A 72,089-nucleotide genomic window follows, 5' to 3' on the forward strand; every position below is an offset into this window, starting at 1 on the left:
ATGTTTACACAATTATAAACTCACCTAATGATGCACTTTTCCAGAAGGTATCCCCATCATTAAGTGATACATGACTGTGTAAGTTCAATTTGGTTCGTTAGTTTGATGATAAGGACAGGCTTTGTCCTTAAAATTATAAGGTAGACATCCCCCATAGCTTCAAGGTTATGATGAAAAATATACTTACAGTACATGCAATATACAATATACCAGAAATTATATCTTTTCAACTGCCTACATTTATTGTTTAAAAAGTAACAGATTCTAAATTAAAGACATTTGAGTATGAGATATATAACTTAAAAAAGTTTTTTTAAGACTTAAGTTTGAAGACCATTTTTCTTTCTCTAATGTTTTTGTCATTTTAAAAATTGCTTTTACAATTACTGTTTTAGTACTTTATCATTTGGAGAATAGATTTTGGAATTAATAGTCCTTGGTTTGTAAGACTTCAAAGCTATTTCACCTAGTTGTAAACTATGAAAAAAATAACCAGAGGGACTATCTGGTTACCAAATACAGTGGAACTTTGTTTAAAAATTAATTTTGATTTTAAGGAGCCCTTAATGATTTAGTTCAATCTCATTTTAATGACATGCCCGAAGTGCATGTCTTAGCATGATTTTCAGTGGCCAAAATGAACCAAATATTCAAATAAATTGTGGCATATTCATAAAACAGAATCAATAAAAATGAACGAACTAAGGCTACACACAATTTGTGGATGAACCTTATAACTATGTTAAGTAAAGAATACACACACACATGCATACTGCATAAATTCCATTTATATAAAGCTCAAAAACAGGAAAAACTAATCTATGGTTATAAAACTCAGAACAATGGTTACCTCTGGGGATTAATGATTGAGAAAGGGCAGGAAGGAGGTTCTAAAGTACTGTTGTTGTTTTACATCTTGACCTTGGCAGCGGTTACACAGGTGTGTTCACTATGTAAAAAATCTATTAAGCTGTATACACTTTTGTGCACTCTTTTGAATGTATGATATACTTCAATAAAAGTTTGGTAAAAAATAAAAATAAAAAAGATCTTGTGTTTCTTGTTGACAGAATAAAATCATAGTGATTATTTTGTTAAATATTCTATTTTTCCTATCTTCTATTGTTTTTGATGACAGGGATGGTATTCAGGAGAACACTCTGCCACTTAGACTATCATTTAGCCTTGGCCTGTGCAGCTAAGGCAGCTTCTTCACGCCACTTAGCTTTTTTTGCCAGGTTCCAACTTGTTAAGGATTCATGTCGTTGTACAGCCTGCAAAGAAAACAAAGCAAAGCATTGTCACTCTCTGGAAAAATTTGTATTTTAGCTAAACATACACAGAGGAGACTCTGTAAAAAAAAGAGAAGTAACGTCAAACATCTGTCACAAACAGTATCCAAGAAAAATGGCCCTTTGGTATGGAAAAAAAATTACTTGTTAGACTTCCAGGCAGCAGGACAGCTGATGTCAGAAATCTGCCCCTATCCTCTTTCGGCACACATAGACATGTTTGTTGGATAAAGTATAACAAAAAATATGCCCCAAATCAAGAAAGAAATCCTCAAGTATCAGAAATGGAAGAAACTCAAGGCATGAATTGGTGGGGAATAGAAGAGACTGAAGCCAGGATGGAAGGACATGATTTTGGTCAGGGGGCAGTTGGGAAAAATATTGGCCTGCACACCTATGGGCTGGAAGTTTAATACCTGCACAGAATGGTGAGTCCAGGACTTGGATCTTGGGAATAGGGTTGAAAGCAGAAGGAATCAGGAAAAGGAACTCCTATGAAGTGACTGAAACTCCTCTCACCAGCCCAAGCGACTGGTAAGGAAACTAGGCATTTATCTGGGAGAAAAACTGCCTGTGAAAAGAACAGATATTTCAGCACCATAATTAAGAGGTAAAAACTCTAGCTAGAAAATAGATCTGAGGAAATAATCTAAATTCAGCACAGAGATAAAGACACAAAAAGTAGAAAAGGGAGGCTAAGAGACATGGCGAATAGAACTGTAAGTTCTAACATACATTTGTAATAGGAAGAAAGGATAGAATGGGTGAAGAGGCCATATGTGAAGTTATGACAGCTTAGACTTTTTCAGAAGTGAGGAAAGCTATAGATCCTCACAGACTGAAAAGCATACACAGTCCTTAGTAAAATAAATCAAAATTTAATAGATATTGGTGAATGTCTAATATGCATCTCACACTTAATATATTCAAAATAGAGAACTTACTTACTATACTTTGTCCCTCATGCCTACCAGTCTTTCCCCAGCCTTACACATCTCCATATATGGGAGCATCATTCAGTTCAGATTTGGAACTGAATCTGCAACTGCTCCCAGGTATGCCTGGAGTGATTTTCAGCACTGTTAAATGGATGTCTGAGAATGGTTCCTTTTTTTGCAAGAAAATGACATAGTATCTTCAAATACTTATATGAAAAATTTTGTAAGCTTAAAACAAAGTCTCTTAACGGTTTATGTGGGTTTTGAATACATTTTGTACAGAATATAAAACGCCTAATTATTTTGCAAGAATAAATAGCTGTTGAACATCAGGGATGTCAAGAATTACTGGACAAACTTTAACAAAAGCTTTTGCATAATTGGTGGATAAAATTAAAAATTAGAATCATGATTTAGTAATCACAGCTAATGATGTATTTCTTCTATTGGATCTGCGTATCAATATGTGGCATTTTTCAGTTGTCATGAGATTATAACCAAACATAAAATTGCAAAGTTTTTGACAATAATAAAGTATATCAATTATATTGTTATTCTATGAAAATATTCTTATATTAATCTTTTTTTGTGAAGACAAAAAGGTTTTATATTATTTACACATATTTGTGAAATTTTAGGGAAAGTGTTTCTGTGTCATTTGCAAACAAAATAGAATTTATTGTAAGTTTTTAAAAAAAGGGAGGGAGAGATCAGATGTGTCAAATGCTGAGAGGTCAACAAAGGTGAGAATCATGAATATCATTGGTGGCCCTGATAAGAGCAGTTTGGTGGACGTGTTGGGGCAAAAGCCTGATCAAACAGTGAATGGGAGGGGGAACTTGGAGACCATGTGTATAGACAGGTCTACTGGAAAGGTTTGCCAAGAGCAATGGCACAGTTGGTAAGCTAAGAGTTTTGTTTTTGTTTTTTGAAGGGTATATCTCAGTATCATTTCTTGACTAACTTATGTTTCTCCACTCATCTATAAAGCCACTATTTCATATATTGAATCATCATGTAATGTTGTGATTTGAATGCAATTCTATTAAGCTGCATATCTACTCATATGCCAGTAATGCAGTTTTAATTATTGTAGTTTTGTTTTAATATCTTTTAGAGCTAGTCCTCCCTTAGTACTACATATTTTTAGTATTTTCTATCTTTTTCGATATGAATTTTAGACTGTCTACTTCCAAAACAAATCCTGTTGCTATTTTATTACTATCATGTCAACTTTATAGATTTATAGAAGACTGCCCTCTTTAAGATGTTGAGTCTTCTTATCCAAGATCATGAAATTTTTTCAGTCAAGTTTTCTCTTGTGGCCACTAGTAGTGCTTAAAAGTTGCTTTCATATATATTGCACAATTTTAAAATTTATTCTTTTTTTTTTTTTTTTTTTTTTTTTTGAGACAGAGTCTCACTTTTTTGGCCAGGCTAGAGTGAGTGCCGTGGCGTCAGCCTAGCTCACAGCAACCTCAAACTCCTGGGCTTAAGCGATCCTCCTGCCTCAGCCTCCCGAGTAGCTGGGACTACAGGCATGCGCCACCATGCCCAGCTAATTTTTTTCTATATATATTTTTAGTTGGCCAGATAATTTCTTTCTATTTTTAGTAGAGACGGGGTCTCGCTCAGGCTGGTCTCGAACTCCTGACCTCGAGCGATCCACCCTCCTTGGCCTCCCAGAGGGCTAGGATTACAGGCGTGAGCCACCGCACCTGGCCAAAATTTATTCTTAAGTACTTTATCTTTTATTGTTTTTGCCATTTTAAGTAGAGTCTCCCCCCCCCCCCCCACACACACACTGGTTGTTGAATAGGCAGGAGAACGAAAATTTTAAAATCTTGTTACTAGCTTGCTTAAAATTCTCCACTCTCCAATATGTTTACTACAAAATCTAAACTATTTGCAGTGACCAATAAGGTCCTGATACTTCTAGACTTTCGGTGTTGCAAACCATCTTTTCTGTGCTCATTATGCTCCATCTAGACCAGCTCTTTTTTAATACAGGAAACCCTTTCTCATCTCTAGGCTTTGCATATGCTTCCTTTCTCCCCCTGGTCTTGCCATGGCTAGCTTATTCTCATCCTCCTCAGAGAGGGATTCCCTTACCAACCCATCTAAAATGGCCTCTCCCAGGGTCTTACTATTTTATCATACTGTTCATTCCTTCACTGCACTAAGAATTCCTAATCATCTTTTTAGTTTATTCGTTTACTTGATTACTCTACATTTTCCCCACTAGAAAATACCTGTTTTATCTTTTTTTTTTTTTTGCCACGGTATTCTAATAACATGCATAGTGTCTGGCATGTTTCAGGTACTAAAAAATATTTAGTGTATTAATGATTGAAAATCAGTGTGTCTGCTATCACACTTTTCAAGAAGAGGAAATAATAAAATAACTGGTACTATAACAGAACTCAATTCTCAGTTGCTGTTTTAGTCAAAGTTATTTGTGTCAGCTTCACACAGAAAAATTCTGGCTACTGACTCAGAATTGTATTTGAAACATAGGATTTTCATCTACAAGGAAAAAAAACTTTTCTGCAATTCAAATCATGTGTGTTGAAAATAAAATAATAATATTGGAGATCTCTAACGTGCCAATTTGCTGATAAAATAGACATATTGAGAGTAATTGGTCTTCTTGCTTCATTTGGGGATATGTAATTCCCAGTTTGAAAAACATTATTTTAAAGTACTATTGTAAATAAATCATTAGAAGGCTATTCTAAGTAAACAAGTTATCTAATTAATGTTTGTATTTTTTATTGTAGAAGAGGCAATATATTAACCATTAAAACATTCCTAGAAACTAGAGAATCTTCAATTTGGCAGGCTATCATTTATGTGGGGTAGGTTAAAAACAAGAGATGATCAAATTTATTTACATGTTTGAGTATTCAGCCCAGTAAATATTTAAAAATTTTTCCATTTGACAAGAACAATTTCAAACCATAGGTTCTTTTCCAAGCAGATAGGAATGAATGGACATTTATATAATATTAATCAGCTTATAGGTTCTAGTCTCTGTGTGAAGTTAGTGGGCTCAGATACACATGAGCACCTGAGGAGTAAACAGAAACAGAACAGAATCATAGAATTAGGCAAAATGGTAATTGTCTAAATATGTCCAGAGAGTGAGGATGTGTGGAGCAAAGCAAACTATTCTGTTATATGGATGCACCTTGAAATGCAGTGTTCATAACTAAGGAAGTTATAATCTGGCTCTGATAGGTTCAGTTGCAGGTGCCACAGTGAAGAGAAAGACTGGTAAACTGGAGTGTGTCCAGAGGAGAGCTCTAAGACAGAAGTTGTTAGAAACTGAGAAGATCAAAGAAGAGAAGACTCATGGCCTTGAAAATCACTGCCAACTTTGCATTTCTAACTATTTCATAATTCTATGCAATAGCTAATTGAGTTCATGGTTTAAGGAACAATCTGTTCTTGTGATACTTGGTAGACTGGGCTCCAGCTTTATCCAGGATAATACAAGAGGTACTATCTCACCATTGTTTTTTGTGGTTGAGTAGAACTCCATGGTATACATGTATCACATTTGATTAATCCACTCATGTATTGATGGGCACTTGGGTTGTTTCCACATCTTTGCAATTGAGAATTGTGCTGCTATAACATTCTAGTGCAGATGTCTTTTTTATAGACTGTCTTTTGGTTTTGGGGGTAGATGCCCAGTAATGGGATTGCTGGATCAAATGGTAGTCACAAGAATGGAAAAACAAGCACCACATGTACTCCCATCAAATTGGTATTAACGGATCACCACTTAAGTGCACATATAGTAATAACATTCATTGGGTGTCAGGCAGATGGTAGGGGAGGGGATCGGTGTATACACACCTAATGGGTGTGGTGCGTACCGTCTGGGGGATGGACACACTTGAAGCTCTGACTCGGATGGGGCAAAGGCAATATACGTAACCTAAACATCTGTACCCCCATAATATGCTGAAATAAAACATTTAAAAAAAAGGAAAAATCTAGTCTGGATAACTCTCATACAACAAAATTCTCCTTATTGTACATATTTTAAACAGGCTTTAAATTGTCTTGTTTTTGTTTATAAGTGGAAACAAGTTTTTGTCCTTCCTGGCCATAGAATTAATTTATTGACTCAAATTTCCATGAACAAATTTGTTTCTAGTGTGATAGATATATGTCAGTGGCTTTGGGTCTCAAAGAGAAAATTTTGTTCTTACATTAAAGAACAGCAATAATCCCTGAATTGAGAACAAAGCCCATAACATTTCTGAAAATTCACAAGTCCATCTTTATTTTAAGAAGGTACTCACCCTTTTGGCTGATGCTATCACTGCAAAACAGGCGATAATCGTGAGTCCAATCATTATGTAACAAGCTTTTACTCGAGCTTTGTTTCTTGCAGCATCTATCATTTCTGGCCTAAACCAAGATGTGTATTTTGTTAATTATATTAAAGCAGTATGGTTTTCTTACATCAACAGATGATTTGCTATGTAGATATTTCAAAAATTTCCCTGAATGCAAACTGCAGGTGTGAAAGATTTCCAAATGCTACCCCATTATCTTACCAATTTCAAATTATTTATTCAGATATTAAACTAATGTTAGCCACTATAAAACCATAGTGTAGTATATTTAGTTTCTGATTGCTCAAAATATAAATACTAGAGATTATGACCTGACTCTCCATTATTTTTATTCATTAGTTGGAATAAAAGTAGGATTAAAGCATATGTATGTCTATGACTTGTATTCACTCAGCCTCTGTGTTACCTAGGCTTTGTTTTCCATTTTTAATAGATTATTATTTTTTAAGAGTCTCATGCTGTACTGACTGAGTTAGCCGGGCCCCTCAATTTTTTAAAACTCACTTTCATCACTTATTTTTTTCACTGGCTTCCCAATCTGTCTTTGCTCCTTGCCATCCTATTCTGAAAAGAGATTATTATACATTTTGTGAAAATGACTGTTAGAGAAAGGGTGTTTCCTTCATGGCTTTTCAGAAAGTTTTCAAAAGAAGTGATTAAAATTACAATAATTTGTCAAAGAAAAAGACAAAAGACACCTTCATTTTCTTGGTATTACTCTGAAATAGTACTTAAGTACTAAGCAATCGTACTTTAAATATGAGGTAATCTTATTTGCTAATAAAGTTACATGCAAGTTTTCTAAGATTTTAACAATACTACTTGCAAAGTAGTGTTACAAAGGGAATCAGGCCTGAGGGGCTTTTATATCCAAATGAACTTTAACAATTTGCAATAATGTGAAGTGGTAGTTTGTAAATATGCATAACTAAAGCACTTGATTCTTCAGAATATATTCATCGGCATTCTTTCCTATCTAATGTTAAGTTTAAGTAGACCATAGTTACATTTAAAAAAAATTCCAGAAAGACAACTTGCAATTTCTCTTAAAAATGAAAAACTTATTTTTTCCACTAGTTGGAAGACCACAGAAAACCAGTATCTAGACTGTTTTCCTTAGATTTTAGGCAGAATAATGTAAGTTTTAACATGTTAGTTGCAAACAGGTTCAATCAGTGACACTGGATATATGGAGACATTATTAGATTATATTTGTTGCTAACTTTTGTTCCAGATGGAACCTAAAAGCTCTGATCCTTTTTACCCATCCATCTGGCTTTGATCTATTATACCAAATTAGTTTAGCACTGAAAGAACAAGAAAAAGTACAATTATTATTAAATATAATTAGTGTATGATACAAAAATTATAGTTTTACCCATCCATCTGGCTTTGATCTATTATACCAAATTAGTTTAGCACTGAAAGAACAAGAAAAAGTACAATTATTATTAAATATAATTAGTGTATGATACAAAAATTATAGGTCACTTGTTTAGTATATGTCCAGTAAGAGCATAAAAAGTGAAAGCTGTTTGTATCGTAAGTCTAACACTTAGCTCAATAGGAATATCCGTCCTAAATAGCAATACTTAAAAAAAGATTATGGGACATAATAAAAACTATTCAAATACATGTTTCCAACCCCAAACTATAACGCTTTTTATAGGCACCTTGTTTATAGTTAAATGCTCCTGTTTATAATACTCATTTTGACTGTGTCCCTGGGGAAATTAAATTATTTCTGTAAAATGGGTCTCTCCACATACACAGCTATGTTAATCCAATACTGGGCACTGGGCATAGGTTCTCTCGACAAACATTAAATTACAATAATGCTGGTTCTTTACATTCTTGATTACTCTGTTATGGCACTAGAAATCAAAATTCAAACAAACTGAGGGTGTGTGTTTTATTTTTTGTTTTGTTTATGTTCTTTTTACTTCTTCATTTGGCATTTAAAGTATTAAATTCTCAGGTATCTATTAAAATTTGATAACCACAGCTTGTGATGATAACGTCTTTTCTAAGGCTAATTTCTGCTTTGGGGTAAGTCTGTAGTTTGGAGTCTACGGATCTCAAGGAAAACAAAATTTGTTTTGTAATATTACAAAATATCTCTGTAGTTGCATAAATGCTGAAAACAGATTTTAAATGCCATGCTATTTCAGATTTCACGACCATTCTTCATTAAGTAACTTGATCCAAGAAACTAATGAAAATATTTCAGAATTCATTATTGGTTGTACATTTCCCACTACCTTCCGCCCCCTACCTGTCCCCCCTCCTGCCATTTTCTTGAGATGCTTTCGGTAAATGGCAAACTAAAACGGTAAAACTGCAGGCAGTATGTGAAGAACAAAACACAGGCCGGAGTTTCCCTTACCCGTTCTAATAGGCATCCATTACATCGTGCAACTATAATATACAGAATCTCTGAAATCTTTCTTTGCTATTATGGTTTCAGTCTTCCTTTAAAAAAAAATCAGTTTAGAAAGTAGTAGATTTATTTTATTCTTAGTTTCTGTCCCTCTCTTTTTACTCATTCCCTTGTAAAAGTGCTGCGAAAGGCATGAACTGAAGCTGCAGAAAGATGGTTTTTTACAGGTTACATTTACTGTCTATCCATCTATTTATTTTACAGGTTACGTTACCCTACACGTGCAGTTGTTAGCTTGAGTTTTGCCATTTACCATTCAGCGTCCCTCTGTCTTGGGTTTGGCGTCGAGGAGGTCAAACAGGCTGCCACGCCTGCGCGGCCCAACCCGAGCCGACCCGGCGCCCAGAAGGCCGCGGAACCTCATCCTCCAGGCGTCTGTCTCCTCCGAAGAGGAGGCCGCGTGGGTGCGGCTTCCCCCAGACCCTCCAGCCGCCGCACGGGCCACGGCCTAAGGGGCCCTTCCCTGGGTGCGGTGCGCGCCGGGACCGCGCCTTCTGTCCGGCCTGGGGGCCCCGCTGCCTCGCCTGCCTGCTCGGAGCTTGCCGGAGACCGGTGTCTGGCCACGGTGGAAGCGCCCACAGAACTTCTGGATTTTCACTCTTCTGCAATCATCCCCTGTAAAGCTTAGCGGCCCCCCGTCTAGTCAAAGAACTTGACGTTTAGCCGCCCTAGGGCGGTGCAGCTAAATTCCTCTCGCGGCGAGTGTTACTGCGAACTGCGTGGCCCCGAGGCCGCCGTCGCCGCGGGCGGCGCCGCTCAGAGGTGAGAGAACCCCGCAGCCCTCGCGGCCCGGCCCGGCTCTCTCCCGCGCCGCACCCGCCACACTTACGGGACCTGAGGCGGGATCTCCTCCATCGATTTGAAACGCCCGGTCCACAGCAGGATTTTCTTGTCGAATTGCGAAGGCCGGTGCTGGACGAGGACCTTGTGAACCTTCCCTGCCGAGAAAGCGACAGAGAGGGGCCGGAGAACAGACCCGCGGCACGGTGGGTCAGCGCGCTCAGCCGGGACTCCCGGCCTGGCCCCCCCGTCCGCCCTTCCGTAGCCACGTCCCCCCGGGCCGTTCCCTCCCGAACTCCGGCTCACCTGGACCGTGGGGCCCCGAGCCCCTGGGGGCTTCGCCGCTGGAGTAGCAGGTAAGACCCCAGGGCGGAAAAGGGGGGCAGCGGACCAAGCGGTCCCGGCCGAGGCGCAGGAGGCTCCCCACGGCCGCGAGCATGCTGCGCGCTTCGCCCGCGTCGCACCCGCACCGCACCCGCAGCCCGAACCGGAGAGCGTTCTCTGCGCCTCCTGCCCGCCCCCAGCCCGCCACGCCCCGCCCGGCGCGAGCACTCTCAGCTCCCGGTCCCCGCCCCCAGCCGGTGACCCGGGGATGCGGCAGCGAGGATGCGGCCCCAGAGGCGGTTTCCCCCGGGAGCGGCCGGTCTCTGTTTGGAAAGTCCGGAACGCGTAGGCTCACCGCCTCCTGAGACGGCGCGCTCAGCTCTGCTTTTAAATGTGTGTCTTGTATTGAGTAGAAATGTGTTTCCGTCGGGCTTTCAGCCTTAGATGCCACCGTTTCTGGCCAGGGAGAATAAAACTAAACTCTCTTCTCCAGGAAGAGACAGCAGTCCTTCAACTGCAGGAAACTTCAAATATTTACCAAGCAAGTGTAAGGGCACTCGACAAACTTCTGATTTCCCCAGTACGAGATTGTTTTGAAGTTAGCTCTCACCCCACCCCTACCTCCATACTTTTTCGAGGCAGAACAACCTCAGTTCCTCCAATTGTTTTTCTCTACCTGTTCATTTCTTAGTAAGCCCACGAACTCTCCGGACTCACCTCAAAATGTGCCTTTCTTCTGTCACTTTCCACCATCTCCCCTCTGCTGAAAGCAGCGGGGCCGGGGGGAGAATCTACTATTCTCTGGCATTAAATGGGAACAGAGACTTATACTCCATAGTCTGAGAGAAGGGTTGTACAAAAACCCAATTTACTTGTTCGTTTTCGCAGACTACAGGCCGCCCAGCCAAGTGAAAGTGCTCACCCCCTTCTCCTGTTATACTGCCTGTGAGATTCTTCTCCTAACTAGACCCTGCTTTACACGCGTCATTTGATTTCCAGATATTTTTCCTCCTAACTAGAGACTGTCAGGCTCTTGAAGGCAAGAACTTCTGTGTAACTCCCAGCCAGCCAAGTGTCTTTCACTTAACAGTGATTAACAAAAGAGGACACATTAATAGCTCTGTAAAGACTTCCGCACTTAGAGGAGCGCTTGTGAAAAGAACAAGGGCTTTGCCCTCACATGTAGGTGTAAATCCCAGATTTGTGACTTAAAAGTTACATAATCATGAACAAATCATTTGTTATAAGTCTTGGTCACATTTGTAAAACCACAATTCCTATTAATATCTTTTAAGTTCGTTCATTCAAAGACTACCAAAACCTTCTATGTGCCAGCTACCTCTCAGAGCTGGGGAGAGAGCAGTGATGATGTCAGGTGAGGATTAGTGGATAAAGAAAAATAAAACAAGATGAAAAAAAAAAGTAAGCAGGGGCAGGGTGGGAGGCTATTTAGAAAGGACGGTTAGGGATGCCTCTCTAAATGTGCCTGCACAGTAATAACACTTCAAAAGATGTGGTTTCTTTATTTAACTAGTGTCAAAACCCAAGGGCCTTTTAATTCATGGTATCTCCTGTGGGGAATGGTGAGCTCCCTGATTTTCAGGATTTATTATTTCATTCCCACACTAAAGAGCTGGAAAAATTATCACATAGTGGATATTTAGTAAGTATTTGTTAAATAAATGAATAGATGAATGCAAGTCTTCAAAATAGAGTCCATCTAACCTAGTTTAAGAAAAGACTGAAATACTTCAGGACAATCTATGCCCCTTTCAACTTTGTATCTCCTGTGTCTGTCATGTTGCCTTGCACATGGCAGCCTCCAAATACATAGGTATGGAACTGAACTGAACGAATTCCTGCCTGAGAAGATGTGTTGCCACAGATAATATCTGATTGCTGCAGCATTATGCTACTTGAAAATTCTCTCCAATTACTGAAACGTGGTTTTTTTCTTTTGGTATTTTATTTGTCTTCACATCATTGAGAGGGAATATCCATAAAGCTAGAGAAGACCATCTCTGAGAAATAACCAAGGAATATTAATCTAGCTAAATAAGTTCATTTCCCTGGAGAGAACCAAATGTCATGCATCTACACAGGATTTTCTAATTTGAGCTTCTCTAATATTGCAGAACTATAAAGCAAGAGAATAAGCGTTCTTAACTGATGAGAGAAAGGTTTCTCTTTATGAAAGAAGGAACAATTTGCATCCTATTTTTTTTTATCCCTGATGGGATTAAAATATCACTATTTGGCAGTGGTCTACATAAAATAAATTGTTTACAGCTGCACAACAGATCTTTTCTTTAGTTCTAGAATTAGAACAAATTTTAAAAAACTCAAATCAACTTCTAATAAAAGAAAAAAACTAATTGTATTTTATTTCTTTTTTTTTTTAACCAGAATAGCACATTTATTCATTAAACAAATATTTATTGAGTGCTTGCTATGTGCTGGACACTGTTCTAGGCTCTGAGGTTATAGCAGGTAACCAAACAAAAATCTTTACCTCTCACAGAGCTTATTATCAATCCATGGTAGTTTCATTTTATCCATTCCATTCTAAGTTATTTTTCAACCCAAAGAGGTTCATGTAATTTATGTGAATGTCCTTTTGTCAGTGTTGTTTCTTTAAGCCTTGTTTTTGATTGGCATGGTTTACATTTCCATTTCCTACAGCTAATTTGTTGACTTTATATGATGATACACTGTTATGAGTAGGAACAGATTTTAAATAAAGTGATAGTGTAGACTGAGGGTAATTTTTTTTTCTTTTCTTTCTTTCTTTCTTTCTTTCTTTCTTTCTTTCTTTCTTTCTTTCTTTCTTTCTTTCTTTCTTTCTTTTCTTTCTTTCTTTCTTTCTTTTCTTTCTTTCTTTCTTTCTTTTTTCTTTTCTTTTCATTGAAAGCTATGTGCTTCTTGCTGGACTAAAGCAAGGGATGCAAAGACAGAGCTGCAGAGCTGGCCCAGGAGCTCCCAGTCTGGCTGGGATGCTGTTCCCACACAGGAAATGACCTGCTGCCAGAGAAAGAGCCCGGAGGGACCTTAACTAATTTGTTTCCCAATCCTCTACTAGTCTGTAAGGAAAGTTCTAAAGTGACAGTTTATGGGGAACTCAGCTCACTGTGGTCTCTAATGCTTCAGGCAACTTTATCAAGTGTGTGGCCCAGATGAGGGCCTGTTACCTACCAGTCACTAAGCATGCACTTAGGACACCAGCAACAGAAGGGACACCAGAAACATGAGGGAGCATTTTGAAATTATTCTGACACTGAGAACTTAAAAACAAAATCTCATGGGAACATGAGAAAATTTGTTGATTGTTCTTGCTCTTATTTTCTAAATATATATTTACATGGCCTGGGTTCTTACAGTCATGGCTGATGATAACATCAAAACGTAGTCTGGTTGTGATCTTTTAGAAAAACATAAATCAGATAGTCTTTCTATCGTGGGAAAATATTCCAGTGGTTCTAAGCACTCTGTGCTTAAAATAAAATTGAAACTCTTAACTAAGAGCTACAGGACCCCATCCGACCTGCCCCGCTTACCTCTCCAAGCTCAACTCCGACTGCTCATCCTTTTCCACATGTTCCAGTCACATTGGTCTCCTTTGAGCTTCTCAAACAGGGCAAGATTGCTGTCATCTCAGGGTCTTTGCATTTGCTCTGGCCTCACATGTTTACTACCTCCTCATTTTTAGGTGTCAGCATAGTTGTCACTCCCTCATAGAGGCCTTTCTGATATTTTGCATGGTCTGATTTGAATTCTCTGCCCTTGGCATATCCTTAGCCACTTAAAATGTCACTAACCACGGGAAGGCAGGTGACATTTAATTACTCTGTGCTGCTAATAGTGATTCTCAATAGCTGTCAACTAGCATCACAGTTTACTTCTGGCTTGTAGGGGTGGGGTCGACACTGTGTGTGTGTGACAGTGTTCATCTGGGTGTGACTGAGTGGGCTGAGTTGCTTGTCCCAGTGTTCAAATTAGTCTGAGAAATACATTCAGAAGAAAGCAGGTTGGACTAACTGCTCCTACAGATAAGAACTGTTCAAAGCCTCTTTTCAATAATACACAGCTTTTATTTGTTCTAGAAATAGCAAATCTGAAATGTATGCACATTTATGAAGTATAGTTTAAGCAAACTGCCCCCCAGACAGTAAAGGGGCATATGTCCATTTGCAATGGCCATGTCTCTCACATTCTTTGGCTGAAAGGTTATGTTTGTAGTCTCGTTTAACAGCTATCAAGACTCTCTTGTATATGTTAGATTGTATGCAATTGCCTAATCATTTTATGGTGGAGCAGCCTCAGGCCTCAGTGATTAATTTCAACTTCCAAAGCTCTTAGCAATAATCTTGCATGATAAAGTTAGCCTTTTATGGTTCCAAGAATTAATCTGTTACAGGCTTCTCACTCTTGAGTGCAATAATGACCACATGGTTCAAATCTGCATGCTTGGATAAAATTTTGTGATGACTCCCTAGTGCTTTTCCAGCTCCTCGTCCCACACCACCCCCTTACACATGAATGCATGAGTGGTCTTGCAAAATTAATCACACTCATTATACATCTACAATATAATTCCTTACCTATGTAGTTACGGTTAAAGAGGGAAGTTCATGCAAAATCGTGCTGTGAATGATGCCACCTCGAATTCCCTGAGACAACTAGCTCTGGCCCTACATGCACTGGTACCATTCTCCGTTAACTTTTCTCAGCTGCTTGTCTCTCTTAGGTTATATACTCATGTTTTCTCAGAAATTAGGAACTGATATATTTGAACATTTTGCTTATTCAGGAATAAAAATCAACTCGTCAAAATAAATTTTTTTGTCTGTTTCAAACCTTTATAGTTGGGTTTACGCTTACTGATTTCAAATTTCCAGTCTGAAGCACAATAATATTTAGGCATGGTGATAAAAAGAACAGAGACTAAATGGGTGTTTTTTTTCACATTTCTTATTATACCACCATCTACAAATACTAACTTAATCATTATTTATCACCATGATAATGAAGATTTACATCAAAATTTGTTAAAGATAATTGGCAGGGAACTATTACCTCAAATCATTTAATTATTATTATTATTCTTTCTAGGTACCTTATAGTTTTTGTTACTTGGGTAATAAATATTTTTCAGTGATAGTTTCTGATGGGTTATCACCAATGTATGGAAATGAAATTGAATTTTCTATGTTGATCTTGTATCCATCAATCCTGCTGAACTTTCTTATTAGTTCTGTTCATACATTATTTACATAATTGTATCATCAAAAAAAGGTATTTCTATTTTTTTCCATTTTTATATCTCTTTGTAATCATTGGCTATGACCTCGAGAACAATGTTTATAAGAAACTGTATAATGGATTTTGTCCCTGACTTCAATGGGAGTACTTTTAAAGTTTCACCATGAAGTCTAATATAGTAATCCCCCTTATCCACAGGGAATATGTTTCAAAACCCCCAATGGATGCCTGAAAGTGCAGACAGTACCCAACCCTATATAATACCATGTTTTTTCCTATACATACATATCAATGAAAAAAGTTAAATTGATAAATTAGGCACAGTGAGAGATTAGCAACAGCAATAATAAAATAGAACAATTATAACTTTATGCCAGCATCATTACTCTTGCACTTTTAGGTCATTATTAAGTACGTTGAGGGTTACTTGAACACAAGAACTGCAATACTGTGACAGTAGATCCAATAACCCAGACAGCTGCTAGGTGACTAACAGGCATGCACCATCTACAGTGTGGATATGCTGGACAAAGGGATGATTCACGTCCTGGTCAGGATGGAGTGGGATGACCTGAGATTTCATCACACTACTCAGAATGGCATGTAATTTAAAACTTATGAATTGTTTATTACTAGAATTTTCATTTAATATTTTCAGACTGTGGTTAGCTACAGGTAACTAAAACCATAGAAAGTGAAACCATAGATAAAGGAGGACTACTGTATTGGCTTAAATGGTTGGTAGTCTATTAGTTTTCCAGGACTGCCATAAAAAACTACCACAAACTAGGTGACTTAAAACAATAGAAATTTATTCTCTCTCAGTTTCTGGAGGCTAGAAATTTGAAGTCAAGGTGTTGGCAAAGCCATGCTCCATCCCAAGGCTCTAGGAAAGGATTCTTCCGTGCCTCTTCCAGCTTTGGGTGGTTGTCAGCAATTCTTGGCCTTCCTTGGCTTGCAGATACATCCCTCCAATCTCTGCCTCTGTCTCTACATGGCCTTCTCCCCACTGTGTTTCTCTATGTCTAAGTTTCCTTCTTCTTCTAAGTATGCCGGTCATTTTGGATTGGGGGCCCACTATAACCCAGAATGACTGTATCTTAACCATATTACATCTGTAAAGACTCTATTTCCAAATAAGTTACCTTTATAGGTTTCAGGTACATGTGAATTTTGGGAGGACATTATGCAACCCAGTAGAGGAAGATAGACTTGATCAGGTTAGGAATGTTTCTTCTATTCTTAGTTTGCAAAGTTCTTTTTAAAATAATAAATATTAACTTATTAAAAGTGATTCCTCATTTTTTGAGGTAAAGTGGGGGTATTACATTAACAGATCTTGGATGCTTGGATTAAAAGCTCCTTGTCATGTTATATTGTATTTAATATGCTGAAGAATTTTATTTAACCAATAAATTTCAGAAAAGGAACCTCATTCTTTTTTCTTTACAAGGAAATACATTTTTCTAATTAATTGTTTCAACATTTAAAAATTTTTAAATTATGGATACATAATAGTTGTGTATATTAATATTTATAGGGTACATGTGATGCTTTGATACAGGCATACAATGTGAATTAATCAAATCAAGGTAATTGGGGTATCCATCACCCCAGGCATTTATCATTTCTTTGTGTTAGGAACATTCCAGTTTCACTCTTTTAGTTATTTTAAAGTGTATCCTAACTTACTGTTGATTATAGTCATTTTGTTGTTCTATCAATATTGTTCATTCTATCTAACTATCTAACTATATTTTGCACCCGTTAACTTCATTCTTAATCAAAAGCTTGGCTGGGCATAAAGTTCTAGAGTAGAAAAAATATTCTTTTTGAATTTGAAGACATTGTTCCATTGAACTCTAACATCCAATGCTGCTGTTGAGAAGTCTGATATCCTGATTCTGAACCCTTTGGAGTAAAACTTTTTTTTTTTTCCCTCTAAAAACTTTTGGAATTTTTCCTTTGACTTTCTAGTGATCTGAAACATCAAAATGAGATGCTTCCAAGTGCATATATCTCTTCTCATCTGAAGCACTTGGTACTTTGTGGGCTCTATTTTTTTTTTTTTTTGAGAACTTGCCATTTAGTAATGAAAGTAATGAGGAATTTCTTGAAATTTTTATTTGATGAATTCCATGTCACCATTTTCTCTGTACTCTATATATGGAAACTTTTTTTTGGATTTGGAGCCCTTAAATCTTCTAATTTTCTTCCCAGTGTTTTCCATGTCTCTGACTTACTTCTTGGAGATTTTTTTCAACTTTACCTTCAACCCTACCTTTTTTTTATTATTCAGAGACAGGGTCTTGCTCAGTCCCCCAGGCTAGAGTGCAGTGGAGCAATCATAGGTCACTATAACCTTTAATTGCTGGGCTCAAGTGATCCTCCCATCTCAGCCTCTCGAGTAGTTAGGACTACAGGTGTGCAACCGTGCCCAGCTAATTTTTTTTATTTTTTTGTAGAGAAGGGATCTTGCTATGTTGCCCAGGCTGGTTCCGAACTCCTAGCTTCAAGCAACCCTCCACTTTGGCCTCCCAATGTGCTGGGATTACAGGCATGAGCCACCATGCCCAGCCTCAACCCTGCTATTTATTTTAAAATATATGTTGGGTAACTACAATGTGACAAAACGATTCTAGGCACTTATGATAATATCAGTGGATAAAACAAAGATCTCTGCTGTCTTGAAGTTTCTAGTCAATTTGGATGAGTCAGAATATGAAAAATAAATGTTATAAGTAGGAAATTTAGTATGTTAAAAGTTGTATGAACAAAATGTTAAAAATAGAAAAGGTTAAGGGAGATTGAGAATGGATGGACAGAAGGTAGATTGCAATTTTGCACGGAGCGATCAAGATGGAACCCACAAAAGAGCTGACATTTGAATAAAGACTTGAAGTGAGGGAGTCATCCAAGAGGATATCTGGAGAAAGAGTGCTTCACATGGAAGGAAGAGCTTGTGCGAAGGAGGGAGCACACTTAGAGTATTCAGTTAAGGGCAAGGAAGCCAGTGTGGCTGGAGCAAAGTGAGTGAGGGCTGGGGTGGGAGAAAGCAGATCACACACGGCCTTTCAGACCACTGTAAGGTCTTTGAATTTTACTCTAGATGAAATTGACATCCATTGGAGGATTTTGATAAGAGGAGTGGCATGCTCTGACTTAGATTTTAACAGATCACCCGGCTTATTTAGTCATAATACATTGTGGTGAGGCAAGGGTGGAAGCTGGGAGAATAGTCGGGAGGTCATTGCAAATAATCCAGGTAAATGATCACAGTGGCTTAGATCATGATGTTAGCCATGGAAGTCACGAGGAATGGCCAGATTCTGGGTATATTTTGCATTTTTAGCCAACAAAATTTCCTGCTGGAGTGGCTATGGGGAATGAGATAAAGACAGGATCCTAGAATCAAGAAAAGTGAAAGATATAGTTGCTGTTAAGTGAGATGGGGAAGATTGTAGGTCAAAAAGGATTTCATGGGCAAGATCTATAGTTCTGTTCTGGATATTTTGAATTTGAGATATTGTCAGCATTATCCAGAGAAAAAGACAGAGGAAGAAGGAGAGGGAAAGGGAGAGAGATATTTATTTTAAGGAATTAACTCACCACTCATGTTATTGTAGGGGTTGGCAAGTCTTACAGTCTAAAATCTGCAAAGCAGGCTGGCAGGCTACAGACCCAGGGAAGAGTTGATGTTGTAGCTCAAGTCCAAAGGCAGTCTGGAGGCAGAATTTCCTCTTCCTTAGGGGATCTCAGTCTTTTTCTCTTAATGCCTTCAACTGATTGGATGAGGCCCCTCCATATTTCTGGAGAGTCATCTGCTTTACTCAAAGTCTACTGATTTAAATGTTAATCTCATCTAAAAATGCCTTCACAGTGACATCTAGACTGGTGTTTGACCAAATATCTGAGTACCGTGGTTTAGCTGTGTGTCTTAGTATGTGCAGGATGCTATAAAAAATACCACTGGGTAGCTTAAACAGCAGAAATTTATTTCTTATGGTTCTGGAGCCTTGGAAGTCCAAGATCAAGGACCTGGCTGATTCAGTTCTGGTAAGGTCTCTCTTCCTGGCTATAGGTGGCTGCCTTCTCACTGTATCCTCACATGGTATAGAGAGTGAGCTCTGGTGTCTCTTCTTCTTATGAGGGAACCAGCACTATTAGATTAGGGTCCCACCCTTATGACCTCATATGACCTTAATTACCTTTTAAAAACTCTATCTCCTAATACTGTCACAATGGGGTTAGGGGTTCCACATATGAAATTCAGGGCAGATATAATTCAGCCTGTAGCATCAAGTTGACACAAAAAATTAACTATCACGGATGTTTATCAGACATCCAAGTAGAGATGTGAAATAGGCATATGAATATACAAGACTAGCATTTAGGATATGAATGAGAGAGCTTTCAGCATATGAATGGTATTAAAGTCAGGGGTTGGATGAGATCACCAAGAGAGTGAGTGTAGAAAGAGAAGAGGACCAAAATCTGAATCCTGGGACCCTCCAACATTAAGAGATCAAGGATTAGAGAAGGAACCAGCAAAGAAGACTGAAACAAGCATCTACTTATATTGGAAGAAGAAGGACACTACACTCCATTTTGGAGAGTGTAGTGTCCTTGAAGTCAAGAAAGAAAGAATCTTGAGGAAGAAGAGTGATCAACTGTATTTGTGTTTGAGTGATCAACACTGCTGTAGGTCAGGTAAATTAGGACAAAAATTGATCGTTGTATTTTACAATGTGGTTTCCTACCGAGAGCATTTCTGGTGTGGTGGTGCAGGATAAAGCCCGACTGAAGTGGGTTCAGGAGAGACTGGGAGGACAGGTAGAATCCTAGATTCCCTGAGAAAGTCGGGATGCCTGTTGTCCTGGCATAATTATTGTTAGTACTTTCTTTCACTCTCAAACAGTTCCTGTTGGGATGTTCCTCCCAGAGGAGAGAACTGGAGACAGAGAATATAAATATCTCTTTAAAGGAAATTTGAAATAGAGGTGACTGAGCAGAAAACTCCTTGAGCATTAAATAAACAACTGTTTATTTTTAATCTTAAGCTTTAATACTTAATAATAAATAGATGCCCAGTTTTAGTAGTTTTCTTTGTTTCTCTTTCAATCTGAAGCAAACGTTAAGGCATGTTTATTTGCTCATCAAGAACCTGGCTAAAAATCACTCTATAATATATTCTTTAGACACCTCTCTTCTTCCATTTGGTGATCCCCTATGTTCCTGTCGTTTTCATCTGTCATTGCTCCAGGAAAGGCAGAGTTTGCATGTGGGGAAATGCAAACTCCCTTCTGGTCTCAACACCTTCAGCTCACCTGTTCACAGCTAAAGGTAGATGCATCCCCAGTAACCAATGCCATCGCCCCAGTAGCATGTTTTTGGCCTGATGTTAAAAATAAGCCTGTGTTTCTCATTAAACTTTGCCCAGGCAAAGACCAGGTCTGATTTGTCTCTGAAGCTGTGGCACTTCACATAATTCTCTGGAAGCCAATGAAGGCCATGGCTATGATCAGCATGGGACAACAGAGGCTTTGCTCCAGGAAACCAAAGTTACATTAATACGTTGCATATGTTTCTAATAAAGATTTATAAAGACTTTCAAATTTTAATTTTTGCCTCATTTATATGTTGACCACACAAGTACTCCCTTAGCATCAAAGGAAAACTTGAATTTAGTACTGAGTTAGCACAAAGAGTTAAGCTAGGAATACCAGATGATGCTTAATGTTTCTTGTAACCATCAGTGAGCCGTGACACAAATTATGGGAGATATTTGAAATTTTGAAAAAAATTTCTTGTTGTTTATAACAGGAGATGAATATTTTAAGCATGGAAAAATGTTGAATGAATGAATAAATGGTGAAAAAGTTAAAAATATATTTAGTGAAGGTTTTGTTCCTATGTATTATAATTAGAAGATTTGGAAGAAAGGACAATTTCTATAACCATTTTTCCCTAAGGAAGCCAAGTGTATGGAAGCTCAAAATGAGGGATTATTGACCCAGCAAAATTAAAAGTTGTAATTTTTTAAAGAATCAATTTAAAAGCAAATTCTTTGCTTCTAAGACTGTATCTTTATGCTACCATTTCTTAACTACTTGTACTCAGTAAACTAATAAAATACACATATTAGTTTATTGTCTGTATCCATCAGCATTGTGCTAAACTGAAATATCCATATTAGTGTTTACCATGAGATTGTTCTAAAAGTATTCCGTGAAGGTCGTAGTTTCAGTTATACTGGTCTGTCTATAAATAAAAAGTAAAAATATAATTTACCACCAGGTGGCAGCAGTAGCTTCAAATTGTTCTACAGACAAGCACCTGCAGAGTGGGGGCACTTTTTACCTTCCTGGGATGCAGAGGATGAATCCTTTCTCTGCCCTCAGCTGACCCACAATCTGTATTCTGTAGCTCAAATATATATGTTTTCTTTCTGTCTTTTTTCTTTTTCTTTCAGTAGTTAAAAATTCTAAATATAGGCTATTCTCAAGTGGTGGAAGAAAAGGTGAGGCAATTATAGTCATTTTTCCCATGTCTGTGATGTGCCTGAAATAAAATTATGAGTTTAGTGTCACCTCCCACACAAGTTAATCTAATAGACATTTTCTGTGATAGCCTTTCCACTAAAAATATATGTGGTTTCAGGCCTGTGCTTTCTCATGATTTTTCACAGCCTCCAGACAATTGAAAGTGGCATTTTATTTATTAGAAAGCGATTGTGCTTTTAAGCATATTCAGGTCACATTTATCACATTTGTAGTCTACTTTCTCCCTAATTAGTGGCAATAGAGAGAGCTGCAAGTTGATGGGAACATCTTACTCTTGTTATTGTACATTTCAACAGACCACATTAGGTTATTTAAATATATATTGTTAAATAACATTAAAGGTAATATAAAATTATCTCATATTCCAGCACATCCTGAACACTAAATATTTTTCTTCCTCTACACTTCTTTAGAATTCTTATCCACATTTATACAGAGTTCTAATTAGAGTATCTGTAACATTTTAAAATTTTCACTTATTTCACAAACATTTCCATTTTACAGCATAATCTTTATATTTATCTTTAGTACATGGCATCTTAATATTGAGTCATAAAGATATAATATATTTTATTTCTAGGGTGAATGATTAAGCTATTTCTATTTTATCTGTTGTAACTAATTATAGAATGTATGATGTTCTGGATGGGCTTGAGTTCAAATATTTTGTTTAATTCTGGCTGGAAATACTGTAATATCTGTTAAAACATGTGTCCTGAATTTGATTCCAAACACCTACCAAGAGGTATGTAAATGTGTGTGTGTGTGTGTGTGTGTGTGTGTGTGCGCACGCATGTGCGTCAACAATTTTCACCTAGGAAATTGACTTAAGGAAGTAGTTCAAAAGAAAAAAAATGAGTAATACGATGTTTCTTCATACTTTATTTAAATTCTTAGAATATCCGCATATCTTTATTTTTTGTAACTAGTGCTTTCCTTTTTTTTTTTTCTTTTAGCATTTCTATGTCCAAATAATTGACATGGTGTTCATTTAGTGAATAAGTTTTAGGTCCAAATCAATTTTCCCTAAATTGCAGTATAATTATCCCTCTTTATTAAATAATTTTCAGTTCCTGAAATTATGTGATTCTTATTTCACTAAATTTTTTTTTTTTTTTTTTGGAGACAGAGTCTCACTTTGTTGCCCGGGCTAGAGTGAGTGCCGTGGCGTCAGCCTAGCTCACAGCAACTTCAAACTCCTGGGCTTGAGTGATCCTTCTGCCTCAGCCTCCCGAGTAGCTGGGACTACAGGCATGCATCACCATGCCTGGCTAATTTTTTCTATATATATTTTTAGTTGGCCAGATAATTTTTATTTCTATTTTTAGTAGAGATGGGGTCTCACTCTTGCTTAGGCTGGTCTCGAACTCCTGACCTCGAGCAATCCACCCGCCTCGGCCTCCCAGAGGGCTAGGATTACAGGCGTGAGCCACCGCACCCGGCCCATATTTCACTAAATTTTAAATATAAAATGTAAATGGGTTTATTTGGATTTAAAAAATTCCATTTTATTTATGCTTATTTTTACATTAGTATTACATCATTTAATTGTTGTTACTTTATCTGAAAGGACTGGTGTCTCCTCATGCTTCTCCCACCTTTATTATTATTCTTTTTTTTTTTTTTTTTGAGACAGAGTCTCACTCTGTTGCCCGGGCTAGAGTGCTATGGTGTCAGCCTAGCTCACAGCAACCTCAAACTCCTGGGCTTGAGCAATCCTGCCTCAGCCTCCCGAGTAGCTGGGACTACAGGCATGTGCCACCATGCCCAGCTAATTTTTTCTATATATATTGTTAGCTGTCCATATAATTTTTTTCTATTTTTAGTAGAGACAGGATCTTGCTCTTGCTCAGGCTGGTCTTGAACTCCTGAGCTCAAACAATTCGCCCGCCTTGGCCTCCCAGAGTGCTAGGATTACAGGGGTGAGCCACAGCGCCTGGCCTTATTATTATTCTTTTTAAGAATATTCTTTTGTTATTCCTAAATGTGCCCTTAGGTGATGATCAGTGAAACCAATTTTATGGTGAGTACATGTGGTGCTTATTTTTCCATTCTTGGGATATTTCATTTAGTAGAATGGGTTCCAACTCTCTCCAGGAAAATACAAGAGGTGCTATATCACCATTGTTTCTTATAGCTGAGTAGTACTGCATGGTATACATATACCACATTTTATTAATTCACTCATGTATTGATGGGCACTTGGGTTGTTTCCACATTTTCACAATTGTGAATTGTGCTGCTATAAACATTCGGGTGCAGATACCTTTGTTATAGAATGTCTTGTGTTCTTTTGGGTAGATGCCCAATAATAAGAATAAAAAAAAGAAAGAATATTCTTTTGCATGTATTTTTATATTTGTATTATATAAAGCATCTTTTTTATGATTTTCATTGTGATTACACTAAATCAGTAGATGGAAAGGTTAAGAAATGGCATTTTATTCACACTTTATTCTGAAATAAAGCATGTTTGTTGTAATGAAAATAAAAACAATAATGAAATATAGAAAGTCTACTCAATCACTCACTCTTTAGGGGAAGCCAGTATTATCAGTTAGCTATATGTCTTTCCAATCTTTATATATATTATGCAAAAATTATTCTACTCTGCAACTAGTTTCCTTTATTCACAATGCATGACAGGGTCTTAATATCTATTCATATAAACTTACCTCACTTTTTAAAATGGCTGAATAGTCTTTCATTAAAAATGTATCATAATTTATATAATTGATTATTTATGGACATTTAAGTTGTTTAACGTTTTTGAAATTTTTTATTATTTAAAAGATTATTGCAAAAAATCCTGTAAATAAATAAATCTCTGTGTAGTTGAGAATTTGTTTCAGAATTCCCAGCAGTAGAATTGCTAAGTCAGCAACTGTGTTTTTCTTTAATTATGATAGATATTGACAAAATGGCCTTCAAAAAATTGTTCTGAATGATCTTTTTGTCTATAGCATATAATTATTCCTACTTCCAAACTAGCAAATTTAACATACTTTGCAGGTCTGAAAATATCTGTCTATTTTTGGTTGAGTAAACACTGTGGAACCCACCCTTTCCTCCTGTTCCATATCTTGTTTTGATTAATTCACTGGAGAAACAGGTTTATGATTCTAATCTCTCTCTTTCTGCCTCCCTGTCTCTTTCTTTCTCTCAAGTTTAAACACTGTAGATCAAAGGTATGAAAAAAAAGTATTCATGTAAAATTCTGGAAATCTTTTCTTTTTCTGATTTTCATTGTAGACGACCTGACATTCCAGAAATAAGTCAGTGTGTCTGAATTCACTTCAACTTGGCCACTAAACAGATGTACAACTTTAAGCAAGACACTTAATCTTACTGTTCCTTAATTTCCTCCTTAGTAATAGTTACCCACCTCACAAGATTGTTGTGAAAACAAATACTAACAGTGATGAGGATAGTAATAATATTTTGAATAGTGGTTTATAGCTTTCAAAGTACTTTAATGTGCATTATCTCTTCTGATCTTCATAATAACCTCATGTGGTAGACTGGATAGGCATTTTTATCATCATTTTTTATGTGAAAAAATCTAAGACACTGTTAAGGTTTGGTAACAGTATCAAGAAAACTTTTTTAGAGAAGTTAAAAATATTGTACAAATGTAATACCAAGGACAAGGAAATACAGACATTTTCCTGGCAAGGAACTTCAGAGAATACTGTTTGTATATGGCATTTCTCCTTCTAACAGTCCTGAGGATATTTACTATCAGAAAAGACAGTTCTGTGACAAACCCTTCTCCCTCACTTTTGCCTCCCAAACTCTTTGTATATTGTTATAGGGAAAAGTTTTGTTAACAGAAAATATTAATAGTAGAAATGTGTGTGTATGATTTATAAGTGTATATATTATGTAAATATTGAGAATTCTTAGACAAGCATTGCTTTTATGTAGCAATTCATCTCACCCATGCCCACTGACAGTAGGGAAGTCAAGTTTTCTCCCCTCTGTCACCACTGGAACCCTTAGTTATGTATCTAACTTCAAACCTCTGTTTTTTTTAGCTTATGCTAGAGCTTCATTCTAAGCACTGATTTGAGGTCTCGAAAACTCTGCTCTGGGTGAGTTGTAAACTAAACTATTAGGGTTAGCCCCAAAGCATAGTACACACTATGTCTTACAGAACAGGAAAAGAAGCCTCACTCTTGTATTGAAGCAGAGGGAATTCTTATTTTCTCCCCCATTCTGGAGGTCAAATGGTATATGTGTGTGTGTGTGTGTGTGTGTGTGTGTGTGTGTGTGTATTATACTTTTTAAAAAAGTACTTGAAAGAAAAGAAAGTCCAAACATTAATAGAAGCAGGGGCTACAGTTCCAAAATTTGCTTTATGCTTCTTTTAGCTATGATCCAATAAATCCTTTCACATTTTCCCTATCTTCTACATACGGAAAGCAAGAAATATCAATCTAAAAGTTCATTATTAATGGGATAATTAATTGGATTATGTCAATAATAAATAATTCTTTTGGATTATTACATTTCCCATGGTATAAGATCGGTAGTACAATATGTGTTTCTCATTTGGGGATTAAATGCATTTGTTTACTTAACCAAAATGATTTAGTTCACTTCCCAAGGAAGGGAAACCTGTGAACATTTGCCTGATATTGTGTTTTATTGGAGCTACAGAGGGGGAATAAGTAAGCAAAAATAAGAGGTAACTGGTTTAGAGAGCAACCAGACCATTTTCTTCAATTTAATACAGAAATACTTATTGAGAGCCTACTAAGTGCCAGAAATTTTGGATACCAAGCAGGTGACATAATAGACTTGTCCTGAAGTAATATGCAATTAATCTAGAACTAAAGAATTTTGGATTCAAAGTTGGGAAATTTGAAATAATTTAGTCCATACCTTTCATTTTACGGATGGGAAAATGTAATCATTGATGTGAAGCACATGCATTTTGGTCATGATTCTTTAGTTTCACATCATTGAAATCCAAGAAAAATAAGCTGAAGGAAAAAGGGGAAAATTTATTGGATCTCATAGTAAGAGGTATAAGGATAGTTCAATCATTCCTCATTGTAAACATATTGAAACATCACAATTGTACTCTATAAATATATATAATTTTTATTTGTCAATTAAAATAAAATTAAAAAAGATTGCAGAATGGATTTCACACTTTAAGCTTGTATATTTTTTAGTCATGCCCTTCTATGTCTAACAAGCAGAAAAACAGATCAAGTCCACATATTTACAGATGTGAAAAAATTACTATATGTAGAAATGAGAATGTATTTGAACTTGTTTTTAGATCTAAAAATTTCATTTCCTAATAATCTGATTTTGGCTGGAAATGTACTGCCAGGTTACCAGGAAAAATAAGAGAAGTTATGAGATGTGAGAATTTTCAATCACCTGAGATTTTCCTACAAGAGGCTCGTGGATGTGAATGCATCTACTTGCTGTATTGATTCTGATTCTTCTAATTCTTCATTTTGGTTTTGTGCTTAGCCACCCATTAAAGCAGACAGAATTCATCAAGCTGTTGGTTATTGTTACGTATGTTGTAAGCATAAAGGATCCAGAGCTGAAAAGTCAGATCCAGAGTGTTGGAGAACAAGCCTTCTTCAATCTTGTTGCTCTTCCATCTTCTTGCAGATTCCATATCATGGTCCAAAGTGGCTGCTCCATTTCTACATAGGGCCAGTAAGAAGGGGAAAAGAAGTAGGGGTGGGCATACTCCTTTCTTTTTCATGTCACAATGGAAGCTCCACTTTTCACTTCTATGTCTAATTCTCTATATGCTTTTTCTACATCTTCTTTTCTCCCAAGTTTTGAGGATTATGCAATTAATTGTTTTCTACTCTAACTTTCTGGAAGTCTTATTTTGCTGACAATGGCAGTTGGGGGCTATCTGAAGATTTGGATTAAAGACACTTAAGGAGATGTGGAGACTCTAATATCAGAGGGAAAGGTTGGAAAACAGTGATTGAGTTACTGTGTTGACTCAGATTTCAAGAATATTCATGAAAATATTAACATTACTCATTCAACATTTATGGAATACTAATTTGGGGCCATACTTGTACAAAACCCAGACACACAGATAAGAAGTACACTTGGATCTTGTTCTTGAGATTCTCTTATCCAAGCTGACTGGTTTCTGGTTTTATCTTGCCAGTAAAGGCTGTGGTGCAATGGGTATTTTTCCCCCACTCCCCATTTTAACTACAAAATACTTTACTATGTGTGTCTCTGTGGACAGGATAAGGGGATAACTATATGAGTTAGTCTGACGCTGAATTCTAAGTGCTTTTCCCCAGATCAGTTTGTCTTGACTAAAGGAAGAGTTTCTATCTAAACAATGATTTGGACTTTGTCAAGACCACCTGTAAAGAGTTGTGTACTTATGTAATGGAGGACTGTTGGTTGGTTGGAATAATTGGTACTTATTTGTGCATTTTTTTTTTTTTGCTTATTTTTAAAATAATACTTATTGCCTTTGTAATAAAAAAAGGAAGGAAATCCTTTATTCTAAGAAGGGCAAAAAAATCATTTAACTTACATCCACTTGAATTAAAGAACTTCAGAAGTTAAAAGAAAAATGAAAAGTAAAATAGTCATTTTCTTACTTGTTCCTTTCACATGATGGCAAAGATTAGTTTTGGCTTTGTGGGTTCGAGGAATTCAGAACTTAATTTCTTATACTGAATAGGATTTTTTTCCTCTGGAACGATTGTTGAAAGCTATGTAACTGTAGTAAAACTCACAACTCTTATGAAACAATATGTCTTTTATTGTTCTATTGGCACAACTGTAGTGGGATTTTGTTTTGTGTGACCATACTCAAGAATCTGGAAACTCTCCATACAGCTTTGCCCTCATGTCAATAGGAGAAACTGTTTTCATATCAACAGAGCACTGAGTCAGTGAAATCACAAACAGAATAATTATGTCTTAACATTTTCATGTACATCAGAATATTTTATCCCCCTTAACAATTTTATGAGGTATTATTACTACACTATATGTGAATAAATCTAGGCTAAGCAGTAAACTAGGATTAATATCTTGTTAGTTTTCTGATTTTTTAAAAAACATTCAGTTTATGCTGAGGCAAGACTGTGGAAGGTCTTGTTCAGCAAGTTAAGGTAATTTAACTTAATTCTAAAGGCAATGGGAGATTATTAAATTTCTTTGAACAAAAGAACAATAGTATTGGCATGAACTTGCAAAAGATTGAACTGTAATGATGCATTCTATATATTAGAATATGAATCCTAGGGTAGGTAACTAGTTTGGAATCTTTTAACAGGAGAGTTATGAGTCATAAGAGCCTAAATTGAGGTGCTATTAGTGGTGATGATTGTAGTGGTAGTGGAGGAAAGAGCAGTTGAGAGAGCTGTTACTTAAGAATTGACTCCTCAAAGCAAAACAGTAAAAGTACTAGAATGTAAACTCCTTGACAGCAGAGAACTTGTCATTTATCTTTTTTATTTTTCCTATGAATAGAATTATGCCTTGGACATGTAGGCACTCAATAAGGGTTAGCTGAATAAATTAAGATAAAAGCAGTGTAATCAAGTGTAATAGATACTATGACAGGGGCAGAAAGGAAGGCTTCATAGAAGAGGAGATACCTGAATCATGTCTGGTGGATTTAGCTAGAGAGTTCTAGGAAGACAAGGAGTAGAGAGGACATCAAGGCAGAGGGAAGAGCCCAGCTCTGAGGCATAAAACAGCCGCATGTGAGGATGGACAAGTACCAGCAATTTGCCATTTCTGAAGGGCACTGAAGCAGGCAGGAAGGAGTAGATGATGGTGCTGGACTTGATGAGCCTGGATATCAAGATAAGGAGTTTTGACTTATTGTGGATTTTTAAATAATTGAGTGACATGAAGAGGCTTTTACTATAGGAAGAAATCTAGTGGAAGTGAGTAGAAGGTTTAGCAAGATTTCCCAGATCTCCCCTGTGTTTAGAGTAAAGCATTTGAAGGCAGAGTCAAATTAGGAGGCTACTGCAACAATCTATGAAAGAGGAGATAAAGACCTGGATTAAGGAAGTGATGACAGGGATAGAGAACATGGCAAGGCTTTGAGAAAATGTAGGTGTTAAAAAATAAAAGACGGGTGATGAATTAAAGGTACAGGAGGGTGAAGTAGACAGTGGAATCAAGGATGAATCCCAGGGACTCAACTAGTCCAAAGGTGGTACAACATACTGAGAAATGGAAAACAGGAAGAGGAAGCAAAGAAGAGAGTTAAGAGAAGGAAAAAATGGATTAAATTTTAGGCATATTGCTTTGAAATGTCAGTGGGACAGGCAGGTAGTGACCTGGGCCAGAGATGTGGTTTTGGGAGTTCCCTGGGTCAAATTAAGACATGGAGATGGGTAGTATTGTATCAGAAGAGTGTGTTGTGAGAAAAGAGATGTAGGTTGAAGATGGAACTCTGGAGAATACTCACATTAAAGAGTCAAGTGGAAGAAGACAAACCAGAAAAGGAGACCAAAACTGAATGGGCAGGGTATCAGAGTAGAACCAGGGTATCAGACTGAAGAGTTTGACTCATTGAAGGCATTAAAAAATCAGGGAGGGAACAATGGGGAATTTCAATGAGGAGGAATTAGACCAGAAATGCCATTAAGATTCAAGGGAAATGAACACTTAAAAATGATCACTCAATCTGAGTAAAAAAGGGTCACAGATAACTTTTCTGTGAAGTATTTCAGCAGAGTGGTGCTGAAACAGATTATAGTAAACTTAGAACTATTAGGTCACAAGTCAATAATGACACTATTCCTCTAAACATTCAATTGTGAAAGGGAGGAAGAAAGAGAGTGACAGCTAAAGAGAAAGCCAAGACTGGGGAACAAAGTTATTTTTTATGTTTATCTGTTTTATAAAGATGGGAGGATGTAAATATGGCATCCAAATCTTTATCACCAGCCTGACCAACATCCCCTGAGCTCACGGTCTTATGTCCATATGAATGTTTGATACATCGTGAAATTATTCCAGACACCTGAAATTCAACATCCCACCTACTACTCTAAACTAGCTCTCCCTTCTGTATCCCATACTACATTTCAGTAAGCCAAATTAGACATCTGTAACTTATCCTTCACCAACCACCTGTAATATATTGCTGCCTTCTATGTAGCTCGAATTAATATATACATTTCTATTCCCTGGTACAGATCCTACTCCTCTCTTAAGGCAACTCCATCTTCCATTTTCTATCGTCAGAATGATCTTTCTAAAATGAGACTTTGAGCTTCCTGTCCCCTTTCTGCCAGACATTTTGATGGCCACCCATTGCCCACAGGATAAAGACCTAATCTCCTTCACAAGAAACTGCAGTCTGTGACATTCATTCACGACCTAACCTCTGCACGCAAAAGAAGACTCCTCTCTAGTAATACCAAAATGATTGTAGTTCTCTGAACACACCTTCTTGTGACACTTTTTGCTGCTGCTCTGGCTTTCCCCCTTTATCTAGAATACCATTCTGTACTTTCTCTGATTCGTTAACTCCCACTCTTCTTTCAGGGCTTCACCTAAATATCATACTCTTTATTTAGTCTTCTCTTAAACCCACCCATCATCTCCCAGCGTCGCTAAATGCCATTGTGCAATACTGTTGTAGTGCCCTGTGCACATCCCTTGGCACTTGGGTATTGCTCAAATGCTTGTTTAGCTTCACTAAGCAGTGGATGGGAAAGGCAATGATGTTCAGGGGAGAAGGAGAAGCCATACAAAGAGATCTGAGAAGAGATGAGAGAGAATGGAATAGGGATAATATATTATGGGATAACTTCAAATAGAAAAGAAACCTTTACCAATGTGCCTGAGAGGAAGGAGGCAGAGATGGAGGCTGATGAATGTAGTAGAGAATGGAGTTTCAAGTTGAAGGCTCTATTTTATTTGTTAAATAGGTGGTTGGACAGAGTGATTGTTCAACCAAAATTTGGTGAAGATGGTAGCAGTGAAGAAATACATATGACATTTTCTAGGGAAGTAAATGCACATATTAGATGCAGAAACCCTAGAAATGTGTTTTATTCCAGAATATGGCATCTCCTAAATCTCATTCATATACTTGAAATTCTTTTACGAGGCAAAGTTTTAGAAATACTTGTGGCATTTACTCTGCACAAGTGTGCAAAGGGTTGTGCCTGAAGATCTTTGCCTTTCTGCCAGGTTGCAGACTTGCCACTAGAGCTGGGATTGGCCACTGTGATATTGCTGTTAATGGAGTCCAGTGAAGCATGACTCATGGCAAGTCCGTCTGCACTGTGGGAAGAGTAACTGTAAATAGTCTTGAGAAAGGCTGATTTTGTGTTAGTCTCTTGCTTGCAAATAATAACATAACATTTGGGGAAGAATGTGCAACAGAGGATCCCATAGTTAGATATTAAAATGACAATAATTTCTACAGCTGGCAAATATTTGCCAAATGTGGTAGCATAGACGGGAATGAATGTGATCCAAGCTATGAAGTAAATGAGCATGCCAAATGTTATGAATTTGGCTTCATTGTAATTCTCAGGTAGTTTCCTGCCTTTGAAAGCACATATGAAGCAAATGAAGGCAAGGATGGCAATGTAGCCCAGCATGGTGCCAAATGCAAGTATGGATCCCTCCTCACATTCCACGATAATGACTCTGGGCAAGGAGACATTCTCCTCTACAGCAGGTGCTGCAAAGATTAGCCAGAGTGTGCAAATGACAACTTGGATACCTGTGCAAGTGAAGATAATAGGGATCGGTTTATAGAGGCACTTCAGGAAGTTCTGCAACTTGGGATCAAAGCTGAAAGCTAGCAAAATTTTCAGGGACTTCATCAAAATGCAGGAGATGCAGAGAGTAAAGCTTACACCAAATAGCATCTGTCTGCTTTTACAAGTGAAGTCTTGTGGTTCTCCAATGAAAAAGCCCGTGCTGGTAAAGTTGAGGAAATGACAGAGGAGGATCACATAGCAGACCATTAATCCTCCAGATGATTTCACAACAGGCGTGTTCAGGTTTCTTGTAAATATTATGCCAATGACTAGAACAAATATGATTCCCAGTAGGGAGAGGGCCAGGAGCAGGATAGCCAAGGAGTCATTCCAGTTGAAATATTCCACTTCCTTTTCAAAACACATAGTGCTCCCTACAGGGGCCCAGTGAGTTTCATTGTTGCATAAAAGGCAGTGATCCATATCTGAAAGAGAGAGGTGATTCGGTTACATTGCAAACATTTAAACTAGGTCCACAATACTAGAAATGAGACTCCTCCTCAGTAATAGTCCTGAGTAGAAAACAGATATAAATAATTGTCATATTGGTTACTTATTAAAATAAAACATGCACAGACCCAAAGAAAATAAGAGAGAAGGGGTAAAGGTGAAAGAGGAAAGAAGAAGAGAAAAAAAAGAAAGAAAAATGCCAGCTGGGCTGTGAGTCTTCAGGAAATTAATATACTCAGGATGGATGCTAGCCTCTTATGAACTTGCTATTATAGGTGGTAGTTCAGGGACTCTGTTAAGAATAAGGGCTTTGGCACATGTACTCACCATCAGATTGGTTTCACTGATCATCACCTAAGAGCACATTTAGGAATAACATTAATCGGGTGTCGGGCAGATGTTGGCGGGGAGGGGATGGGTGCATACATATATAATGAGTCTAATGTGCACCATCTAGGGGATGGATACTCTTGAAGCTCTGATTCGGGGGGAGGGAGGAGTAAGGCAATATACGTAACCTAAACTTTTGTACCCCCATAATATGCTGAAATGAAAAAGAGAGAGAATAAGGGCTTTGGAAACAGGCATAGATTAAGTCCTTTTCCTTTCTCTACCACTTATGATTTCTGTAATCTTGAATAAGCTAACTGAACTTTCTGAGCCTATTTCCAAATTCTTCTCTCTCTCTCAAAGAAAGACCCTGTCTCATTGGGGTGCTGCCTACAATGAGATAATAGATATAAAATGCTTCACACAGAGGATCGCACACAATAGACACTCAATATGTGGGCGCTGCTGTTATGACTGAGGCTGCAGTTCTTTTGAAAGACCCAATACGGATGGGTCACCCTAAAAGCTTCAAGTCTCTTTCTAAAAAGCAAGATAATACAAGATTGCAATCAATGACACTTGATGAAGAATTAAAGTTTATTTTTCTCTCCGGAGGTTAGTGAATTTGAACCTTTCACACTGGGCAGTGATAAGGTTGAAAAGCATTATGTTGATTCTGACTGCAGGGCAGCATGAATAATTGATGTTAGAGTCTCTGAAAGTGGGATTGCATTTGCTTCCCATTCCAACCCCCTAAAGACAGTGGGTCCCACCTGCTCCCAAAAGCCCTGCTCAGGGCATTCATCTGATTACACTCCACACTGCCCGTTCAACATTTTAGTTTCTGCATTCTCTTCTTTATTAACCTCAAAGTAAGATTGTGTTTCTGTTTATACACTTTAGGATATTTCTAGTCTCCTCTTTCCAAAACCTTTTGCTCTACAAATATTCATTCTTTTCTGTTTTCCCCTTAACAGTAGCTAGTCTGTCATTTCATTCATGCAGTGGACCCTTATTGGCCTTGTCTAGGTGTGAGAGCCAGGTGCTAGAGATGTACAGAAGAATAGCAGATGATGTCCTTTTGGGTTACCCCAACTCCTGGCTTTTCCTCCAAGGTGTCTGCAGTCTTTTACACTTGTTCTTGGAGGCAACTTGCCCTGGTTGTCGAAAGACAACCCACATAGAACCTTGGAAGACTTCAGTGCATCTTTATGGGAAATAAATGTTATATAACTCTTTGTGTTTTTATTCTCTCACTTGGAAGATAGTTGCTAGATACCATATTGCCTGCAAAACTACCCTCTTCCTTATCTGATTATTTAGGCAGCATAGTCCCTCTCAGGATTGGGATAAACAGCATTTTTGTGAGACAATGACAGAACATGAATATTGAGATATTTTCATTGATATACTTCTCTGCTTGAAGTCAATAAGAAAAAAGAATAAGCATTTGGGACTATTCCAGCTCTGGGGTTTTTATACAAGACGAATAGGAATGCTGCAATAAACAAGGGAGTATGATGCTTTTAAAGTAGGCTTAACTCCAGGGAAAGTGCTGAAAGTTTCTTTTAGGGCTCCTGAGGCTGCTGACCTCACTCTTGTACTTTAAATCGTGTGTTTTGCTCTGATCTTGTCAAATTGTTAAAGATAGCATTGGCAAACAATCAGTTACTAGCATCTCATCTCTGTCAATAGTTCCCTTTTGTCTCACAGAAGTTTCTTTCTTTTTATGCTTAACTTTTGCCTTTTGGTAGAAATAAGATCGCCAGGATATGCATACCTATATCTTAACTCCAGGTGCCTCTGGGTCTCTTTTATGATCAGTTTAGTTAATTCAACATTTACTTATTTGTACTTTTTATGCCCCAATTACAAGCCAAGCACATCTGTATGGGGATACCTGGACAAAACTGACAGAGAACTTGCACTGCTTTAAGAGTTGCTAGAGAGAAAGTGTGTGTGAGGAAGCGACATTTTCCCTTGGAAATGAAGTTATTTTTACATCTCTATTATTTATAGGTTGTGCATCTGTTGGTATAATAGAGCAAATTCCACAATAAAATGAAATTTCACTGGAACTTAATTCAGCAGGAGCAGGGGAAGCTTTTTTATTTTTTCAAATGAAAAAATAAAGCAAAATAAAAGTCACGCAATAGAAAAATCAGCCTAAGAGAAATGGTTCAAGTGTGTCACTGTCCATGTCATAGTGACTTAATTACCTGTCTGATTACTGTAGTGATTTTCAGGACAGTTTACACATTCATAGCAGCAGATGTGTTGACTTCTTGTGGTTTTCTTCATTTGTCCAGGACTGCATTCCAGGGAGCATTTAGATTGAATTTGCTATATTAAAAGTGAAAAGAAATCCCATATAATTTTTTAAGAAAAATAATCCTAACTATCTTTGACTTAATTTAAAGATATACTTACTATATAATATTTTGGTCTTTTTTCATAACGCTACAGATTTTTTTTTGCCATCTTAAGGAATATGAGCAGGCTTAAATATATGAAATGTTTCAGATGGAGAAACTGCTTTAGGAAGAACACAGTTTTGTCACATTAATAACTTCTGTAAGCAAATTATGGAAATTAGCTCTTTCAGAAAGTCCCTAGAAGGCCTCACTGAGATGATGACATTTTAGAAAAGACAGAAAGCAAGTGAGACAATTAACCACATAACAACGGAGAAAATTATTACCAGCAAAGGACACAGCAGGCGCAAGTCCTTGAGCCTGAAGGGAAGGTGTGCGTGGGAGGGCGAGAAGCCTGTGGGATTGCAGGAGGGGTTGACAGCAGGGAAGGAGAGTGGGATATGAGGTCAGGGAGGTACAGGGGAAGTGGGAGGGGCAGGTCCTGTAGGATTTATAAAGACATTGGCTTTTACCCTGAGAGAAATAGGATACCATGGAAGGGTTCTGAGCAGAGCACTATGTTTTACAGGATTACTCTGACTGCTATTTTGAGAACAGACCAAAGGGGTCAGAGTGGAGGCAGAGAGCAGTTAGCAACCTTTTATTAATACAGTGATCCGGGTGAGAAATGATTGCAGCAGCTGTAGGCTGGAGGGTAAAAAGTGGTCGGATTCTAGACACATTCTGAAAGCAAAACTTTCACTGGATATGAAGTATGGTCGAAAGAGGTGGGGCAAGGACTCCAGCAGGACATTTCATGAGTGACTAGGAGAAGGAGATTGCCATTTATTGAAATGAGGGTGGGTTTGGGAGAGACTTGTCAGGAGCTTTGTTTTGGAGAAATTCAGTTAAGATGACTATTAGACATCCAAGTAGAGATGTCTTTTAGGCAGTTACGTATTTGTTTGGATTGGGGAAGTCAGAAGATAAAATCTGGGAGTCCTCACTCCTCTATACAATGACATTATTTAAAGCTCTGAGCCCAGGTAAGATCACTAAAGAAAAGTATAGACAAAAAGAAGCGGTTCTGAGCCCTGGGCACCCAGATGGTTAGGGGTAGTGTGAATGACAAGGAACCAGCAAAGGAGACAGAGAAGTAGCAGCCAGAGAAATAGGAAGAAAATTAAGGGCGTATACTGTCATGGAAGCAAATAAGGAAAGTATTTATGGAGGGGAGAATAATTAGCTAGTAAGTGAAGTAAGATGATATTTGGATTTATTAACATTGGTGAGCTATACAGAAGTAATCTGAATGGATTGCAGAGGGTTCAAAAGAGTATGGAAAGAGAAAAATTGAGGCCAGAGAGTGTATTCAACAGAAGTTTTGCTGTAAGGAGAAATAGAGGAACGGGTAGTATTAATACATGGAGGAGGATGTGGAGGAACAACGGAGTGTCTTTTTTTTTAAGATCAGAGAAATGACAGCATATTTATATCACCCTTAGGTAATGCAGAAGAGAGAATAATTGAGAACATCAGAGAGAATGTGAAATTGCCAGAGCAATATCCCTGGATAAGTGAAAGAGGTTGGGACCCAGAAGCGAAGTACAGGAACTGGCCTGAGCTAGGAGCAGACAGTCCACCCACAGGGCCAGATGGAAGGCAGGGGTACAGGCACAGAGGTGGTGGCACGGGGACACTGGAGATCTCTTCTGATTGTTTCAGTTTTGTTAGTATAATAGAAAGCAGGGTCAATGGCAAGTGAGGTTGGGGAAGACATATTGAACTCAAAGATGAGAAGACAAAGTATAAAATAGCCATCTAGGAAGGTGGGAGAGTTAATGGCATTTAGAGCCCACTGGAGGTTACAGATCATGAATTTAAAGTGAGACCAGTCAGCAAGGTTTTTGTTTTCCTTTTGTGTGTGTGTGTGTGCATCAGCTACATTGATTAGGGAATTAATGTAGGGGCTACATTGATTAGGCAGAGAGCTGAATTTAGTCAGGATTGTGTTTTTGTTGAGTAAGTAGGATGAAAAGAGAGAGAGGGGCAAGGGAATTGAGGGTACAAGGGCGCGTTACACTAGTTGACCATGGAATTTAAGGACGGAAGGTGGGGACAGTGAATGAGCAGGAGGATCACTGGAGGTTCCTGGTGGGGTCAATGACTTTTGCAGTTGAGGTATGAATTGGCTTGGATGCTAAAATATAGCCTACAATACAATTACCTGAAGATACTTGAACTCATTTTTTGCTTCTTGGTCTGTGATGATGAAGACATCATTCTGCAGATCATATTCTGCCATCTTGGTGACAGTCATGTGGTCATTGATCTCCTTCCAGAGCACAACATCATATCCAATATTTAAGTCCCCGTGGGCATCAAAATGAAATGAATTCCCTCCATCAGTGAATGTCACATTTTTCAGCACATCAAGTAACTATAATAAAAAAAAAGAAACAAATTCTGACTATAAACATTGTAAGTATATCTATTATTCTAACTATAACACTACCTTCTAATAAATATCACTTAAAAATAAGAAAGAAAGAAGATTCTAGGGGGTGAGGGGTGGTTCCTAACCACCTGGCAACAATTTTGAAAATAAATTTCACTTGGGTCCTAGTTTCATTTCTGCCAAAGTCTTGTTATGTGAGTTTGAGAAAGCAAGTTAATTTCTAGGGATGGCAGCTTCCCTAGCCTATAAAATTGAAACTCTGAGCATCTGCATTTATTCACGTTGTCCAGTTTCAGAATGGCTCCACTCGAGCACACACCTGGCCTCTAACACTGAGTCTATCTCTCATTAGTGCAATCTTGACGGTTACAATTATTCTCTATCTTATTACCTCCAATGGTCCTTTAGCCTGTTTTAATGACTGGGTACATAGTAAAGTGATCTCTAAATTCTATTTCTAATTTAATTCATAAAATAATCTTTTTAACTTGGGAGGAAAGAAATGTAATGTCTGAAAAATTACTTGTCTTGCTACTCAGTGTGCACAGTGAGAACTGGTATATGATACAGTTAGGGCAGGAAATGTTTCATTGACGAATGGGCAGCCATATTGAGCTTGTGCTGCAGTGGAGGAGCATGAGAGTAGGAGGTAGGGGAACAGGCTGCCATTCTGGCTCTACTGTTTACTTGATCTATAAGCATGTCCAAGTAAATACCCTCTCTGAATGCACTCATAATGGCCCACTCACTACATAAGTCTATGGTTCTATGGGGCTTTTGCAAAATCTATAGAATGAGGCAGAAATTATTCTATTTGAATAGAGTTATCCTGTTCTGTTCCTTTTCAGTTAATCCTTTATGAATGTTTCATTTTTTGTCAATAGAATATAAGAATATCAAGTTATATTTTAAGGTAAATGTACTAATTATGAAAGTCATGTCAATGACCAAATATCACTTTAGCAAAATCTCTATGTGTGTGCATTGATTTTGTTATATGTTGCCATAGGTTTCCTAGTTCTTTTAATGAATGCAACTTAATTAGATTACTTTAAAGAAGGAGGACTTTAGATCTAATGTCGTGGAATTAACTAACAAAATTTTATTCTAGCAATTACCTAAGAGGAAAAAAATAAGGGAACAAAAATAAAAGAATATTTAAGGGCCTACCTTCAATGATCTTACTTCTACCTGTGTACAGGTTTTTCTTTTGTTCCTTCCTTAAGCAATATGCACATGTAAGCCCCAGTAACTCAGTTCTTTAGGGAGCATATCCTCTTCCACTCTTGTGTTTGAACAATAATTTCCACCTGTTTTTTCCTGCATTAAATTAGGTTTTACAGGGTAAAGTTCTGACACATATATGTTCTGTAAATGATAACATTATATAATGTAAATAAACTTGCATAAACAGGAAAGAGGGTTGAGGAAAATGAAACAGCACATGCATTCCTCATTAAGTGTGATAGAACATTTACTCTGGATTAAGGTAAATTTTGAACATTAATACTCCAGTTATTAAGCTACTGAAAATACTTTTCCTATCAATTATTTATTGCTTTTCGTGGAGACTCTGAAGTTCACTGTAAGTTGACACTACAAAATTCGGAGAATGGGATTTGCATTTAAATTATTGTATTATTCATTTGTGTGTAGTAATGCCCTGTTTTTAAGAACACAAGGCCTGGAGGCCACACTAATTAAGGTGTTATGGCTGACATTGTTTTCCATTTCCCTAGCTGTGCTGATGTCTGCTCTATCTCCATAAGGGAGCTTGCTATGGAAAGAGGTATCTATGCCACTAAAACAGCAGAGGAAACAGCCTTACATCTCTGTCCTGGTGCCCAAAATATGCCTTTTTCTTTTTTGAAATGTTTCATGTTATAGAAAAAAGCACAGTGATCTAAGGCTGGGACAGTTTCATTGATGACTATGTGAGTGACCATGAGCCACACCTTTATTGTTGAGGTCCCCTCCATCTCTAAGTAGCTGCGGTGGCCACTAATAACACTTTCTCTTACCACTTCTTTAAGATAGAGTGTAAAGGATATGAGTCCCATGGACCTACCCTAATATTTTAAAGATTAAAGGTGATATATATCAGTACCTAGAACCATAGGCCTTAAGAATTATTAGTTCTTATTATTATTACCACTCTCATGTCTCTCCTAACTTTGGACTAATGTGCAACCACCATTGCTTCACTTACATGTCTCATAGGTTCTTCAAATTCAACATCTCCAAAATGCAATCCTTAATATTTGTTCTCCCCACCACACTTGCACTTTCCTCTATGTTTTCATCTCAATAAATTGCACAGTTGCCCAAATTTGAAATCAGTTGCAGTATCTTTGCTTCTCTCTGTCGTCCTTTACATCCAATCTATCTACATATGCTCTTCATCCTTTCTCTTAAATATCCAAGTATACATCTCTCCATCCTTACTGTCACATCTGTAGTACAGACATTCTTATCGTATGCCCAGATTATCAAATTGGTTTTTCTACCTCCAGTATTGTGTTCCTCTAATCAATTCACACTGCAATTGGAATGCTATTCTATGATAGAAAACATATCACATCACTCTTCTTCCTAAAAATATCTTCAATTGGCTCCCTTTTACTCTCTCAAGTCCAAACCTTAAAATGTAGTTTGCAACCTTTCTATTAATAGTTAAAGGGTGGTCCCTGTACTAGCAGTATCAGCATCACCTGGGCTGGGCAGTTGTTAGAAATGCAGACTTTCAGGTCCCACTGTGCAACTACTTAATTAACATTTGCATGGTAATAAGACTCCCAGGCAATTCAACTGCACATTAAAGTTTGCAGTGCCCTGATTGTCAAGGCTTTAGTAATATGTCCTTCACTAACTCCTCCAGTCTTATTTGTCTACAGCTTCCATGCAAGACTTCATTTCTATGGCACTATTCTCTGTCCCCTGAAAGTGTCATGCTCTCTCTTCTGGGACTTTGCTGGAGTATTTCTGTCTTGGCTAACTCCTATTTGTCCGTGGTATTCACCATAGATGCCGTGTTTTTTGGAGAATGTTCTCTGAATTACTAATACCGGATTAGCTGCCTCAGTTATGTGCTTCTTTGCTGCCTTGTATTTATATAAAACGTTGTCATGTATCATCCTACATTGTCATCAGCTCCTTAAATGTTTGATTGTATACCCCACTGGACAGATGACTCCTTCAGGGAAGGAACTTTGTCTTGTTCCTAATATCTTAAACCCTCAACACAATGCCTGGAACATTGAGACATTCGACAAATATTTGCTAAATAAATACATGAATAGAAGTTTGACTGTTAGACATTCTCTCATCTCACACACATCACTTACTACCCTATATATCATCAAAAATAAAGGAAAACAAAAAAGAAAACACAAATTATTAATCACAGCAAGGAGGTGGTATCCTCATACACATCCGGGGAACATTAAAAATCTGTTGAATACTGCTCAGAAATATCACCAAATACAGGGCCAAAGTAAGTAACATGCTCAAACACTGGAAAGAACTAACCCGTTTAAAATTATTGGAATCTAAAATCATTCAGAAAGTATCATTTAAATATTAGTGAATTTTGCTGGGGGACAAAGGAATCTTTAGGATTGTATCTTTGATTAGGGACACTAAATGTTTTTGATCTTTTAAATGTAATGTCTATGGAGATTTCCTCATAAAAATACAATTGTTTGCATTATTTGTCTCCCTGAATATGGCACTGACCAGATGTGGCTCACTCACATCATGATCAAAGGAGCAAGTCGCCCCACTGTTCCTCCTTCCTGATATGTTTCTGTTTGTTTCTAGATTAACAGACTCTGGGGGCAAAAAGAATGACCCCAGGCTCCTAGTGTTTAAATAAAACATTTTAGAAGACTCCGCTTAGATTATGCTTTCTCAAGTCTTTTCCTCAAAATGTTTGAGACTTACTCCTGATATAAAATACTTTCCCAGATCTTCAGTGGATCTTACTGTTTGGATTTCTTTTTCCTTATGAGGTTCTTTTTATCTCTCTCTCTTTTATGCTGTCTGTCTCTATGACAGTTCTCCATTTTTCCTTCACCATCTCTCATTTCTAAACTTCCATATGGTGGTTTCACTGAGGTAATCCACTTTTGAAAGTGAAAAGTGTTTTTCTGCAATGCACCAGGCTAAACTATTGAAATATGTAGAAAATGTCTGACTAAATTTGGAGTATAGTGAAGAACGGTGATCTAAAAAGATAATTTGTAGTTTTTGCCAATCCTTCATTAAAGTTTTACAGTACAAAGAGAATGCTTTCAAGTAGGCATCTTAAAATCATTAGACATATAAATATATATTTTTAAAAGAGAGTTTTAATTTTTAAAAAAGGTCTTAATCCCTAGTTTTACCTCTTCACAAGATTTTTGGTTTTGCACTTACAAGGTGAAAAGTAGTTTTAAAGTGAGCACTTTAAAATACCCTCTGACCATCACATGATCCTCCCAAATGTAAGCTGGTAACATCAGACATTGGAGTTTGTGTTTGTGGGTGTTTAAAATAAAAATGACAAGGTAGAAATAACTTGTTCTGGATATCTACCTATATGGTAAAAAGAATTGAGTCATATTCCTTTTTACCTTCTTTTCTCTTACAAATTTAAAATATATATATTTGTGTGATATGATTCTGCCAAAAAAACAAGTTTGGCTTTCAATACATATTATTAAGATTTTTGTTTCTAATGAGTAAAATTTATCATTATAAAGAAGTAATTTACTTTTAAATGTCTTGTTCAAGGATATTTAAGAAAACACAATGAAAAATTTTCACTAAATGGATCCACATTAAACTTTGTTTCTCCAAACTAATCAAAGAGAATAAAGGGAAAAACTTCTTCTTCTTCTTCTTCTTTTTTTTTTTTTTTTTTTTGAGACAGAGTCTTGCTCTGTTGCCCGGGCTAGAGTGCCGTGGCATCGGCCTAGCTCACAGCAACCTCAAACTCCTGGGCTCAAGCAATCCTCCTGCCTCAGCCTCCCGAGTAGCTGGGACCACAGGCACGCGCCACCATGCCCGGCTAATTTTTTCTGTATATATTTTTAGTTGTCCAGCTAATTTCTTTCTATTTTTAGTAGAAAGGGTGTCTCGCTCTTGCTCCAGCTGGTCTCGAACTCCTGAGCTCAAACAATCCGCCCGCCTCAGCCTCCCAGAGTGCTAGGATTACAGGCGTGAGCCACCGTGCCTGGCCAGGAAAAACTTCTTTTACATGCAATTAGTGGTACCTTTAAACCTGGAATATCATAATTTACTTAGCAACATTCCCTTGAAGAAGACTGCCGTCCTACAGAGACCACCCTAACTGAGAGAGTCGTAACTGCAGGTGTTGGGATTATAAACTTCCAGAGACACAGAGGAAAGTAAAGGGCATATAGCCAGAAGACTCAAACTGTAGTCATATTTCTGGTACTTCCTAGTTTTAGTTTCCTTCCCCATCATATTTAGTAAAAACAAAAAGGATTATTAAACTTGTCTGTTCTAACTTATGTTTGTTAACATCATTAAAAGAGATAATCTATATGACTCAAGGAAAATAGCACCATCGACAGAATTTTCTTGGGAAATAAAAGAACATAACTTTGGTGGCTCAGAGTAGGAGGTGAAGGTAAAATATAACTCTATTATTTTCAAGAATAAAGAGCTAGGATAGTAATGCAGGTTATTTAAACACTGCAGGTGTTTACTTATAAAAGGAATAAGATTAAGAGAAGTTAATATAAATCTTTGCAAATTGAAGCAAGGAAGAAAAATAGAGAAAATGATGGTAGGGGATTTTCTTGGATGTGTGAGTTAGTACCTCCCATGGTTGAAAGGCGTTGGGATTCTGACAGTCTTGAGCTTGGCACAGATCCCGAATGGCATAACCAAGGGCAAACACTGCAAGCTGAATACTATGAATGAGTCCTGGCTCAGCATAATCCCAGAGGAAGTCATTTCTCAGGAAGAAGTTCTTTTTTATTACCTCCTTGTTAGCCTTGTAGGGCAAAGTCCCCTGAGAATGGTTGAAAATGCATTGACTCAATTCACTGTCCTTGACATGGGCACAGGCAGACAAAAGCATGGCACATTCATGTAAGGGTTTGTTATTGTCACTGGGAAACATATGAAGATTTTGAAGAAAGGAATGGAAAGAGGACATATTCCCTCTTTTAAAGGCAAACCCCACAACTTTGCCAATCTTTTTAACATTAGGAATGGTGGTAATCTTGGTGGCAGTTGACCAATTATCACTAGCAATCCAGATCTTATTTATATTCCTTTCAATGGCTTTATTGAAGAGACTGAAAACATGAAATTGCCGCAGAAATACCACGATGACATTGACCTGGGCTTCTGCCATGATTTTCTCAAGTGTCTGATTGATTCTGATGTCAATGGTATTGTCTGAGAAGAAGGCAGGGAGAACCTCTTTGAAGGCTATGCACACATTCTTTTCTGCAGTCTGAATTGCAAAAGCATTGAGAGCCAATCGTCCATAGTCATCATCTGTGGTTATGATGCCAATCCAATTCCATCCAGATTTCAGAATCAGGTGGACCATTGCTTTGGTTTGATAGAAGTCACTGGGCACAGTCCGTAAAAATGAAGGAAAGCGAATTTTGTCACTCAGGATTTCGGCAGTTGATTCATAACTCACCTGGAAATGGATGGAATCTTTTAGTTACGGTGTTGATGAGCTCCAGGTGGCTGCTTAAATAGGTGGTTCCCTCTTTGATTTCCACAAGTTTCCATAACATTTTCCTAAGTTCTCTGCTGTTTTCCATCCTTCCCCTCATGTGAATTCCTACTTTACAAACAGCTTAAGTCATGATACTTAGCACCTAAGGATGGTTTAGAGCCATTGCTCTCTAATCATTTCATATTGTGTATAGTATATGCCCTCTGAAGGTTCAGGCTCTATCTTCTATCTCCATTTACACCTCTAAATTCATTTGTATCTATCTTGTATCTCTGGCCAGGGTCAATAATGAATATTACTTAAATACTTAGAGGTAAATACAGGAAAAATGCAGCCAGTTAAATAAGCAAAATGCATTTGGGGACACCAGGCTGTGCAAAATCTTGTCTAAATCACAATCCTGGTGGTTTTCTTCTGGGTAAAATTATCCAGTCAAATAAGCTTCTAGTCCAGGCATCAGCAATTTTTTTCTATAAAGGACCAGACATAAAATATTTTAAGCTTTGTTGGTTGCTTATGGTCTCTGTCATATCTTCTTTTTTTGTATTTTTTGTTACAACCTTATAAAAATGTATAAACCATTCTTGGCTTGACAACTCAAGAGCATGAGAGCCACATTTAGTCTGCAGGCTGTGGTTTTCCAATCCCTGATCTAGTCAAATAAGCATTAGCATTTTGAAAAACCTACCTAATAATGTGTGCAAAGTTTCACTTGATTTATAACTGTGGTGATTTTATTCTAAGGAGAATTATTACCTTCTATAGATGCATCAGCAACATGTCATTTGCTCAGAAATTTTTTTCTTACTACTTATAGCAGACATGTGGTATGGTGGAAAGACAACAGACTTTGGAGCCAGACAAACTGTTAGAATCCTGACTCCAATAAATTTAGGAAAGTTACTTAAAGTTTCTTTACCTGTAAAATTATAGGATGCTTGTTAAGATTAAAGGAAAAATTTAAACTGATACCAACACACAGTGGACTTTCACTACACCTGAGTTGCCTTCCCAGTATCTGATGTTGCTATGCTTGGCTGTGTTGTCTGAGCCTGGCTTCTGTAAAATCAGTGTTATCTGTAGAGGATCCTCTTTCCTTTTATGTTGTCTATTAGAGAAATTACATTTTTATATTAGCTGAAGTTGTTAGGATAGTCTACTTTTCTTACTTATCACCTAACTAGCATTGTACATAGTCTAGAAATTTTGAGCCAAAGCCTTATCTCTGATGTGTTTGGGGAATAATTCTTTTTGATTTTTAATTTTGGACTTAAATTTTTCATTACCAGCTCCACTAGGCTATGCTATAATGGAACTCTGAGGGTCTTTATGGGTATATGTATTTATTTACTCCACCTCCAAAGAGTTGTATATTTTGAATTCTTATACACATTTGTTATATTATATATATTTTTTCTACTTGCTCACTTCTATCAGATGGTAAATTCTTGATAATCTGACTATAAGCCTTTTTCTTTTCCAAATTTTGGCTTCTAATCTTCCTTGAGCTTAGAGAGCAGTGACTTAGAGAGTTGCAAGGTGGTGGGATACGAAAGTAAGTAAGCTCAAAATGAAAGCTGAGGGAAGTTGCTTGACCCTGAGCAATGTGCAAGAACTTCATGCAGGGTGCTCTAATATCTGTTTTGGATTTTCAGAAACCTTTTCATTTAATTTCTTATTATTGGCTTACATTCCAGGAAGATAAGTAGCTCTACAGTCTCTGCTCAAAGCCTTCCCATCATACTTAGAACAAAATGCAAACTATACTATGGCTTACAAGATGCTATATGACCTGGTCTTTGCTTATCTGTACAAATATATTTCTTACTTTGCTCCTTTGTGCTCAAACTGATCTAGCCAGGTTGACCTTTTTGCTATTTGTTGAACATTCCAACTTTGCACTTGCTGCTTTCTTGGCCACATCTCTTCCCCTCCCCATCTTCCTTTGGCATCCCTTCTTGTTCAAGTTTAAGACTGTCACCCCTTGAGAAGTCTTTCTTGACCCCTATGCTCCTTTTTCTTCATAGCATCTGACTGATGTTATTTCAGAAACAAGGCAGTTGAGGCCGTTAGAGGTTTGTGTCTTATCCAAATCAAGCTGAACACTGTCAGACTGGACCTGACAGATTGATAGGTGACTACTCCTTTAGTACTTTTCCACTATGCCATCTGTAATGAGAGTGTATCCTTTCTACAACTGAAGAGAAAGAAAGGTTAAAGTAAAAGCAACTCCCTAGCTAGTTTCCTCAGATAGAACAAAACCTACCTGTGGCATGAGCTGTAAATTCAACATTCGGGAGACAGCCATCGTTATTTCTGAGTAGCCAGAACCTATAACAGCCTTAACCCTTGGTATGTAGCTGGAATAGTCACACTGAAACTCCACAGTTTCTCTCGAGCAGTTGAATTTGGAAAGAATCCTCAGAGCAGCTGCCATTGCCACTGTGACTTCTGTACAAGTGTCATAGATTTCATACCCCAATTTGACTCCAGATAATAGGGTTGAATTATTGATCATCTCAATGCTGTGTATCATGGCAAGAGTTTGAAGAAAGATTGATATTTCAAAGCTGTTGAGAAACAAGTATTTTTTTGAAATTAGAACATAACTCTTCTATAGACATGATATCTCATTTTATCTACATCTCTGCTTTATAACAATGTCTAGGTGAGTAAAGCTTACCTCTTGAAGAAGTTACACTTTATTTAAAATAATGTTTGATGAAATCTTTATAAAAAGTAATATAAGGACCCACAGGTTTCTTAAATGGAGTCTATGGTATGGGATTTAACTTTTTCTTGATGAATTTTGGGATCAGTTTGAACATGCAGTTTAGTATTCTGCAATATGAAGATGCGTTTGATTTTTGTTCTATTTTGTAGTTAGAGGTCAGCATTTTATTACTGTCACAGTACTTGCTTTTTAGACTCACAAGCCCACCTTTTAGTTTTTTCATTTTAGTCTGCTGTGATTGGAGACCAGATAAGTCTCTTAAGAATTACATTTAAATAGGCGCTGGGTAAAGCCCAACAGCCTTATCCTAGATAAAGCATGCCACTTTAGTTCTGAGGCATTTCAACATTCAAAGGGCATTTCCAATTTACTTCTTGATCTATGATCATTCCAGAGCACTGAGTTGTTTGATTACTGATTTACTGTTAACTTTATTTCATCCACTCCTGTATACAAAAGATTACAAATAATGTGTTATACATAATAAGAATTCAATAAATTTTTTAAATGAATAAAGGGGAATATTATTGTTCAGGGTTTTGATATTCTAATGTTTTCTTTAGTTCATTAAGTTTTGATCAATTAGACTATTTGACTATTACTATTCATCATTGTGGACTGTCTAAACATGAAATTTGGCAAATCAATATTAAGATTTTAATTTAAAAAGAGAACCGAAGGCAAGAGAAAGGATATAGGTTATCTGACAAATAAATTGTATAGTATTTTCAGAGTCCTCTGCATGTAAACTCCATTAGAGTCCGAACCTCTTTGATGTATTCACCTTCATCTCCAGTACCTTAGAATAGGGCCCCGGTAACGTAAGCACTTAATAAGTATTTGTTCAATGTTGATGAATGCTATTTCTCTTGATGAGTGACAATAAAGTAAAAGATTTTCAATTCAGTGGTTTTTTTTTTTCCAGAGGAAATTTGCTTGTTAGATCAAATAATTCTTTAGTGTTTTTCTATGCTTAATTGTTGTCCTACAATTGTGGGCCTGAAATCTGCAATCATCCTTTGGGTACCAATGCAATGCTCTGAAAACCTTAATGAATTATTTTGTGTTATTTCCTGGTATTCCTGCTAATCAGCAATTATGAGGACAATAGCTCAACGTGCCCATTTTCTGAGGAGAATGCTAAGAAAGGATCTTAGTGTGACATGAGATCACATTTTATCTGAAAGCATTCTCAGAGGGCTTAGTAAATATGTAAATACTTTTTGATAAAAAAGAAAAGGTAGGAGAAAAGAGGAGATTAAACTTATACACAAAACCATCAAGATAGAATCAGAATTTTAGAATTAGAAGGAATCTTGGGGATCACATTGCCATAGCAACAGAAGAGGATGCTGCCTGTGTCCTCAGAGTTTTTCCAGGCCTTTATTTTACAAATGAGAAAATGGAAACTGGAACTCAAAAAGTTTAAATGATTTGCCTAAGTTTACAAAATTAGTTTGTCCCCAAAATCTATCTGCAACACCCTCCACCTAGCTTTACTTTTCCACATTATACTGTGCCAAATGTCTTTTCCATAGTTAAGATTGTTTGATGCAAAGTGTTTATCAAGGAGGAAGAAACACTTTGAGTTGAGGAGGGTCTTAATTTATCATGAAAGAATTAAATTGTTTCAAGAATTAAATGAATACAGCATTGACAAAAAATATTAGTTTGGGAAAGAATGTAGTCTATTTTAAACAAAGCATCAAATAATAGATCCATTTTAAAACAAAATACATGTTCTGGTTGATAGAAATAGAAATGGGCTATGTATGCTTGTGATTTTAGAACAGGCTACAATGTCTTCTCAAGTGACTTCAGGGGTTAATTTTTTAAGGCAAAATCTAAATAAATACATTAATGAAAAGCATTCATTACTTCCGCACATGGAAGTTATTTGATTATGCATATAGGGCTGATATACCTCTCTTTTAAGGTGGGATTGCAAGATTAACCTTATGCAACTTAAAAGTAGGTATGAATTTAAATTTTATTAAAATGATTCAGATGTTAATACAAGTATAACAGTTCACATGTCCTAGTTTCATGGCATAATCTTGAAATCTAAATGTGTTTTTTGAGGCTTTACTCACCCAACACACTTCTGGATTTGTGGTCGCCTGGGATAGTCTTCTGAGGACAACATTTTTTCATGAATGGCAAACAAACCTCCAATTATGATATGTCCTGGAGAAGTGGCAGCCACAAAGTCATCAGGGGTCTGGCAAGAGTGGGAAGTTGCAAGAATAATCACAAAGCAGGTAATCAGTATAATCAATAATGCCATATTTCTATCTCACTTGCTGAGTTCATGTGAATTCTTAGGAATCATTAAGCTCACGGAGTGCCAACAACAAGGTTCCTATTTCACCTGTAAACACCTTGTAAGGTATAGGACAGTGTCAAGCACCAGAAACACTCAATATTCAGATAGCTGATGATAGTCAAAACAGTTCTTTCACCAATAAGAACATATCAGACTTTCTCTAAGACTCCAGTGTTGAAGATGTGTGATAGTCATCATGCTAGGTAAAAGCTGATAGAATTACAAACACTGGTCTCATTGTAATAGTACTCTTTTACTCCAGTGATATGTCAAGGGCTTTGAGTCATGCTGGCATTTCTTTTGAAGCAGAATGTAGAACCTTCAGGAAGAAGCAGTTTGGGAAAGATTTCCCACTTTAGAAATAGACTGCTATATTTCCAAAGGTATAACATTCAAGGCACAAAGAATTTGATATAGTTTAATCAACTGTTTAGAAACAGGATCTGCTTTTATTTTTCCTGAAAAGCTCCATTAAAAAAATGAAATTCAGTTAAATTTAGGTATTAATCACTTCCAGTTTACATATGTTAGAAATAAGTAGCTTTTGTGGTGATGGGCAAAACTAAAAACAAGATGAAATTTGTCTAATACAGTGTTTTGCTTTCAACAGGAAAGGTCTTTTCAGAGATCATTGACATTTCCACCATTGTTTGTGCTATATTATTTTTATAAATTTGGGACTAATTTAAGGTTACATGTTCTTAAATGCTTAGGAGTCTGAACTAACAAGATTTGATGGGCATCTTTTGGAATTCAATAGAGGATAGATAAATCTCAGCAACATAGGCACAATTAAGAAAATTTTTAAAGTCTTAAAATTTGGTTTTCAAAATCAATCTTTTAAAAACATTTGATAAAAGAAAATATCTCATGGGCAAGCAGTTCCAAATTCAACATGTCCAGTTTGTTTGGTGGGTAGCAGATACATTTAAAGCAATTTCAAAAAATAAACGAGTACAATGGCGTTTTCTTTTTTTCATTATCTCAGCCGTAGATTCCAAGGACATGTGGGAATATGCAAACTGAGGAGTGGAGAAATCACAGCTCATCGCACCGTTTCAACTGTTTTCTTAAGTTTCATCTTTTTTTACTAATGGCAGAATTTCCTACTAGGATGCAAACTAGTTAACTTCGGTTGTCCAGAAAGTTTAACAAACATGCACGAATTTGAAGACTCTTCAAATGCTTAGCAACTATATTTTACTCATATTAATCTTATTTGTGAATGTATGTGTGTGCACAACTGGATGCATTTCTGTTTTCATGAATTTAGTTATTTTTCTCAGATAATCTCAAAGGTCTCACATCATTGCAAGTTCAAAGTTGACTTTTGTAAAACAATACTAAAAATAAGAAATTCCAATCATTTTCCTGCAAAATTATACAAGTATTGAGCAACTCAGAGTGATTCTGAAGATATGTAGTTTAGACCTGGCATTTATTTGAAAAATCAGTAATGATGATTTCTTTTAGATTGCAATTTTAACAGTATTTAGGGTCTTTGCAATCTGTCAAAACATAAAGATAAAGCACATTTTTCTTATTTAAATAAATACAATTTAAGTTTGAAGATCTCTATCCATAAAGGAGCCTCTGAAGGTAGGAAATCAAAAGGTTTAGAACCTCCCCTCCCCCGCTCTGTAAAGTACCATATATCGTGTGGTAGAAAGGGCTCAGGCTTTGGAAGCTGACCGACCTCGGTGGCTCTGCCTACCACTTAGCTATGTGACTATGAGTGAATTGCTTAACTTCTCTGAACAATACTTTTCTCATCTATAAAATGGTTGATCATCTATCTAATGGGTATGTTGTGAGATGAGCTGAACTGCTTTGCGAAGCTCCTAAATTCTATAGGCACTCAATAATTAGCTTCCTCCTTTCCCTTCCCAAAACCAAACTGAAAGTTATCAATTCCTAAATTCAGAGCGCCTTCTATAGCTGGCTAAATCATTGTTCAGAGATTTTTCTCAAACATCTTAAATGCATGCCTGGTAGAAATGATTATTTTCATAATAGTACCACTAGTTGGTTATTGTCTCCCTAGAATGGAAACTCACCACTGAATTAAGGTTGAAGGAAGATAGAGAGTATATTAATTACTTAAGAATTCTGCTGGACACATTATTGTCACTGTTGTAGTTTCTTTTATTATCAGGGTTTAATTTGGGAACAGGGGTAGAATTTGTAGCCGTAATTTAGGATCTGCTGTTACTACATATTTTTTGCTATTTAAAAACACTTATAAATGACAGCAATAACTATTTCTGTTTCAAATGATTATGATTTTTACCTTAAATAATTATTTCTCGAGGGTAAAACCTCTTGAAGAAATTCTAGATATGAATTACTGATGGGACTAGCTTGTTCTTCCTTTTGATCTCAAGGTTCTATATTTCTTTGTAACTATTTTTACATGAAGAAGTATCTGGTTAATATTATTTAAAGGGAAGCATAAAAGTGTTATCACTCCCTAAGTAATTTTCATAAATATATCCTTGCCCTGGTTAGACAAGCAGAGTAGGAAAGTATTAATATAATCAATGATTAAGGATGCTTTATTCTAACATTATGAGTCTGTAGCACCTAAGGTGGATGGATGGCTTTCCCGTGATGAAAGGCTGCAATAAAGATTGGGTCAGGCTGGCAGTGGTACTGCGGGAGCAGAGGCACGGAATACAGCATCAGCACTCCAGAAAACTCTCCAGCGAGTGAGGTTTGGCACCTGTCTTCTTTTAGTACCATAGTTTTCCCTCCTGTTATCCCAGCTTCCCAGTCACCCTCCTCAGTTGAACACCCTTCTTTCATATTTCGCTGAATTCCATACTAATGATGACACCACAAAATTGTTTTTCAGTGATACTTGCATCTGCAATAAGATTTTTAAAATAGAAACATCTTCAACATCAAAGGAATACATTTAAAACAATAAAACAATAGTATTCCAGTTATCCGCAAGAGGAGTCAGATGAAGTACAGCACGGCAGTGGCCCATGAGGAAGGAACCTTTGGCCCACACCGTGCAGGCAGCTGATGATGATGCCCGCACACAGAGCCAGCCTGACGGGAAGGTCAGAGAGCCGCCTCTGAAGGGAGAGGAGAAGGCAACACCAATGTTATGAAGGTAGATGCCAATGTCTACAGCCTACGGGGAAAATAAACAGAACTTAAAAATAAGTTCTGACTCATCATTCCATATTGTCAATCTCTTTCAGTTTTTTTCTTAGGGCAGCGCAAACAAAAATATATTTAGCTAAAACAAGCAAGTATTCAAAACACAATGCCACATTTACATTTATTTGATCAACATTCAATTCGAATGCATTTTTCTGTTTGTGGTGTGCTTCCTTTCCACAATAATCCATTATCAAGAAGTCACAACAGGAGGGACTGTACCCTTATGAACACAATCTTAAGCACTTAGCTACGAATCCCATGATTAGGCACTTTCAACTTGCATTCTTGTGCTAATGTCGTACATGTTTAATCCTCCCTTTATTTCCTAATTTTCACGTGCTTGCTATTACCTCTTCAACTAGATTGATGCTTTCTGAAGGCCGAGATGGAGTTTTATACCTCTTTTGTATATCTCATAGTTCAGTGTTTCAAAAATATACTTACAGTTTTGTCATGTATTTAACTACATTACAAATATATTGCTCAGTTTAAGCATTTTATTGGTGATAAGTCATTAATAAGCTCATAGTAGACAGAGGAGCCCCAGTAAATAAATCCAGTTCTCACTAATTATCAGCTTTCATAGCCTATGGCTATTATCAGTTGCCCATAAAAATCTAAATATTAATTCATATTGCCTAATAGCATTAAGTGCTAGAAGGATATCACTGCACTTTAAATAAAAAGTCCAATAAAGCATCTGCTAGAGGTAAAATTATAACGCCTAAGTCTCCAGTGAATCTAGCTGGGTGCCTAGCTAAGAAATTTATATCATTTAGTTGGATTTCAAATATACCAAAAAGAGGAAGGTTGGTCCTTAACAAGTTTATAAAATAACTAAGTCAGATTTTGGTCCTCTTATATCCTTTCCCTGCTTGGGTACCCTGTTCCCCTGTATTTACCCACCTGGCTTAGTATTCTACCACTGTGCTATTCCATACTGAATTATCATTTATCACTGCAAGGCTTCTGCTTCGTCATGCACCATCTTCTCCTGCTGTACCCCTGTCTGTCTGTAATTGAAATCTCCCTGCTGGCATTTTTTATTTAATATTTAGTTTTAACATTAGGTAATTCATTTTCTTTAATGTACAACATAGGGGATATTATCCTACTTAAGGTACCCTAGGGCAGTTTATGAATGGGCTTCATGGAAGTCTGTGAATCCCTTGAAATTGTATAAAAATTTTGAGTGAACGTGCGTATACAGGTTTTTCTGGGGAGAGCATTCAGTGCTTTTATCAAATTATCAAAGGGTCTATGACCCCCAGAAAAGTGAAGAGCCGCTATCTGTTAGAACAGATTTGTACCCTGCCTCACAGGGAACACAGGAATGTTTTCTTAGATAATGATCTTGCCTTTGTTGTTACCTGTTTGTAACTCAAACCATCCTCACTAAGCTCCCAACAACAACTTCATCATGTGCTTGATACACATCACCATTTAATAACACTAGTCAAAATATTATGTTAGCAAAGTCACATTGCCCAAAATCATTTCTCATCCATACTAAAGTAGAGCCCAGCTAGATCACTACCCTAAGAAGCCCAGATGTACTTACTTTATTTACCACAAAATGAAGTGAAGAATGATTATTTTCTGGTGAAGTTAAGCAGTAGTAATAATCTGTAGTGTTTTATTAGTTCAGAACAGGCCAACTGTTCACTTTTCAAAGGTATTTTTAGATTTCATTTCTACTTATCATACAAAAACTTGACTTATTAAAATAATTATTTTGTTGTAATGTGAATTTTGTTTAAATGTATTGTTTAAATGTGTGTGTGTGTGTATATATATATTATATATACAGTTGACTCTTGAACAATACAGGTTTGAATTGCATGGATCCACTTCTACTCAGATTTTCTTCTACCTCTGCCCATCCTGAGACAGCAAGAGCAACCCCTCCTCTTCTTCTCTTTCCTCAGCCTACACAATGTGAAGATGATGAGGATGAAGACCTTTATGATGATTCACTTCCACTTAATGAACAGTAAATATATGCTCTCTTCCTTATGATTTTCTTAATAACATTTTCTTTTTTCTAGCTTACTTTATTGCAAGAATACAGTATTATCATACACATACAAAATATGTGTTAATCAACTGTTTATGTTATTGGTAAGGCTTCCAATCAACAGTAGGCTACTAATAGCTAAGTTTTGGGGGAGTCAAAAGTTATATATCAAGTTTTGACAGTGTAGAGGGGTCAATGCCCATAACCTCTTGAACCTCTGTTCAAGAGTCAACTGTATATATTTTATATACAGATATATACATGCATACATGTTCCCTCCCTTAAGGGAAGAACTTTAAAAATATTTTAGGTTGCTATTTAGCTCTACTTTTCATTGTCTCATATAGAATGACAATGTAGTGTTTCATACCTAATGGGTGTGGTGTGCACCATCTGGGGGATGGACATGCTTGAAGCTCTGACTTGGGTGGGGCAAAGGCAATGTATGTAACTTAAACATTTGTACCTCCATAATATGCTGAAATTAAAAAAATTAAAAAAAAAGAGTGACAATGTAGTGTTTCATCATCCTCTCCCTTAGCCCTGATATTACATTTCCAGTTATAAAAATTACTTCTTTCTCCCAACTCAGCACTAATTGTAAAACAGGTAAGGAATTTGAAACCCTAAAGGATCTACCAGTTATCTACCACAGAGTTTAATCTTTGCCTCATCTTCTTTTTATGTGTTGACTAAATCTCTCATATTGCGAACTGTATTTTCAGTGGAGTTATAAAAAAGAACTAAAAGGTTTTAGGCTTTTTGTATAAGTTTCATAAACTTGAAAGCCATTTATGCTATCAGGCTAAGTGTAAATTCAATGAAAAATAAATCTTCCAAATCACTATTTTAGTGCTGTTGATACAAATGCTAATTGATTGAATTTGTCACTTTTCAGTCAGTTTTTTGTGTGTATAGACACAGTCCAAGTCAACGACTTAATAACTTAGTTCTCTTTTCTACATGGTATATAAATAATGTAGAATTTGCAAAATAAATTTTCTTCAGGAATTTCAAACCGTGGCCCCCATATCCCTACATTCCCTTATAGAACATTAAGCACAAAACACAGTTGCTTAAATTGGTGAGAAACCCAGATTGCTGTATTGGTGTGTTGGGCTCAAAATTGAGAAAACATATTTTTGTTTTACCCTGCAGATATTAATACTAGGAGTATTTTCAGCCTTCTTGTATTCAATTTTGGCTTCACTGTGATTTCCTCAGAAAACTTGCTCATTTTCTTCACAGCATTAATCAATATCTGTCACTGTTAGTTTTTTGTTTGTTGCCCATCTCCTCTGTTATTTTAAAGCTCTATAAGGATAGAGATTAAGTCCATGTGTTTACTAGAATATATATACCTAGTATCTTACACAGAGCCTACACGTGTTAGACACTCAATAGTAGTTGTTAGGTAAATGAACGAGCACATTGAAACAGCACAGAAATGAGTGATCACAGCTTAAGCTGCCCTTCTCAGCTGGGAGATATAATCTTAGGAAACCTGCAACACCTGGAAGAACTCTGAAAGCTAAATATTGTTGAAGACCACTCACAAGCCAAAAGCAAAAACTCCAAGTTCACATTGGTTTTCCCCAGCTTGTGATGTCAGAATGAGTATTTGTTTGGGGAATCAGTAACACCTGCTTCCTATTTATTCATTCTCTGCTCTCCTCTCCTAATGAGGCAATGTAGTAAGCACCTGGCTGCTTGTAGGCCCAACAGCGTGCCCACCATGTACTTGTTATTTGTTTTCAACAGACATACTCCATCAGGTTCACAGTTCATGTTGTGAGTGTGGCATGTTTATGTTTTAAGGATAAATAACCTTTTATATTTGCTACATATGCAGCTTTTAGGATCAATTCAGTAGCAAGAAAGAGGCTAAATCATATGAAAACTAATTAGACAATAAATTCAGAAATTCTGTTATAGGAATACGCTATCAGTGAAAAAGTTGCAAGAGATTGCTCAGGAATAAGAGTACCTGCCATTACACATTCCTATATTAATATAAGTAAAAACAAAGGGTTGGAAATTTTGAGTGGGCAGTAGGATATTGTGTGAGGCACAAGATCGGATCTTCTTCCTTGAGATTTCAGACAATCAACAGGTTTAATCCCTCAAACAAAGGAAGACAACTATGGTTAGACCAGGTTGGTGAATTATTGCAGATCTGGCTGCTTCAGTAGGCAAGCAATCATTGAAAGTTTCCCTCAAAAGCTTATTTGTAGAAAGAGATAATAGCGCTATTTAAAACAAACATGTAGAGAAACCTCTCCATTATGATTGGAAAAGACTGTCCCAGATAACCAATTTAAAAAGATAACTTTACCTATGGCTTCTGTATAGAATTCTGGTTGATTAGATTCTCCAACAGACAAGTAGTTTTGTTTAGCTCCTTGAATCCATCAAGTTATCCTCAAATACTATAGAAATAAATATATGTAATCCTTTACATCTGTAAAGTAGAAAATGTGAGTTGGAAACAAGAAATGAGATTAAATGATAAATATACATGTACTGATAGAACATTATTAAATTTCTTGAGATACAAAAGTAAACTGATTATGTAGCAATTCAGTGCTTTAGGGAAGTATAGAGAGAACTTGGATCATTTATACTGGCAATTCTATTTAGAGAATTGCTTACTTTCCTAAATTAGTCTCAGACAATTACCTGGTAGTTGACTGTTACTTTTCATTTTCCCGTGAATAATTTCTTTTCTTGTTGAAAAGGCATAGTAAATCATACCTACTGTATATTCATTTATTCAATAAATACTTACTGAGTTAGTCATTGTCCTAGGTGCCAGAGAAACAGAAGTGAACAAAATAGGCTGGAAAAAAAATCTCTCATGACGTTTACATTCTAATGTGGAAGGCAGATAATTACAAAAAATAAATGTTTTATAATATGTTAAAAGGTATTAAGAAGCTTATAAAGACTAATAAAGCAGTGAAAAGGCATAGAAACTTCCAGAACAGATTTGGAATTTTAGTCAGCCAAATTGATCCATCAAGCCCTTGCTAAGAAGATGACATTTAAGCAAAGACTTAAAAAGGTGCAAGAGAGAACCATGTGGATGTGAGAGGGAAGAGTGGTCCAGGTACAGGTGAGTAGCAAAGTCCCGAAGAGGGAGCACAGCAGGACAGCATGGAGGCCGGTGAATTTGGAGTGAAAAGAGGGAAGGGAAGCATAGTATGAGGTACATACAGACATGACAGGGAACCATATAATGAGGACCTTTTAAGGACTTTGGTTTTTATGCTGAAGTGGGAAGTCACTGGATTTTGAGTAGTAGAGAGGTATATTCTGATTTACATTTTTAAAGGATCATTTTGTCCCTGTGTTGAGAATAGATTGAAGACTGCTTGGTAACTCCTGGAGTAATTCAGGTGAGATGATGCTAGCTCTCATGAGGCTGGAAGTAGTGAAGGAAGTAGGCAAATTCTGGATATATTTTTAAAATATAGCCAACTGAATTTGCTGACATAAACTTGGGATATAAGAAAAAGAGAGAAGTCAAGGATGAGTATAAGTTTTCATTCTGAGCCACTGAAAGCACCAAGTGGCTGTTACTTCAGATGCATAAGAATGTAGGCGAAGCAGGTTTAGAGTGGGAAATATCAGAATTTCAACTTTGGACCCTTCAGTTTGAGATAGCTATAATTTTACATTTAAATAAAGATGTCAAGTAGGCAATAGGATATTTGAGTGTAATGTTCAAAAGAGGTGCTTGCATTAGAAATATAAATATGAAAATCATCAGCATGTAGACTGTATTAAAGCCATGGAACTGGAAGAGACTCTTCATCGACTATTAGTGAACATGTTAAGAGATGAGGTCCCAAGACTGTCTCCTGAAGCACTCCAGGGTCAGAGGATGAGGAAGTCAGAAGATGAGAAGAAGCAACCAATGAGGTACGAGGTGAGTCAGGTATGAAGATATTTTCAGGATTGATCAACCTCGTTTAAAGCTGCTTAGGTGAAATAAGATGAGGACCAAAAATTGGATTTACCAATATTGAGGAAATTGATGACCTTGGCAAGAGCAGTTTTAGTGAAACGGTGAGGGGTAAACTACATGTTTGTTAGTCATATAAATGGTTACCTCCTGACTGATGGCTGGGTCACTGTGGGTTTATCAGGTTAATATTGTAACATTTGAAATATCCAAAAGGCTAACCTGTTAATCTGGCTATTCAGACATCTAAATCTAATTAATTGTTTGCCTATAAAATACAATGAACAATAATAACCAATATTTGTTGAGAATTTATTATATTTCAATCTCTATGCTAAAAGTCCTATGAGGTAGGTCTTATTAACATGTCCATTTTAAATATGAGGAATCCTAGACTGAAAGGGATTGAATAATTTGCTGAGGATGGTATAGTCTAAATGCTGCAGCCGGGATTCAAATCCACATCTATCTAGATCCAGAGCCTTACTCCTTACCTTCTTTATCCTATAGCCCTTTCCTAATGCCCAAGAGACACTCAAGTCGTCAGTGCCACACTCACTTCTGTGCTAGATGACTCCATATGGCCGTCTGGAGTACAGAGTTAATATACAGTTAATGGAGCTTGTGGGTGAATTTGTCATAGGTCTTGTAAGTACATTAATAATAATTAAAAAAAGACCAGACAATCTTACTGTAAGATTCTTTCTCATCTATTTCATTTACTCAATGTGACTGTCATGGCTATTTATACCTATTGAGAAAAATCAGTGGAAATTAAGTAATGCAATTTTGTTTTCAGAAGCAGAAAAATGGAATAATTTACAATTGTTATATCCTGACTCTTCAATAATACATGATCCTAAAATTTAGTAAAACCATGTTCACAGAACTTTACTTTTCTTAATGATGATAATAGTTTTTAAAGTTTAAGAAATAACCTTTGCAAGTTTTGAGATATTAAGCTTTTAAGTGTTTGGAAGTTTCTTTTAATTTTTAGCCATAATGATTATGATTAAATACCTGTCTGTCTCTGTCATCTATCTATCTTCTATCATCTATCTGTTGCATTAAAATAGAAAGATAAAGATTCTGTGAAGAAAAGGAAAGAAGGAAGGAAGCAAAGAAGTCAGGAGGAAAGGATGGAAAGAAGGAAGAAAAAGAAAAAGGAAGGAAAGAAGATTATAGGTTTTGAATTTTCTACCTTTTATCATTTCTCTAATAGTCATAAAAGAATGTACTGTAGAATATTCGAATTATATGAGGGCAGGATTCTTTGGACTTTTTTTTCTTCTTCCCAATACTATATCCTGAGTGACTAAATCAGAGCCTGACATATAGAAGCTCTCCATAAATATTTGTGGAATGAATCAATGAAGGTAAATAATTCTGAAATATATTAAATTTAGATCCTATTAACATAATGTAATAGTAGTGTTCAAATTGTTACTGCATATAAAACTATTAGTATCATATCAAAATAAACCTTCTAAAATACAAATCTTAACACGTTTTCCTTCTGCATGATTCACTACCCACTGCCTAAACACCTTCAGCCATAAAACTCCTAACTTCCAGTTCCTGAGTGACTCATGAGTGGCTCTTCATAACCTAGACCCGAATACTCTTCCAGCTTTTTCCCTGATACTCTCCCCTTGCCTCCCTATTCTAAGGCCAAATGAAATGTTTCATACCTTGATGCCTTTTTCTTTTCTTTCTTTCTATTTTTTTTTTTTTTTTTGAGACAGAGTCTCACTCTGTAGCCCTGGGTAGAGTAGTGTGGCATCATCGTAGCTAACTGCAACCTCAAACTCCTAGGCTCAAGCTATCCTCCTGCCTCAGCCTCCGGAGTAGCTGAGACTATAGGCACACACCACAATGCCTGACTAATTTTTCTATTTTTAATAGAGATGGGTCTTGCTCTTGCTCAGGCTGGTGTCAAACTCCTGAGCTCCAGCAATCCTCCCGCCTTGGCCTCCCAGAGTGCTAGGATTACAGGCGTGGGCCACAGTGCCCAGCCCCTCTTTGCTTTTTTACATATTTTTCCCTGCTTCAGCTCCTTATTTTGCATGTTCAAAACATAAAATACAGTCATACACTCTATAACATTTCAGTCAACAATGTACTGCATATACAATGGTGGTCCCCTAAGATTATGATACATTATTTTTACTGTAACTTTTCTATTTTGAGATATGTTTAGGAACACAAGTACTTATCATTATGTTACACTTGCTCACAATATTCATTGCAGTAACATGCTAACATGCTGTACAGGTTTGTAGGCTAGGAGCAATAAGCTATACCATATAGCCTAGGTATGTAGTATTCTATGGCATCTAGGTTTGTATAAGGACATTCTATGATGTTGACACAACAATGAAATCACCTAATGACACATTTCTCAGAATGTATCCCTGTTGTTAAGTGATGCATGACTGTACTTAGGTGTAAATATAACAAAACATGTATAGGACTTGTATACATTTAGAATCACATTAAACTGTGTAATAGTTTTTGGTTCATCTATCAATCATAATTTAGAGAATGCAAGAGAAAAATGATAATGTATTGTATTTACCCATATTTTTACTCTTTTTGTTGTCATTCCTCTTTCCTGATGTGTCAAGATATTAATCATATCTTGTTATCCTGATTTTTGATGCTTTGACATCTTGGGGCCTTGTTGACCCCGGAGGGACTGCCTCTCCCAGGACTAGCTAATTCCTAAAGATAGCAAACAACTCACCTTTCACATCCAAACCAACCCATCTAGAGCCCATTTTCCCAACAATCAACTTTATCAGGGCCACTATCCACCTGCTCTAATTATCCCAAGGCCAGGTACTAGATAGCTAGGGATAGCCTCATTCTCTAGAGCCCACTGAAGTTACGCAAACTAGCCAATCCTAAACTTGCTTACCCAGCCTCTCCCATTTCTTCCTTTGGAAACAAAAATAAAAGGCACTTTGCCCACAGCCACCCCCCACCTCCCTCTGCCTCCTGATGGACCCAAATACTTCCCACCTTGGCCCTGCATACCTTGCAGAGCCTCCTGTTTCTAGGTGTCTGTGAGTATAAACACCTTCTTTCATGACAGTCATTTCTGTATCTGTGTGTCGTATCATATCTGATTAAAACAAATCCTGGATACCCTTAAAAAATTCTTTAATCATTTCCTTTCTATTTAGTGAACTTTCTTTAGTCATTCTTTTAGGATAGTTCTGCTGGTGATAAATTCCCTGAATTTTCCTTGCACTGTGAGTACGTTGATTTTCCTTTCATTCTTGAAAGGTATTTTCCCTGGCGTATGATTTTGGCTTGACAGTTCTTTTCTTCCAGCACACGAAACCTCCTTCTCAGAAGTGGAAGTCAACACTTACGTTTTAATACTTGTTTCATAGTGTTATAGCAATTTGCTGTCCATTTGTTTTTATGTTTTTTTCCACAAAATTTGAATACCTTGAGGTTTTTATTCAAGTATAACTCCAACATGCCAAGCACACTTTTTGGTCAATAGGAGATATGTCACAGAAACTTGTAGAACAAACCGATCTTGAAGAAATAATATTCTGATACTTAAAGCAATATTCAATACTTATTCTGTCCAAAGAAATCCAAGTTATCAACTCTCTAGAAATGAGCACTTTTAATTTATGAATAACTTTTTTTTTTTTTTTTTTGGAGTCACCCAGGCTGGAGTGCGGTGGTGTGATCATAGTTCACTGCAACCTCAAACTCCTGGAGTTAAGCAATCTTCCTGCCTCGGCCTCCTGAGTAGCTGGGATTACAGGTGCACACCACCACGCCCTGGTAAGTTTTCTATTTTTTGTTGAGACAGGGTCTTGCTCTTGCTCAGGATGGTCTCATACTGCAGAGCTCAAGTGATCCTCCTGCCTCCGCCTCCCAGAGTGCTAGGATTCAGGTGTGAGCCACCACACCCAACCATGAATAACTTTCTTTTACTAAGATATTCGTTTCTACGAGATAAGCAAAACTTACACTTTACAAAAGGAAAGGAGAAGTGAATCTTTGGTTCTGCTTTTATTTAGGTTGAGTGTCTGTCTTGCTAAAATTACTAGAAAAATTGTCAACTCTAAAATTCATATTTTTTTCCTTTCTCAATTTCCATCCATGGGTTCACTAAGGATTCTGGAGCAAGTTCAAAAAGTCAAATTAGTTGGCTATATGGAAGTAGATAAAATTTGAAGTAGATAAAATTTCAAGAAAACTACATTTTATTATCAAAATTTTTGTACTATTTTACTTTTATCATAAAATATTCAGATAAGATAGGATAAAACATAAAACACAAACAGTTTGTCTTTTCTCCCACTAAATATGTAAATATTATTTTTAATGAGGTGTGGCTAAACATTTGATTTGTACTTCATGGTTGTCTTCGTGTTTACCTAAGAATAACAGAACATATGTATCTTGAAAAACACAGAAGATCAAAGGATTCCTCCATTTGCCTTCAAAGAAAGTAAAGGGAAAAACAGGAAAAGAATAATTAACATTTTCCAACTTTTGAACCCTATTACTGTCTCTTAGTATATTTTTACATTTCACTTTCATGGTTATTTTAAAATGATTATACTTTGCTTTAGCAAACAAGAAATGATGAAAGCATTTTCTTGTGATCATAAAGTAAACAAAAAACTTAGCTCCACTTAAAAAAATCTTCCAGGAGCTGTAAGAAAAACAAAACATTAATGAGTCACAGTGTCAGTGAATGATAGAATGCTAGCAAAAGAGAGGCTTCTGATGACTTCCTAGTTAGGGTACCAGGAAAATCTGATAAAGCATTTTATGTGAACTATTAGGGAAAGAGACAAAGAATTATAATCTCTGGGCTAGTGTTTCCCAAACAGTTCTTTAAGATGTTAATAGTTGTCTTTGGATAAAAGGATTTTTTAAATATAAATATAATGGGAAACACTGGATTGAACCGAGCACAGTAGTCAGATTATTTATTTATTTGTTTTCTATGGAGCTCTCACTTCTCAGCCTTTATTCAGCCTAGAGCGTTATAGCCTGCAGCATTTCCCAAACCTGAAAAATGGAATGTGCTGCTTTTGATTCTCCACTAGTTGCTGTAGTCCTTCCCACACGCTTCCTCTCACAGAGCCATAATCATGCTGGGCAAACCTCCCGTAGTCCTAATTTCCAAAGTCACTTCAATTTTTCCAGAGTCCTTTAGTCCAGGACTCTAAAGGGGCATTTTTTAAAAAACTGTCTTTTTATTGTTGATTTATAATTTAACAGCATTGTGGCTAGAGAATATGATCTATGTAATACTGATTTTGAAAAATTTTATTAAGACTTTCTTGGTGAGGCTTCTAAATATTTTGTATTCTTACCGATTTTTTGTCCTTTTGCTTTGAGCTATCAGTTTCTGATAGAAGTATTTTTAAATCTCCCATGATTAGATACATTTTATAAACTACTCATATCTAGACTCTATTTTTTTAAAAAACTCTTATAAATCAATAAGGAAAAAGCAGACAGCACAATAGAACAGTGGAGAAGACGTTATTTAAAAGGCACTTCACAAAAGAGGGTATTCAAAGAACCAATACATGTATGAAGAGGTACAACTCATTCACTGAAATCATAGTTAAAACTATGAATGCCAGTACATGCCTCAGAATGGTTAAAATGAAAAAGTGTTGGTAAGGATGTAAAGCAACCAGGTTTCTCATACACTGCTAGTGGGAGTATAAATTGCTACATTAGACTACTGTTTGCCAGTATGTACTAAAGTTAAACATGTGCATACACATATGACCCAGTAATTTCACTTCTCGGAAAATCTCCCAAAGGAAATGCACATGTAACGTCATCAAAAGACACATATATGAATGTTTATAGTAGTTCCATTTGTGAGATGCAAAATCTGTAAACAACTGAAATGTTCATCAACAGTAGAATGCAAACACAAATTTTGGTGTACTCACCCATGCAAACTATGCTTACATGCAACAGTTGGGTATAGCTCCCAAACATGATGTTGGAGGAAAGAAGCTGGACTCCAAAGAGTGCTTAGTATATTAGCCCATTTCTATAAAGTTAAAAAGCAGTCAAAATTCTCCCATACTGTTAGACTTCAGGATAATGTTTACCCTTGGGTTCTAGTAACTGGAAAATGAACAAGGGGCTTCTGGAATACTGATGAACTCTTTCTTGATCTGGGCACTGGTTACACGGTTCAGGATATGGAAATTCATTGAACTGTACACTTATGATTTACCTTTAATGCAGGTGTGTCATATATAGAAAATTATGTTAAAAATGAAACCATCCATTAATTGGGATTTGTTAATGTCATGTTGAAATTCTGCCAGTTTTGCTGTATGTATTTCAAGCAAAATTACTAGGTGTACACATACATGTGCATGATAGTTATATCTTTTTTGTGGGTTTTTCGTTTTGTCCCTAATAGTATGTTTTGTCTTAAGTTCTATTTTGTCTGATTCTAAAATTATATCACCAGCTTTCTTCTGGGAGCATTTACCTGGTATGTATTTTTCCACAGTTTTCAGCCTTTTTGTGACATTTTGTTTTAGGTTTGTCTCTTGTAAGTAGCATACAGCTGAAGGTTTTATTAATTTTTTTGTTGTCTAACCTGACTTCAAAATTCTCTGATTTTAATAGATGCATTAATTCATTGACCTTTAGTGTGATTTCTATTATATGAAATTATTTCAATCTCTTGTGTATTCAGCTTACTATCCTTTCGTTTTCTCCTCCCGCCCTTTACTACCTTATATTAAAATGATAACATTTTCTTTATTTTTTCACTTTTACTCTGTTGGTTGGAAAGCTATCAATAGCATGTTGAAGAGAAGTTTACCAGTCGTCTTTTTGGTTCTTTGTGGCTAAACAGCGTTTCTCTCTGGTTGCACTTCATATTTTTCATTCATCCTATTGAGCTATTTTTACTATATTATGCTTAGTTGGAGATTAATTTATTAACTATTTTTACTGAAGTATGATATATGTACAGGTAAAAGCACATATTTTAAGTGTACATCTTGATTAATTTTTACAAGTTAAACATCTGTATACTTAGATCAAGATATAGAATATTACCAACACCCTCTTATAGAAGCCTACCTTATCTCCACTGCCAGGCATTACCTTCTGACACGATAATTACTCTTCTGACTTTTATAACATAGAGTTTTATCTGGTTTTAAAATTTCATATAAGTGGAGTCATACAGTGTCTGGCTTCTTGTGCTTAGCATTATGCCTGTGAGATTGATCCATTTTATCATATAAACTGTAGTTAATTTTTTTGTGCTATATAGAATTCCATTGTAAAAATTCATCACAACTAATTGATCCATTCTATTGTTGATTAATATTTGGACTATTATAAATAATCCTTCTGTGAATATTCTTATAATGCCTTTTAGTAAACATATGCATGTATATTCTTGAATATATACCTAGAGGTGGATTTGAATTGATAGGTCAAAGGGTACATGTATGTTCCGCTTTAGTATTACATGCTAAATGATTTTCCAATGTACTTGTATCAATTTGCACTCTCTCCAGCAATGTATGAGAGTTCCAGTTGTTCCTTTTCCTTTCCAGTACTTGGTACTGTCATCTTTTTCATTTTAGCCATTCTAGTGAGTATTTCATAAGTTTTATGTGCATTTTACTGGTGAACAAAGTGTTGAACAAATTTATAAAGGCTTATTAGCCATTTGGAAATGCCTTTTATGAAGTGTCTATTCTGTTTTCCCATTTAAAAACAGTTTGTTTTTCTTATTGATTTGAATAAGTTCTTTATAGATTTTGGATACATGTTAGACATATGTATTAAAAATATTTTCTAGTATGCTGTATCTTGTCTTCTCAGACCTCTCTCCATTGTTATTCCCTAATGCATGAGGGAAATATAGTGCCCCTGTAGGTCAGAATGACTTGCCCAAAGACAGAACTTTATGGATAAATCAGAAAAATATTTTTCTTTTGTTGCTAAACTGGCAATTTCTATAAATGCTAACAAAGCCCCACAATGAGACTGAAGCTGCAATTGAGAGGGGTGAGTAAATGCTATAGTTTTGGTGCTAAGGAAGATATTATATGTTAGTTTCACTCAATCCCTAGGCTCGTTAGTCAGGATTGGCTCCTAGGACAAAACATACACTGACCATCAATTGGATACCCTAAACTAGGGTATGACCAGCAATGCACATGTTTAAGTTAATTTCTCTTTTAAAATTCAGTAAATGAATTTTGATGTTTTATTGGACAGATGAAAATCTAAACATGAGAGTTAGCCAGGGCTGGGTTTAAATTCTGTCTCTACCACTTACTAGTTGAATGAACATAGTCAAATAACTTAGTTTTTCAGTTCCCTTATCTGTAAAATACTGCTGATAATGCTGACCTCCTAGGGCTGCTAAGAGGATTAAATAAGACCTAGTATGGAAAGCACCTGATTTAGCACCTGGCACAAATCAGTAGTTGCTCAATATTCTATTATTAATAGAAGGAGAATAAGTAGAGTCAGGCTATACCTCATTTTTGCAGCATGTGGGTCAAACACAGGCAGTTATCCATCACTTGTATTTTGTAATTCACTCTCAAAGCATTGGGTCCAAAGTTTAGATGAGATTTAGAGATCACTGGGTGGCTCAGAAGCAAAAGGTTTAACTGTTGACCCGGTGCAGGGGGAGGACCTCTCTCCAGGATTTCCAGAGCTCCCATTCCAGGCTGAATCCAATCATTTTTATAGTTATTTTGAAACCTTTAAAAAGTTAGTTATAATTTTTGAAAAAAACGTCCATTAAAAAGAGACTATATAACAGGGCGGATGTTTGCTCACAAGCCTGCTTTTTGTTCTCGCTGTTAAGTTAGGAACGAGGTTTCTGACAACATAGAAAAATATTATTCAACATCCCCACCTACTGGTAACTCTAAATAATGATATTATTCAATTTTTTAGCACTCTGTTATCTTGTTTTGTGAGACCCCTCTCCATTGTTATTCCCTAAAACATCAGGGGAAAATAGTGCCCTTTTCGGTCACAATGACTTGTGTAAGGAGAGTGTCATAGATAAGTCAGGAAAACAAAATCAGTTCAGCAGAAAAGCAGAAAAATCTTGTTTTTATAGACATAAAGCAATATGAATGCTATCAGTTATCCTCATCCCCTGGCTCTTCTATCCCCCACCCCCCAGTGCTCTTTATCCCACGCATCCTCTATTATTTCGCCTTTTTTCCATACCTATGCCCTTGTAACCTATTATGTAATTTATTCATGCACAATATTAGTAAATCGTCTGTCTTCTTGGCTAGAATATAAGCTCCTCAAGGACAGGATCTTTTTCTGTTTTGTTCACTGATGAATCCCAAGTGCCCAGCACATACTAGGTGCTCAGTAAATATCTGTTGAATATTGGAATGAATGAGTTTACCTTGAATTAATAAGGTTGCAGTATCTACTGCTGAACAGATATGGGGCCTTGAGAAGTAAGTTTACTTCAGTTTTAGAGAGAAAAATATGTTAAATCTTAGCTCTCCTGAATTCTATGAATGTGAAGGTCTCTTCTCTGCTGTATTCATTTGGGTGAAAACACTCTAGTCAAGGCAGTGAATCCTGAGAACAAAAAATTTTCTAAATAAAATACAACTACCATCATTGTTACTGTCATTTATTGTCATAGTCATCATCATCTTTGTGACTGCTTGCAAACCCAAATTGAAAAGCAAGAATAAACTTCACCAATACAGTTCTTTTTTATTATTATTGTTCATTCTATCTATCTAACCACATTCGTGCCCGTTAACCATGACAGCTTTATGCCTCCCTCCTCGCTACCCTTCCCAGCCTCTGGTAACCACCATTCTACTCCACGTCAATTCAATTCTTTTTGTGAGACAATAACCAAAGCATTGCCTCAACTTATTTTAATTCATTATTTCTGTAACAGTTTTCCTTTTTGAGCCAATTAACTTTTCCTAGTTTGCTGAGTACTTTTACACAAATGGGTGCTAAATTATGTCAAATTATGTTGAGACTTTTTGTGTCTATGCTTATGAGGAATATTCTGTAACTTGTTTTTTATAGTGTCTTTGCAAGTTTTTGGTACCAGGGTTTTGCTGACTTTATAAAATGAGTTGGAAAGTATTCTGTCTTCTTTTTCCTAAAAATCTGCTTAAGAATGATATATCTTTCTTAAATATTTGGTAGAAGTCGTTATTGAAATAATTCAGACCTGAAATTTTCTTTATGGAAAAGTTCTTGATTTTTAAAAATAAAATGAAGCTATTTTGATTTTATATATTTCTTATTTAATTGATGTTGATAAGTTGTATTTTGGAAGAAATTTCTCCATTTCACCTAAGTTTTTTAATTTATTGGCCAAAAGTTGTTCATAAATATCGCCTTATTTTTTTTTGTATCTTAGGATCTATAGTGACACCCTCTCTTTTATAGTTGATAGTGATGATTTGTGTTTTATTTTACTCTTTTAAAAATTATTCTTGCTAAAATTTTATTAATATTTTCAAAGAACCAATTTTTGACTATTCTTTAATATTTGTTTTTTATTAAAATGACTTTTTCATCTTTATTTCATTTTTCCTTGTACTTACTTGATTTTAATTGAAAAATTAGATCACTAATTTTAAACATTTTTTTCTTTACTGGTATAGTCATTTAAAGCTACAAATATCCTTTTAAATACTGCTTTTGCTGAATATCATGCATTTTGACCAAAATAAAATTTTGATAGACTATGTTTTTATTATCATTTAGTACATTTTTTATCTTGTAATTTTTTCCCTTTAACCCATGTTAGAAGTATGTTAATTTCCAAATATGTAGGGATTTTCAAGATAACTTGTTTTCAAATTCAAATTTAATTTCGCTGAAAGAAAATACTCTAAGATATCTGCCTTTTAAAATATACTGAGATTTATTTCTTAATAGCTCAATATATTTGGAAAATGTTCCATATGCACTTGAAAAGAGTATATATTTAGTTATTCGATGTAGTGTTTATAAATATCAATTAAATCAAGTTGCGTGATAGTTTTATTTGGATCATCTATATCAATAATAATTTTTTGTCTACTTTTTCTATGAATTGTAAAGACATGAATATCAAAATATACGATCATTGATTTTCTATTTTTCCCTTTAGTTCTCTCAGTTTTTGCTTCATGAATTTGAAGGGTTTATTATTACATGCATACATATTAAAGTCTTAAATAATTGCCCCTTTTATCAATATTAATTGTCTCTCTTTAGCTCTGATAATATTCCTTATCCTAAGGTCTTCTCTATCCTATGGTAAACCACTCTACCTTCTTTATAGTTTTTTTTTTTTTAAATATTATTTTTAATTATTATGGGTACATTGTTGTATACATTTAAGGAGTACATGTGATGTTTTGATACAGAAATACAATGTATGATGGGTATCCATCACCTCAAGTATTTATCATTTCTTTGTGTAGGGAACATTTCAATTCCACTCTTTCAGTTATTTCAAAATATGCAATAACTTATTGTTGCCTATGGTCACCCTGTTATGCTATCAAATATTAGATCTTGTTCATTCTATCTACCTATATTTTCATACCTATTATCCTTAACTATCCCCACCTTATCCCCCCACTCCCCGACTACTCTTCCCAACCTGTGGTAACCATCCTTCTACTCTCTACCTCCATGAGATCAATTGTTTTAATTTTTAGGTCCCACATATGAGTAAGAACATGCAAATCTGGTTTTCTGTACTTGGCTTATGTCACTGAACATAGTGTTCTCCATTTCCATCTATGTTGTCACGAAGGACAGGATTTCATTCTTTTTGTGGCTGAATAATATTCCATTGTGTATATGTACCATATTTTCTTTATCCATTTGTCCGCTGATAGACACTTTGGTTGATTCCAAATCTTGGCTATTGTGAATAATGCTGCAATAAACAAAGAAGTGCAGATATCTTTTCAATATGCTGATTTCCTTTCTTTTGAATATATACCTAGTAGTGGGATTGCTGCATCATATTATAGTTGCATTTCTCATTTTTTGAAGATCCTACATACTGTTCTCCATAGCAGTTGCCCTAATTTACATTCCCATGAGCAGTGTGCAAGGGTTCCCCTTTCTCCATATTCTCGCCAGCATTCATTACTGCCTGTCTCTCTGATAAAAGCCATTTTGGCTGGGGTGAGATGATATCTTATTGAAGTTTTTATTTGGATTTGTCTGATGATCAATGATGTTGAGCATTTTAATGATTTCCTTTTTTTTTTTTTTTTTTTTTTTTTGAGACAGAGTCGCACTCTGTTGCCCAGGCTAGAGTGCCGTAGTGTCTGCCTAGCTCACAGCAACCTCAAACTCAAGCAATCCTACTGCCTCAGCCTCCCGAGTAGCTGGGACTACAGGCATGTGCCACCATGCCTGGCTAATTTTTTCTATATATTTTTAGTTGTCCAGTTAATTTCTTTCTATTTTTCAGTAGAGACAGGGTCTTGCTCTTGCTCAGGCTGGTCTCGAACTCCTGACTTCGAGTGATCCTCCCGTCTCGGCATCCCAGAGTGCTAGGATTACAGGTGTGAGCCACCGTGCCTGGCCTTGTTAATGATCTTTATTATCTCTTTCCTTCTACTAATTTTGGGTTTGGTTTGCTTTTGTTTTTCTAGTTCTTTAAGATACATCATTAGGTTGTTTATTTGAAGCTTTTATACTTTTTGATGTAGGCACTTACTGTCATAAACTTTCCTCTTTGTACTGTTTTTGCTATGTCACAGAGGTTTTGATATGTTGTGTTTTCATTTTCATTTGTTTTGAGAAATTTTTA

General features: G+C 36.5%; 2 protein-coding genes across 4 annotated transcripts; both read right to left on the reverse strand.

Moving 5' to 3' along the window:
- Positions 1-770: 770 nt before the first annotated feature.
- On the reverse strand, positions 771-20,778 carry FAM162B (family with sequence similarity 162 member B). The gene is made up of 6 exons (XM_045542241.1): positions 20,734-20,778; positions 10,852-10,948; positions 10,130-10,603; positions 9,873-9,981; positions 6,547-6,655; positions 771-1,274 (listed from the first exon to the last, which is right to left on the reverse strand). The coding sequence occupies exons 1-6, from the start codon at positions 20,776-20,778 to the stop codon at positions 1,176-1,178; spliced, it is 933 nt and encodes a 310-aa protein (XP_045398197.1). The 3' UTR covers positions 771-1,175.
- Positions 20,779-31,945: 11,167 nt separating this feature from the next.
- Positions 31,946-50,124, reverse strand: GPRC6A (G protein-coupled receptor class C group 6 member A). Of its 3 annotated transcripts, none has more exons than XM_045542299.1 (6): positions 49,864-50,124; positions 47,303-47,606; positions 44,155-44,994; positions 38,097-38,309; positions 35,735-35,858; positions 31,946-33,160 (listed from the first exon to the last, which is right to left on the reverse strand). In XM_045542299.1, exons 1-6 carry the CDS (start codon positions 50,055-50,057, stop codon positions 32,046-32,048), a joined length of 2,790 nt encoding a protein of 929 aa, XP_045398255.1. In that variant the 5' UTR covers positions 50,058-50,124; the 3' UTR covers positions 31,946-32,045. The 3 variants fall into 3 exon arrangements, with proteins under 3 accessions (XP_045398255.1, XP_045398257.1, XP_045398256.1); XM_045542301.1 differs by having other exon boundaries at positions 44,683-44,994; positions 49,864-50,101; XM_045542300.1 differs by lacking the exon at positions 38,097-38,309 and having other exon boundaries at positions 49,864-50,101.
- Positions 50,125-72,089: the final 21,965 nt, after the last annotated feature.

The sequence above is a fragment of the Lemur catta genome, chromosome 2 (assembly GCF_020740605.2).
Source record: "Lemur catta isolate mLemCat1 chromosome 2, mLemCat1.pri, whole genome shotgun sequence".
NCBI lineage: Eukaryota > Metazoa > Chordata > Mammalia > Primates > Lemuridae > Lemur > Lemur catta.

Coding starts and splice junctions, on each gene's coding strand:
- FAM162B (XM_045542241.1), bottom strand. CDS start 20,778: ATGGCATTGGTTACTGGGGATGCATCTACCTTTAGCTGTGAACAG. Junction 10,604..10,851: donor TTTTGAGGTGAGTCCGGAGA/GTTCGTGGGCTT, acceptor CTCCCTGGCCAG/AAACGGTGGCATCTAAGGCT. Junction 6,656..9,872: donor GAGATCCCGCCTCAGGTCCC/GTAAGTGTGGCG, acceptor ATCTTGGTTTAG/GCCAGAAATGATAGATGCTG.
- GPRC6A (XM_045542299.1), bottom strand. CDS start 50,057: ATGGCATTATTGATTATACTGATTACCTGCTTTGTGATTATTCTTGCA. Junction 47,607..49,863: donor CAAATCCAGAAGTGTGTTGG/GTGAGTAAAGCC, acceptor GTTTCTCAACAG/CTTTGAAATATCAATCTTTC. Junction 38,310..44,154: donor ACGCCTTTCAACCATGGGAG/GTACTAACTCAC, acceptor TTTTTATTATAG/TTACTTGATGTGCTGAAAAA.